Here is a 70,360-nt window from a genome sequence, read left to right as displayed (position 1 = left end):
CTCAACTTCCTTTACCTGACCAGAGAGGCTGCTCTGGGATCCCTGCTCCCTATGTGGACAGCAGAAGCAAATGCTGTTAATTAAGCTCAAACTGCCCCACCCTGGGGTCTTGACTCTCTCCACATGAGTGCCCTCTGGAAAGGTGCCCAAACTTTCTGAGTGCCAAAATGGGATGACCTTAAGTTGGGGGGGGGGGGGGGTGAAGGGGATGCCTAAAACATCCACCCTATCTACATGGTGTGTGTGTGTGTGAGATAGGGGAAGCATAGTGCTGCAGGATGCCAAAGGACCTGTGCCCCTCTGCTGCAGAGTGCTGCTGTTGTATTCAGTCTGGGGTTTCTGATGCTTCCTGAAAACCTGGAAGGACAGGCATGGCTGCACATATGAAGGATACTAAGTTGTTGTGTTTCTGAATAGATAGTTATTCTGATTGGCTTTCACTTGGGAGTTGGATTGGTTCAGGTGCACTTCAGAATATGCCTGAGTGCACTTGCATATGTCGTCAAGTGTGAGAGAGGCCATTGCTTGAACAGATTGACTGGATGTAGGGTGAAGCCCACATGGCCTGTCCAGGCATCTTGGGGGAGGAGGGCTGTTTTGCTTCTGCTGCGATGTGTCTTGTTGGCTGCTTGTGCCATGGCTAGGGGAGGTCTGGGGACTATGGGGTGGAGAGGGCATGAGGGGGCTGTGCACAAGGAACCTTCCTGCTGATGGAGAAGGTGGGCCACCTGGAGCCAAGGGGAGCTGGCAGTAGACTGGCTCCATCCATCACTCCAGCTTTAGTATGGCTGGTCCCTTCTCTTGCTGCTCTATGGCAGTGCATGTGGGGGTGGACAGTGACCCAAACCCCCCCCGGCCAAATACAGAAGCAAAGTATAGTCTGTCAGTCTGACCTTGCCCTTGCGCCCATTTGGCAAGATGCTGTCCTTGAGCTTCTCCATGTGGGGCTCATGATTAACCTGGCTCCAAGGCTTGGCAGGATGCAGACACCTGCTTACCAATGTGGCAGTGGCCCAGACACATGGTTGCATGGCCAAGGACCCTGGTGTGCCTGGGTTAAGTGAGTACTTGGGTGGACTGGCTCTCCTATGGCTCCTGCATGAGTGCAAGGTTTCCTTGCCTGTAGCAGAGTGTGTGCACACAGAATGGCTCTTCTCCTTTCAATGGAAGCTGCCTCTACCCAGGATCCTGCAGGACTTTGTTATGTGGGGGTGGGGGCTGCAGCCTCTGGGGCAGAAGACAGTGCAGTCTGCTGAGCTCCTCCCTCTTCTTTCCTGCTTCTCAGTAACTATTCCCCTGCCATGGCCTCCAAGGAGAGTGACCCCCAAGCTGCCATCCCTGAGCCCCAGGTACAGGAGCAGCAGGTAGGTGCATCTTGCAGGGCTGGGGCTGCATACGGGAGGGGTGTTGGGTGGCAGCTAGGGCATGTACACAGGGTGGAGCAGCTAAGTTTGGCTCTGGGAGCTCAAGGCAGTCTGTGTACTGCTGGAACTGGACTGTACCTACCCCAGGGATGTGGAGCAGGGGGCAAACTGGTGATGCACTTGCTGCAAATAATGATGAACATGGAACCAGTGGAGCTTTAAGGAGATCTTGGTGGGAAAGCAAGGGACACAAACACTTCCAAGAGAGCGCCAATTAGGCAGGGGCTGATTATTATTATTAATAATAATAATAATATTTTTTCTTCCCTGTACACCTCTTCTTTCTCTCCCCCTGCCCCTGATTGCAGCAGGCTAGGTGGTTTGCCTGTGGCATAGAGGCAGCAGCACCTCTTGTAGGCCAGAGGGTCCCTGACTGTGTGAGATGGCTGAGACCCAAGTGAGGGTTCTTACCTGGGCTGTAGGGCTTTCTTCCCAGGGGCAAGACCTCCACGAGGAGGCAGTGGAGAGGTGAATGGTGACTGCTGTCTTGGAAATGTCTTAAAGCCAGGTGCAAACCCTGGGAGGAGTAGCCTGTCCCAGGTTCTGCTTTCCTCCCCATACTACCACGTGTCTCAAATACTGAAATTTCTTCTCTCCCTCCCTCCTAGGTGCCTGCAGAGACCAAGGATCTGGTGGCTACTGCAGTTGAGGGGACCAAGGATGCTGTCTGTGGCACAGTCACTGGGGCCAAGGCTGCAGCATCCAGTATGGTGGATGTGGCCAAAGGGGCTGTCCAGGAGGGTGTGGAGATGACGAGATCTGCAGTAAGCAGCAGCATGGATGCCATAATAGGCTCATCCTTGGGCCAGAAGGTTGCAAGTGGCCTGGATGTGGTGCTGGGGAAGTCTGAGCAGTGGGTGGACCACTACCTCCCCATGACAGATGAGGAGCTGGGTAAGGAGTTGGTACGGTACAGTGATCTCCCTGGCATGATGGCACCTGATGGCTTCAACTTGGTTGCCTGCTCCTGTAGTCACTTAGAATAAGCCCCTTCCTGGCTCAGACTCTGACAGTCTTAAGACTGAAAGGGGGGGGGGGGGGGGGAACCTTGATCTTCAAATGTTTCACTTTTTTTATGTGCTGCTGCTGTGCCTGCCCCCCCCCCCCCCATGCCAGGAGCATGGCCATCTAATGGACTGTGTTGGCTCGTACCTGATACCTTTTCATACAGTAGAGGTGCCTGACGGCAGAGCTGTATTAGCCAGGCTGCTGCAGTGCAGGATCCCTCTTGCACTGGAACAAATATGTACATTCCAGTGCAGCACTGCATGTTCACAAATACTAGGCTGGGGGGTCCTGGTGCAGGCTGCCCCAGCATGTGACCAGGCTGTCTCTAGTGAGCAATGTCTGGAGGCCCTTAGTGGTTCCTGATCTCCACCATCTGGGCACCGTGACGGTTGCAGGGGCAGGATGAAGCACTCTCATATGATGGGGCTTGGGTAGAACTGCACAGTTCCCCACAGGTTCTCCAGGTGGAAAGAAGGGAGGCTGTGTTGGTGCTCTCTGGAGACGCTCCAATTCACCCCCTTGCAATTCCTGGTTTCCCTTAGGGTACAAGGCACCTGTGCCATACCTACCCTCTCACTGACTCGCTGTCCCCAGAAACTCCTTTCTTCGGGTTCCTGCTCCTTGCCCAGCCCTAACTCCTGCCTGCCTGAGTCTGCCAGTCCTGGCTGCTCCCCACTTACTGGGGCTGGTCTCTCCTCTCTTCCAGCTGCACTTGCCACCTCTGTGGAGGGGGCAGAGGTGGCTCAGCTGAAGCAGCAGCAGAGCTACTATGTGCGCTTGGGCTCCCTCTCGACCAGCCTGCAGCAGCGAGCCTACCAACACTCCCTGGGCAAGATGAGGCTTGCCAGGCAGAGTGCCCTAGAGGCCCTGGCCCAGCTGCAGCAAGCTGTAGACCTGGTAAGGCTCCCTTCCTGGAGTAACCCTGGCTCCAGCAGCCCAAGGCACTGCAGTTCCAGCAGGAGCTGGCCAGCCTGGGCATGTGCCTAGAAAAGCATACCAGTTTTGGGGGTGGGGGAGTAGTCTAGTGTAGGCAACCTGATATATTTTTTTTTTTTTTTTTTTTTTTTTTTTGGGTGGGTGGGGGGGAGAATAAGGTGGCAAGTGCCCTTTCCTTCCCTGCCTCTCCCTACCCTCAGCCTGCCTAATTTTAAGTTGGCCTCCTGAACCTGCAGCCCAAGGCAGTGCTTGACTTCCTATGGAACCCAGGAATGCTGCTGCCCTGGCACTTCTTCCTCTAGTAGGCATTTATGGGCCCTGGTGCCAGACTACAGAGAATATTCAGGGCATCTTATTCTGTGCTGACCTGTGTTCCCACATGCCCTAGATTGGCTCTGCCAAGCAGGCTGGGGATCAGACAGTGCACAACAGCCAGGAGAAGCTGAAGCAGCTGTGGCTGGAGTGGCGCCAGGGCCAGCCAGGAAGCCATGAAGGGGACAGCACCCCACAGCCTGAGGTAGGACTGTACCCCTGCTCTGGAGCAGCCTGGCCATGCCCTGGGGCAAGTCTTGCCCCTAGGGAGCCTCCTTTCACTCCCTGCTTTGTCTTTCCCTGCAGGAAATGGGCTCCCAGGCTCTGTCCACTGCCCAGACCCTCCTCCAGCATGTGCATGATGCCTGCCAGAGCCTGGTGCCTAGCATCCAGGGGCTGCCAACCAGTGTGCAGGAGCAGGTCCAGCAAGGCTGCCGGCACCTGGGGGAGCTCCAGGCTGCCTTCTCCAGTGCCCCGTCCTTCCAGGAGCTGTCTGAGGGGCTCCTGAGCCAGAGCAGGGAGAAAGTGGCCAAGGCCCGGGAGTGCCTGGATGATCTGCTGGAGTATGTGGCTAGGAACATCCCTCTTACCTGGGTTGTGGGGCCCTTTGCTCCTGCTGCAGCCCCTGCAGAGCAGGTGGAGGAGCCTGTTGCAGAGGGGAAAGTGGAGGAACCTGCAGGGGAAGGGAAGGTGGAGCTCTGAAGTGGTGAACCCTCCCCACCATGGGCAATTCCTATGGAAGGAGAACCCAGTTTTTGTTGAGGGATTTGTGTGTCTTCATTCAGACAGTGAAGGTGGGGTGGGCCTCTGTCTGTCTGATTGGGGTAAGGATCTGCACAATAACCTGCTAGCTTGCCTGGGTTCCCCAGAACAGGCTTTCTTTCCCTTCCCCTCAACTTAGTTGGCCCGTTGGTGTGTTACTAATTCAAAGCTTCTCCAGTCCTAAAGAACATGCCTTCTGGTGTGACTGCTGTTGGCTTTGTGCCGATCTAATCTGGTGTTTGCAGCCTGTTTCCAGTGTGTGCCACCCAGGTTGCAGGGAAAAGAGGTATCCTTCTTGTATTGGCTCTTGTACTTGGCAGAATTGCTGCAGCCACTTGAATAAACACTGCATTGAAAAAACAGCTTTGGCTGCTTCTAGTCTTTCCTAGCTCGAAGAGCAACAGCTGCTGGAGCTGCTCAAGCAGGCTCTCATCCTACCTGAAGGGCTGACTTCCAGGTGGCTTCCTTCCCACTTACGGGGAAGGGAGGGGCTCATTCTGAGTAGGGTCTCGGGTCTCCTTCTTTCCTCAGTTCCCTGGGCACAGGCTTCTCCCAACCCAGCACAGCTCCAGACTCTGCAGAGGAGTGGGAGCCCTCTGTGGCAACATGCATTGAAGCTGCCACTCCCCACCCCTGGCTGCTGCCGGCCTGGAGCTAGATCCATTGCATTAGCTCCACAGCTGCTGCAGGCAGGAAGAGAACCAGCAGCAGCTCTTCAGAAATGAGTTGCTTTATCATCAAAGGTTCCTGCATGGTTCTGTCCTTGACAGCTGCCTTAACGCTTAGTTATGCAGCAGCTGCTATTTATGAAAGTACTTTTTTGGGAGCTCTCTGCTCCGGTCTTCATTGTCTTTCCAAGGAGCTTTTGAAAATACATGCTGCGCACTTAATGTGCTTGCAAGGATTAATCCCAGTGTCTCCTACTTTTCTGCAAGCAGTTCTCGAGGGCTACATCTTTCAACTAAACAACGATTCATTTGGCAGCATCAGAGGAAAAGTGTAAACAGTCCTCTCTGTCTGCCAGTTGGTCTTCCAAAGAGTGCACCAGTACTGTGGTGACCACTGCTGACCAGTCTTCTCCCATCAAGTTGGGGAAAGAGCTGCCTCTAGCACACAAATTGAGGAATTAACAAGTGATTCAAAACCGAGGCTGGAATTGGGGAAACTTCTGTTGTCCTCTGTCCAAAGAGCAAGAAAGAAAAGTGCGCTAGCAACTAATGCTGAAACTACTGATGGTACTATATTTGTTTGAATCTAACACAAGGCTTTTCCCTCCACTTACCATGCAGTGCAGAGCCCGTTTCTATTTTTAGATTAGAATTTGTGATGGAAGAGGCCAGAAATTCCATAGAGTCTTTATGGACACTTTGAATTTTCATGTCCCCAGCAAAGGAAAAGGTGGGTGGATGTAGGAGAATCCATGGATGAATCCTGCCATCTCACCTGGGGGCAGGGGGGGGTCAGGGTGGGAAATGTTCCTGGTTCTTGTGAATTAATACACATGATTCTTTCACATCTGACTTGCAGCAGCAATATTTGACACTGGCCAGAACTTTAATTCAGATAAAGACTTCCCCCCCCCCCCCACTAAATTTTCATCAGAAATGTCTCACTTTCAGCTAAGAAAGTGACTTGGCAATAAAGTAGGCAGAGAATTTTAAATGCAGTAAACTTTGTCTCTGGAAATTTGAAACTGGAAGCTTTCGGGCTTAAAATAATTGCTCTTCCCTCCTTTACTTTTTTTTACAGCTACTTCCCACTTCTTGAAATCCTGAATCTTCCAAGGTGTGTAGGTTGTAGCCGTGTTGGTTTAAGGACATTATCAGGTTCACCCAAGGAGCCTTGTCTACTATCTTTTACTAGACCAACCCAAATAGTTGGAAGATAATTATTAAGCAAGCTTTCAGTTTCAAAGAATCTTGCAAGCAAACTTGCCTAGGCTCAACTGCATCCAAAGGATTCCAGCCAGGAAGAGCACACACCAACTGCTGACCCTTCCTTAGCCTGACGAAGGGTTTTTGAACCCGAAAGCTTGCTTAATCACTATTCTCCAACCATTTGGGTTGGTATAATAAAAGATATCAGATTCACCCAAGGAACCTTGTCTCCAAAGAATTGTTACTTTTGTTTGTTTGTTTCTTTCTTTCTTTTGGCCCTCCTGTTCTCAATGGCTTCCTGTGAGATTAAACTGAAACTTGTGCAAACACCATGTTTAGGTTCTACACTAGAGCAACAGCAGCTTTCTAACTTTATCTTGTTCATTGAACATGAACATGCTATCAGTACTGTAAAAGTGATCAACACCATTTTCTATCTGCTAGAGCACAAAACCTAAAACCAACTTACTACCCTTAGTGTACCCATCATTCCTTGTACTTTTAAGTTCTGAAAAGCCACTTTAAACCATTACTTATACCCATCTATCTTTGATGGGGAAATGATGCAGATTTTCCTGTGCGTACTACTTATTGGGTCAAATGTTCCATTTTAAAAAATAAAAATTGTTATTAAATTTTTAATGTCTCTTATGTTCCAACATTATGTACAAAAAGTGGTCAAGTATATGATGGTTTTTGGGTAGGTTTGTTTTCTTTTTGTTTCTGGTTTTTTGTTTTTTCTTGATGGTAGGGAGGGGACTGGGGCAGTCTACCACAACTCCACCCAGGACACTTAAAGTGGTGGTTACATCTACATCTGGTGTTACTGGCCACTGAAGAGCAGGAATTCCTGCCTACCTGTTGGCCTCCAGGTCCTGGAGCTTCCTGAGGTTAGCAGGGGCTATGGCTTGCTCATTGCTTGTCTGCCCTGGTTCTGTTCCAACACTCCTGCCCCACCTGGAGGAAGATCACTGGAGTGTAGAGGCAGGGAGTGCTTCAAAAAAGTACTTCAGTGACTTTCCCCACCCTCCCAGGGTACTTTTTCCCCCCCCCCCCCAAGTGCCTTTTCAGCCATGAATGGAGCATATCATATAGCATCCCTTGCTATGGCTTGTGACTGTGCACTAGACAGGATAATGGGTCCATTTCTTCCTGAGGTTTCTTGGTACTTCCATAATGTACCAGATGATAAATTGTAATCAAGGGATTTATCATTTGTCTCTGAAAGTGAAGTCCTTGGAAAAGCTTCTGAACAGCTGCATCTATTTGATAGTTCTTCTGATCCTGTTGCATCATGAGTGTTTGCAACTATGCAATTTCCAATTTGAAGTAATGACTTTTATTTGAAGTGCTTGTTACCCCTTGATAGCCAGATGAGGTTGGTATTCCCTAAAGAGTGAGTTGGTGTGTAGGCAGCATGATCTTGGACTTGGTCAGGGCAAGTTAACTGCAGAGAGACCAAACTTCCCCTGCTCTTTAGATGGTTCACAGTTGAGAGACAAGTTTGTCAACAAAACCAAGCCAAATATGCCAAGCTTGGAGTGAGAGAAACTGAGTACCACAGGCTTGTAGATTAAGGTCAAATAGCTAGACTAAGGCCACTGCTCAGGCTCACATGATTAAGGCATCCTGATTTTTTGCAAACTCCTTGCTCCTGGAGGAGGCTGTCATCCAGGCTATTTCAGTGTCTTTCCCCCTCTCCCCGGGAAATTGCTGACACAGCTTACCTACTCCTGCCCTGGCTCATGAAACCTTACAGTAGGGCAAGTGACTAACCCAGAAAAATTATTGCTCAACCAGCACCTAAGCAAGTGCTGTATAGCATAGCGCGTGCCTTTGGGTACTTGAAAACCCATTGGAGGTCACTGAACTAAAAGTTAGAGGCTGATGCAGAGAACATCACCTCTTTCATAGTGACAGCATGCGTGCTGCATATAATGTCTGTGAGACAAGGGGGCAGGTTTTCAGTCAGTCTTGGAATAAACACTTAAGTGAGAGAAGCTGCAAAGATGGACAGAGAGAGCAGCAGGGCAAGGGGGTGGGGGTGTTAGAGACTCAGGCAAACAGCGCAAGGGGAGCTGAGATCAGAAATTGCCTGGCGGCACACACCATGGATGCTGAAGTGGGAGAATGTGCTCAGTAATTATGCAACTACATCATTAATATATTTCATTTTGTGTTTCCTATTAGTTTAAATGAATAAAGTCTTTCTGAGAGGAAGTTTTGAATGCTTGCTTCATAATGGCTCTGGGGGAGGTCTAGGTATGGGATGGGAAGAGGACCTTCTCCATGCAGGAGGGAGGGGATGGTGTGGCTGTGGGGCATGGGAGTGGTTTGGGGTGTTGAGTGAGGCAGGTGATGAGAAGAAAGGAGTCTACAGAAAACCAGGGAGGGGGTGGGTACATGACTGCAGGTGATGATCATGATGCAGGAAGGAGGATTTACATACAAATAGGGTAACTGATAAGAATGCCTCTGACTGAGCTGAAAATGCTTCAAAAGACTTCCCAAAAAATTGTGCTTATGCAAGGTGTTTGCCAAACATAGGACCCCACCATTCTGCCCTGCGGGCACTCAAGCATGCACCCTGGGTTTTTCTGTGGCCAGGGCAATGGCTGCAAGCCTCCAAAGAGGCTTTGCACAGCAGGCAACCGTTCCTTTTAGTGTGAGAATTTGGGGCTGTACTGATTAGCAAAAGATGAGCTAGTTTTCCATGGTTTACAAATGTGTTGCCTGAGGCAGAATTGCAAGCATGCAGAAGTGTGTTTTTTAAAAGTATACAAGGAGGGTTCCCACAGTTGGGTGCTGGAATCAGGAGTCCAGGGAGAGTGGTTGCCATAAACAGTACCTCCTCCTCCCCCAAAATCAGTGCCTGGCCCAAAGCAGCTTCACCTAGTGGGGAACAAGATCTTCCAGGCTGAGAATTAAGGGCTCCCCTGGAAAGCCCGAGAGTGGCCCCCATGATGGGAAGGGGAAAAGGGGATACTATGTACATTTTGTTGGGGAGAGGACCAGGAGAGAGCAGCTGACAGTGAACTCTGAATCCCCCTAAAACTGCTTGTCTCTCAAGCCGAGCCACTGACAATCCCCACAACGAAAGAGCCAAAAAATAAACTGACCAATCAGAATCCTATCCTAAACTGCCCCTGCTGTAACTTAGTTTTGGGAGGTCAAACGGGTAAAATTGTTATGAGGTGTGCCCCCTAGCATCTTTTACTAGTAGTAGCATATTAACCCATAATGAGATTTAAACCTGCTACATAACATACATGTTACATCGTTTGTCATGAAACATTACAACAGTGAAAAAAAAGCAGGAACATCTTTAGGTAGAAAAAACTGATACTGTGGACAAGCACCTGTGCAGTCCCAGATGATTTTGTTGAACTAGTAGGGGCTAGAGAGGGTCCAAGACTGAAACACTCGCTCATACAAATGCAGAAAATGGGGAAGGGACCTCCTGGGTCATCATTGTGATGATGAAAACATTAGAGGGGATGTACCCCTCCCCTCTTGAATGGAGGTCATAAGCTCACTGTAAGGTCTGAGATATGTTCCCTGTTCCGCTTGGCTGAGTCTCTCCTTCTACTCACTGCTGTCAACAACCTGTTAGGAGGCCTAATCCTCCTGCCCAGCAACTTTCATGCTGAGTGGGAACAGTCCAACCTGCCAATCTGGAGCACATCCAGGCTTTGCATTTATTCCCCTTGCTCAGCGGCAGCAGCACAGACCAAACACCAGATGCATGTAATGTCTTGCCATGGTGCTTCCAACCACCCTTTGGAGACTCCACCCTTCTGCCTGCTCCTTCAGGCAGTGCACAGGGGCAGGCAAGCTGGCCATTTCAGAAGCTAAACAGAGAAAAGAGTTGATCTTCAGTTCCATAAAAAAGAGCAGTTTGGGTGGATGCATGAAAACACCTTGGCAGAAGCAGGAGTCTCCTTATTTTCCTCTGCATAAGACAGCAGCACAGCATATAGCACCCGTGGGTGTGACAGATCTCTCTCCAGGTGGCAACCCATGTGCCTTATTAGGGAAGGAGAAGCCTATGGGCTTTTGTGGGTTCTTGTGAACACAGACTAAGTCACAGCACTTGTTCTCTCCACAGGGCTGTCCCTTTGGGGGGTGAATTGAGGCAACTTCCCTGGACCCCATGCTTTGGGGGCCCCCACAGAGCTGGGTGGAGTGGAGTGGCGTGGCGACTCCGCACTGCCACTGGCTTTATGTCTGGTCACTCGGCACCCCTCCCCCCATGGGTGACTGGGCCGCCTTAGTCAGGGGGGGCACATGCCCCACAGCAACCAGTCTGTGACTGGGGGGTGGGCCCTGTGGCCAATCCTACCAATTGGGGAGGGTCAATCTTGCTGACTTGGGGCGGTCCCCCCCCCATGGCCAATTGCAAGGCAGCTGATCAGTGTGGCTACTTCTGGGACCATCACAGTGTTCCCACTCCCCAGCTGGCACTTGGAGGTGGGGCACTGGCACTCCTGGCTGCTTCCCCTGCCTAAGCGGCAAGCGTGGTGGGTTAGGGGGTGCACCGGCACTCTCGGGGTGCAGGTTCACCCCCGTACACCCTCTCCATGTCTCTACTGCCTGGGAGAGAAGGGTTGCAGAGATAGCCTGGCAGGCATCCAAGTCACCCATGAGAGCAGGGAGGTGACAGCTTGAAGGGGAGTATGGCTTGTAGGGTGACATTGACCCAGAGTGAGGAAGACTTTTAGTTTAGAAGCAGGTGCTTATATTTATTTGTGTTCTAGTTAAGTTTGAGGTCAGAGGACCAGGTCTGATGAAGAGAGGTAGATAGGAAACCATAGGGGTGCCTGAGGGGCACCTGGTATAGAACACTTACAGGGTTTAGGATCTGATGTGCTGCATGGGGCTGAGCACAGAGACGCAAAGGGTGAAGCCCAGTTAAAGGGGCTCAGGAGCAAGCAGCTTTGCCTAGGGCTGGGGGTCCCAGGGACCTGGGTTAGATCATGAGCAGCCTGCCCTGGACTAGGGATGTCCAGGGGGGCTGAGTTAACCTGGGAGCAGCCTTGCCTGGTCTGGGGGCCCAGAGACCAAGACTGGGACTGGGCCAGGGGCCTGGAGACTAAGATACAGAGAAGGCTGAGACCAAGAAAGTCGGGTCAGAATAAGTGGGCCATGGTTAGAGGCCTGTAGCCAGAATAACAGTGGGCTAAAGCCAAGGAGGCAGAGGTCCCAACAGGAAGGTCCAGAAGGTTGTCAGAATAACATCTGTAAGGCATTCGTGTGGTTACAGGGGAGGACAGAGCCAAGATTGTCGACCCTAAAGTGGCTTGTGCACTAAGGCACAGATAGGGGCAAGGGAGCATGACTTGGAGTCAGGGGAGCAAGTGGACTCCCAGCTGGGGACTTGAGACAATAGATAGCTGAGGGACTAAGGCTCACTTTGGGGCCTTGCGGCAGCCTCCCTAAGTATTACTGGTTACATCAAGGTGTGGTAGGAAAGGTAAAACAGGAGGGTACCCTAAGGAGCAAGACTGGGGCAGGAAGTGCTTGGCCACCAGGGGGTGTCATGGCCACCCGTGGGGCCTCATCTTGCTACATCTACCTAGAAAAACAGAGCATTGGTAGACCAGGAACAGGGGAGATTGAAAATGTATCTTGGGCATGAAAAACTTGATTCTGATTGACCAAGAAACTCAGACCATCAAAGTCAGCATGCAGCAACGAGTAACCTCACATGATACTAGATTACTCAGAAAAACTTCAGTACCATGTGAAACTGAGTTATAAAGTTTACTTTTTTAGTGGTTGATCTACACTACCAAGCTTTGGCAAGAGAAGCTGTCTTTCCTCTCCATCAATTTGCATGCATCAGTGCATATTTGGCATAGCCTGACAAAATACAGCCTTTCTGTTGCTTTAATAAATCCACTTCCCCAAGAGATACAAGCCCTGAGCCACCATATGTTACTGGTGTGGTCCAGTAACATAGGAATGGCAGCAGATAGAAACCCTGATCACCTACCCATGATCTTCATTGTCTTCCACTGGCACAACTGGTTACAATGAGGATGTGTATAAGAGAAGCAGTGAAGTCTGCATATGCTTAAGTAACAGCTATATTAAGAGATAAGAGCTGACAAAGTGCTGGCAGCAAAACTTTCTAGATGCAGTTTGTAGTACTTTGACTTGAGGAGCTCCCTGGGACATAGTATTTCCCTTTCTTTTGTTCAGGCTTGTTACATGATGAGGCACTTTGTAAAGCACTCTGCAGCCGAGCACTTCTGTCAGCGCATGGCTGTAGATTGCTTTCAGTGGCTCACTGTGCCACAAAACGTCACTTCTGCCCGCACCCTGTACTTAGCCTGATTGTCTTCGCCTGTCTGCCTGGGACAGCCCCACCTCCTGGTTAACATGTGGTAACACATCTCCTCAGCAGCAGTGCCCAGCTCACTGCCCACACAAGCCCACCAAAAGACAAGATACCCAAACCTAACCATAAAGTCCAAGCCAAACAGACACACACTCCTAAAGCTACAAGGCTTCACTCTCCTCTCTCTCTGTTGTGTGTTTGGGAGGAGAGATTCAACAGCAACCAGAGGAACAGAGAACATGGTGTATTTATGTGCACACACACGGGAGCATTCACATGGGGCCGGGCCTCAGGCATATGAAGCAAAGTGCTAATAGAATAGGGGAGAGGATACACCTATGGCTGTCATCTTCTTTCTGCAATGGCCTTTCCCAAAAGATCATTAAAATATCCTCAGTGACCTGAGTGGCCACGAGCTTTACAGCTGCACACGTGTCCTTTTCCAGCATCTGCAGAGCTGGAAGGAGAGAGGGAGACATCATAGGTGACACGTAAGGAGGGCATAGGGGTCACATGCCCCCCCTGACAGGGCCGCCCCTACCACCAACACTGCCGGCGGTGTCAGAGGGTGCTTGGCGTGCCCCCCCTGCAGTGGCGTACCAACAGGGGGGTAGAGGGTCAGTCCCCCAGCTGCTGAAGCTTCCCCCCGCTCAGCAATTGGGTGCCCCCCCAGATTTAGAGGCACCTGTCATCCCTGCTCCCAGGAGATTTGCTCCCCACTGCCTGAATGCCCAGACTGTGCTCCTTGCTCCAAACACTGGGGTTGTATGTCTCTAAGCACCACCCTTTCTGGTCAGGTGGCTCCTCTGCCACCTGCAGCTGTTTCTCCTTTGCTTAAGAGCCAGCCCACTCTGCTGCAGCCTCACATAGCAAGCTTGTTGCAGTGCAGATGGCTTTTGCTCAGCTGCCTGCCTATCCAGCAAGGCTAGCCTGCTGCACATTCCTCTTACAGTTACAGGGGCCCCTATCTCCCTGTTACTGTAAACCACTGGCTTTTGGGAGGTTTTTGCCATTTTTCATGGGCATGCTAACAAAGGTAGTTTTCATGTTTCAAAACCAGGCCTTGGGGAGTTCATATGAATAAACTATATCATAGGAATCAAAGATACAGCCTAATGCTGCCACTGAGTCTGGATCTGGTCTGCTAAGACCCCATCAATCTGGATCTGACCCAGAGGGCTTGTTGAGTTTGATACCCCCAATTTATGTAATTGCTAGGATGATCTTTGCACTAATTGCTAAAAATAGAGGCAGTTGGGAAATTGTTTTCATTTCCATTAAACAAAGAAAGAAAGTTGTGTTTCTGTCAGTTTTTTCCCCCTCCCAAATTTTAGGGTTTTCATTACAAAAAGATCTGAAAACTCAAGGTGGCCAGTGATTAAAAAGTTATTGCTGTTTTTAATTTTCAGCCAAAAAAGTTATCAGGAAGAGGAAGGTAAGTGTTATGCCTCTAGCAACTGGGACTTCCTTGAATCAAAGTACATAAATTCTGTTAATTTTGTTGACTAAACTGAATATCCACCTAGCACTGACTAACCTCCCTAATCCTCTCCCAGTATTCAGTAGGTTTCCTACAAAACCTGGGATGTGTTTTCTATGTTTTCTACTTTAGCTGTTCAGAGTTCTGATCAGAAATATGATCAGGATATCCCTTCTACATTTTCTGCTGCCAGCCTGATAATGAACTAAATACCATGAGTCAATACAGGCTCTCTCACTGTTTCTTGGTTCCTTTTTTCACTGCTAGTGCAAATCCTTTGTTTAGGAACATAAAGACATCCTAGAGGAACTGAACGAAGAAGAACAGAAGAACATAGGCCTGAAAGGGACTGACTACTGGGCCAGGCCCCTATTAAGAATGGTTGATTTCCTGGAGGAAATATTTGCTTTGCCTACCAAGCAAAAAAAAAAAAAAAAAAAAAAAAAAAAAAGGTGAATGTTACACTTGTCTCACATTGTCCAGTAATTGATTTTAAGTTTGAACCTATCAGACAGATACTAACAAATACACTAGATGGAAAAAATAATACCTCTAAATCAGATTGACTTTGTGTAGCAAAAAAAAAAGTATCACTGGACAAGACAGGGAATCATAGAATTGTCTATGATCTATTGTCATAGATTTGTAGATTTAATACTGGAAAGGACCATTAGAATTATCTACTTTGATCATCTGCATAACGCAGGACATAAAACAAGCCTGTGGTTGGAATAAAAAAGATGGCTTTTTAAAACTTTTTCAGATCAGTTTCTAACCATTCCTCTAAATTATTCTCTCAAGTCCTAAATTACCTTTTTCATATGTGACTGTCTGACAATCCATGATCGGCTCCCCCTCTTACAGCTCTGTCACCACTTTGCAGTGCCTTGGGTCCATTCTTCTGCTGCCATCTAATTCAGGGTAATTAATTTACATTTTTGTAATAAGATCTATCTGAGCATGAAATAATCTGTATTATCTATGCTTCATTAGCAGTCATGGGTTAGAATCATAGAAAGTTAGGGTTGGAGGGGACCTCAGGAGGTCAACTAGTCCAACCTCCTGCTCAGAGCAAGACCATCCCCAACTAGATCATCCCAGCCAAAGCTTTGTCAAACTGGGTTTTGAAAACCTCCAAATATGGAGCTTCCACCACTTTCCCTTACTGCAACTTGAGACCATTGCTCCTTGTTCTGTCAAGGTGGGTTTTTACTTACGGTTAATATGGCCTCACAGTGTCTTTTACAAATGGAAATAAATTGGATTTCAATATTATAGTATTTTCTGATCAGCCTCCACTTTTTTTTCAGAGAAAACTATAACCCCCCTTTTAGATATTACAGAGTCCTTGAACCCAAGATTCACTGCTGTTGATATCCGGAACAGTCAGCATGGATTCACCAAAGGCAAGTCATACCAGACCAACCTGATTGCCTTTTACGATGAGATAACTGGCTCTGTGGATGTGGAGAAAGCAGTGGATGTGATATACCTTGACTTTAGCAAGGCTTTTGATACCATCTCCCACAGCATTCTTGCAAGCAAGCTTAGGAAGTATGGGTTGGATTAATGGGGATTTGAAAGCAGTCTTTAACTACCTGAAAGGTGGTTCCAAAGAGGATGGAGCTAAACTGTTCTCAATGGTGACAGATGGCAGAACAAGGAGCAATTGTCTCAAGTTGCAGCAAGGCAGGTTTAGGTTGGATAGTAGGAAAAACTCTCTCATTAAGAGGGTGGTGAAGCACTGGAACCGTTTACTTACAGAAGTGGTGGAATCTCCATCCTTCAAGGTTTTTAAGGCCTGGCTCAAGAAGGCCCTCCCTGGAATGATCTAATCAGAGATGGTCCTGCTTTGAGCAGGCAGTTGGACTAGATAACCTCCTGAGGTCCCTTCCAACCATAATTTTCTATGATTCTATAATCTTCACTTATGCAAGATTTGAGTAGGAAAAGCTATGAAGTTATAGTTACTTGTTCTGTAAAACTATCATAAACACTTCCTTCGTAACAAGAACTACTGCCAAGGAGAGAGAAAAAAGTGCTTTAAAATCCTCATGGCGCTATGTTTTCAGGTGTCTTTCAGATACAGTAGAGCTTTGAGGAATAGCATTATTATTTTTTCTCTCCTGAATAGAACACAGAAAGTTTGAATTCAGAGTGACATTGTTCATTCTGGCCCTGCTGTCATTCAGTATTTGAACTGCAATTTTCAAATAGAGAAGGGGGAGTTGCATATTTTTCTGATTACCATTTACTGGATTAATTTATTGACTGATTGATTGATTAAGCACAAACTTGTTACAGTGCCTGACTTCAGAGGTGTCGTGGAAGCTTCCCTGAGGGCAAGGCTTCAAAGGATTTGAGACAGATTTTAAAATATCTTTCTAATAGGACCAACTCCACAGGGAGGAATAGATTTCAAAAAATTAGATCAGTGGCTACGGTCTTCAAAACTAATATGAATGGGACCTCCAATTCCCTATACACTTTTGCACAGCACCATAGCTTTGGATCGGCAAATCTCCTAAGCACCTCCTTAACTTGGAGTGGATGAGTAATCCTGTTGATCCTGCCTGGTTAAAATGATTAATGCACAAATGAACTACTGAATTAAAGTTTGTAACTAGACTGGTGAGATGTCATCAACTTTATGGTGAAAGATGCTGAACATCAGGGATTCCTGCACAGATAGAGGCAGTTAGCCATGCTAGTCTGAAGTTAGGGAGAAAGCAGGGTGACACCTTATAGATTAACTCCTTCAGAGAGGCATGACCTTTCATAGGCTACAGCCTACTTCAGATGCTATCAGGGAATCATGTTGACCTCAGAAGACCTTGCAAGTATTCAGCATCTTTCAGGATCAAGGCTATTATACATTCTTTAATTATTAGTTCCCACAATTATTGGTATAGAAGGAATTTCAACCCCTCTCCTTCTGACTTTCCCAGAATATTTGAATTTCCTTTTTATTTTATGTTTTCCTGACTAGTATAGCACTAGCTCTTAATTGTAAAGCAACCAACAATTTATCATGGACAAACTGTACTTTCTGCATAACTGAGAGCACAGGTTTCTATAATTGTACTTCATTGTTTAAAAGGAAACATCAAGACAGATTCACATGGGAAAAGATATGAAAAGGGTTGAAAACTAATATTTAGGAATGGAGTTAGGCTGTGAAATACTTATCCAGAATTAGAATTTTCTCTGATTTTGATGCAAGTTAACTGGCTCAATCACAACTTTTGTTACCAGAAATTGTTCCATTAAAAAAAATAAACCGAAGAAATACATGAAATAATATTTTAGTTCAGCATCTGAAAAGCCAATCACTGCAACATTTTTCATAAGAACTCACAAGTGAAAGGTGCATTACACTGCAATGCTCTGATTGTTTTCAGTTTTTAGCCTAGATTAGAATAAACAAAGTCTCCAGAGAGGTGAGTTGGATAGAACTGTATTCCCCTCCACTCTAATATTTAAATAATAAATTGCAACTATCAGTTCATAAAAATATAAGAACATGCAAGTGTCTTAGAGGAGACTTTACATGCAACCAAGAATTATAGTTATCATAGAGAAGTATGGCTGGAAGGGACCTTAAGAAATCATCTCATGTCCAACCAGGTATTGAACATGCAACCTTGAAGGTTCTTCATGACTCAAGGAAATACACTGCTTTGGTGCATAACTGCCATCCAGACCCAGAATCGTTTGTCTTATTATATTGTTCCCTTGGGTGTCTTTTTTCTTGACAATGGCAGTATGCTATATGCTGTATGTCAACTTCCTACATGTCCAAGAGTCGTGTCTACAAGTATCTTGCCTTTAGAACCATCTCTTCTTTATTTCTATCTATGCCTTTTTGTTCATGAAGTAACTATCCCAGAATTAGCAGCAACATGTTTTCCTTTACTGTGTTGCAGATCACTCTTTGTCATACCTCTATAAACCTGACTCTTTCTCCTGACCTCTGCTTTCCTTTCTCAGACTCTGTGATATGACTAGAGTAGAAGACATGAACAAAGCCATTCTACATTTCTTATCAATTGGACTTCTTTAAGGGTATGTAGAAAAAGGAGAGTTTAAGCCAGTGTAATTTCCACGTGGCTCAGAACAGTGTGTATATACTGGGTGAGATCAGTATCAGGCTACTGAAGTCAAGGGAGCTACACTAAGCTGTGCCAAAAGAGGAAGCAGCCCACCACAAACAGACTCCAAGAGCCAGATATAAATACCAGCTTAATCTTTCTAACCAAGCTTGGTTCTACTTAGGATTGTCCCTTGGAAAACCCCTCTCTGTTCAGAACTCAGTTTCCCGTGTCTAGTTATACACTCAAATCTTATTACACTGTTTGAACCTACCTTCTGCTTTTGTATTTAAATTATATTTGCCTGCAGGATTCAAGTACACCAACATCAGAAGGATGCCAGAGATGAGCCTTGCATTCCCTAGCATATACAGGCGCCTTACTCATTCCATCACTGTCAAAAACACTCATTTGCTCATATGAATAGTTTCACTACTCCTTAGCACAAGACATTAGCTTTGGAGTAGGTTGTATCTGACCAGGCTGCTGTAAGGCATGCCTTCAGAGCTACATGCAGGGGTGATTGTAGAAAGCCTCAGTGCTTGCTTAACCTGCCTACGTACCCTTGTTCCTAGCATGTGCTAAAGCCCATGTTTCCACCTCGTCACTGCTTTTGAAACCCATGATAACTATATTCATCTAGCACAGGTGGGCAAGCACATGTTTAAATCTCACTTTCATTTGCCCAGACCCTTAAAGGGTTGTGAGAGTCTGGTCATTTGTTTTTGTCTTGCACTGAGTATTTTAGCAACAAAAATTAATGAAGGAAATGTCAGTCTTATCTGCCTGCTGTACAGTTTAGCTCTTCTAAGTGATCGATGTAATGGAGCCACAGACACACTTGAGAGGATTCTCTGGATCCCCTGAAGGCAGGGGGGGTAGGGGGGATGCTGTGTGAAATGCTCTGGAAGCAGTGACGCTTAGGAGAGGCTCCCTAAGAGGAGAGGCGGACTGGAGGTCCCCAGGGGAGGGAGCGAATTGTGACTAATGGAAGGTTGATTCCAGGGGATTTTCATAGATATATTGTGTGGGGTACGGGGCTGTCTGAGAGCAGGGCAAGGATTTTTGTCAGTTTCTGTCAGTTTTGTTTTATCATATTCTGTAGTCAAAGCATTTGATTACTTTTTCTTTCCATGTATTAAAGCCTTAGTTCTCTAGTTATTTGACTGAAGTGCCTGTGGGACATGGCGATTTCTAGGCAAATTAACAACCTGGGCATATGCATTTCATAGGGTGGGGACCAGTAAGCCAAAGAAACCCAGGGTGTATCTCTGGAAGCACTCTGAAACCCCAGGGTTTTGTCACAATAAACATTTCTTTTCTCTCTAGTCTAGATGATGCAAAGTTATAATGGGCGACTGGTGCCACGTTAATCAGGGGGGCAAGTGCCCCCCCAGTGACCAGTCAGTGCCCGGGGGGAGGTGGCCAATCTCGGTGACCAGGGCGGGGGGGGAGTGTCCCCCCATGGCAAAACTCACAGTCTGGGAAGCGGCCGCGGTGCTCCTGGAAGTGGCCATGGCGCTACATCCGGCATTCCCACTCCCACCCCTGTGCACCCCCTCCATGTCGCCACTGAAGGTTATCACAAGTGTATCCTGTTCCCTTTTGTTACAGAAAGTGTATCAGGTCACTAACATCAGTTGTTGACCTTCATTAGACTTGTAGCCAGCATAGAGTCATAGATTCACAGGTTGTAAGGCTGGAAGGGACCTTGGAAGATCATCGGGTCCAGTCTCCTGCACCAGGCTGGAAAGACAAGCTGGGGTTAGGTGACCCCAGCAAGGTGACTGTCCAGTCTCCTCTTGAAGATTTCCAGGGTAGGTGATTGCACCACGTCTGGAGGAAGCTTGTTCCACTGTCTGGACACTCTCACTGTGAAGAAGTTTTTCCTAACGTTGAGCCTGAAACGGTCTTCCAGGAGTTTGTGGCCATTACTCCTGGTTTTCCTCAAGGGCGCCCTGGTGAATAGTTGTTCGCTGAGCCCTTGATGTACTCCCCTGATGTAGCAATAAGGTGCTACCAAGTCCCCTCTCAGCCTTCTCTTTTTCAAGCTGAAGAGTCCTAGATCCCTCAGCCTTTCCTCATATGGCTTGCCGTGCCAGTCTCTGATCATACAGGTGTCTCTCCTCTGGACTGTCTTAAGCTTAACACGTCCTTGTTAAAGTGTGGTGCCCAGAACTGGATGCAGTACTCCAGTTGAGGTCTCACCAATACTGAGTAGATTGGAAGAATTACTTCCTTGGTTTTGCTGGAGATGCATCGATTGATGCACGCCAGATAATTATTTGCCCTGCTGGCAAAAGTGTCACACTGCCAGCTCATGTTCATACTGTGGTCTGTTATTACTCCCAAGTCTCTTTTGTTTGTAGTGCAAGTCAGTTTGGGGCCACCAAGTCTGTAGGTGTGTAGGGGGTTGTTCATCCCCAGGTGGAGCGCTTTACATTTCTCAATGTTGAACTTCATCTGGTTCTGACTCACCCAACTTGCTAGTCTGTTTAGATCTAATCTGCCTGTATCTGTAGCCTATCTTCAAGAGTGACCACACTTCCCCATAACTTGGCGTCATCCACGAACTTAGCCAATGAGCTCTTCACCCCCATATCCAAATCATTGATAAAGATGTAGAAAAGTACTGGACCAAGAGCTTTCCCCTGTGGGACACCACTGCCCACTTCTCGCCAGGATGACAGAGATCCATTCATTAGGACTCTCTGGGTTCTACCCTGCAGCCAGCTTCCTACCCACCTAATTGTCTCTCAGTTAAGCCCACAATCCTTCAATTTTCTCATGAGAACATCGTGGGATACTAAATCAAAGGCTTTTTGGAAGTCAAGGTATACAACATCGACCTTTACTCTCTTATCCAGGGGCCAAGATGCCAGATTGTAAAAGGGGATGAGGTTGGTAAGACAAGACTTGCCTGCAGTAAAGCAATACTGACTGTCGTTCAGAATCCTACCTTCTGCAAGCCTATTGCAGATAGACCCTTTAATTAATTTTTCCAGGATTTTCCCTGAGATAGACATTAGGCTAACTGGCCTACAGTTACCCAGGCTCTCCCTCTTCCCCTTCTTGAAGATTAGCACAATATTGCCCCTCTTCTAGTCCTCAGAGACCACTCCAGACCACCATGAGTTCTGAAAGAGTTTCACCAGGGACTCCATGATGACTTCGGCCAGCTCCTTCAGCACTCTTGGATGGAGTTCATCCGATCCTGCTGACTTATTTGTCTAATTTCTTTAATTGGTCACACACCGTAACAGTCGAGTAAAGTCTTAAGGCAGTGATTATAAGCCTGATGAGCAGGTATCCGGGTTTTCTGCTTCCAATGGAAAAATGGAAAAAAAAACATAGATTTTCCCTTTTAACCAAGAAACATGCAAGTTTTTCATTTTAATGAAGAAACACATGAATTTTCCACTTTTGCAAAGAGCTCTCTGCAGGCTGGCAGAATTCCAGCCCAGCGGGTAGGACCTGGCACAGCAGGGCAGAGCAGGGTCAGGTGGGGAAGCTTCTTGTTGCTGCAGAGAGCTCTGCACCACCATGGCGAGGTGCCCCCTGCCTGACCAGCAGCAATGAGAGGCACAACTTCGTGCTGCCACCCCTGCTGCTGCTTGGCAGGTAGGGGGTGTTTTGCCAGGGTGGCACAGGCCTTGCAGCAGCAAGCAACTTCCCCATCATGCTGGGTCCCGTCTGCTGGATTGTGAAGGCCCCAGGAGGAGGGCAGCAGGGTGGGAAGCTTGAGTCCACAGGGGGCAGCCCATATCCACCCCCCTTCTATGGGCTCCACTTCGGCCGTGCTGCCTGCAGGGAAAGGGGAGCCGGGCTCTGTGCTCTGCTCCACTGCAGTAGCCACCACCACCCGCAGGTGGCAGCTGGGGCTTGGGTGCTAATGAAGGGGGCAAGGGGCTCCAGATCCAGGTCCCTGGCCCCATAGCCCTGGCAGTTGGGGCCCCCTCTGGCAGGGCTTGGGGGGAAAGGCTGTGGGTGAGAGTGAGAAGCAACAGGAGGGCTGTGGAGCTGTGAGTGAAGAGTAAAGGGCACTGGAGGGTGGGAGGCTGTGGCTTGGTAGTGAGGGGCCTGGACCTGTGTCCTGGTGAGCTAAGGGGGCAGGGGGAGCTCTGATTTTCCATGATAAAAAACTAAAAATCAAATACTAAAATGAATAGTACTTAGAATTTATTTTATTATAGTGATTGAGGCACTAGTAGGCTTCCAAATAGCTTTAAAATTGTAAATATATCAGTAAAACATTCATTTTAATTGCAGATTTGAGGTTTTTTAATCAGAAAATTTGCATTTTTTTATCAGAGAAACTAAACCATCCCAATCAAGTGTCTGTCTAATCTGATCTTGAAATTTTCTAAGGATGGAGAGTTCGCAGCCTTTCTGGGTAGTCTGTATCCAATACTTAACCAACCTCATGGTGAGAAAGATCTTAATAACTAACCTAAATTTCCCAGCTGCTATCTGAGATCTTGGCTCCTAGTCCTGTCCCCTTTAATCACAGAAATTGTTTATTACCATCCTATTTGGACTCATCCTTCAGGTTCTTATAGCTGCCTTTTGTAGCTGTCCCTGGACTTTTCATATGCAGCTGTAAATGGACAGACAACACCATGCATGTCTAAGAACCCATACTAATGCTCCCTGCATAGCCATGAAAAGAAAGGCTACAGTCCCCAAAACACTTTGCACCTTTGTAGCACTCTGCCCAGGGCTCCTTTCACCTCCCTGTTGCGTAGGCTGTAAATAATGGGATTCAGCATGGGGTTGATAACAGCGTAGAAGACGGACACCACCTTGTCCTTGTCTGGGGAGTGCTGTGCCTGGGGCTGCATGTACATGAACATCCCCGTCCCATAGAATATGGTCACCACAGTCATGTGAGAGGAGCATGTGGAGAAGGCTTTCTGGCGCCCTGCCGCAGAGCCAATCTTCAGTATAGCCTGGATGATGCGAATGTAAGACACCAGGACAAGGAAGAGAGGGACCATCAGTGTGAAGATACTCCCTGTGAACATCATAGTTTCAATCTGGGAGGTGTCCTCACAGGATAACATGACTAAGGATGGGGTTTCACAGAAGAAATGATTGATGGTATTGGGGCCACACAGCACAGGCCACAGCAGGCTTAAAGGAATGGCTGTCACCAGGAAGCTGATTGTCCATGATGTCACTGCCAGTTTGATGCACACTCTCCTGTTCATGATAGTATTGTAGCGCAGGGGGTTGCATATGGCTACATATCGATCAAAAGCCATCATCATAAGGATGAGGCATTCAGCAGAGCCCAGGAACACAGTGACGTACACCTGCACTGCACACAGTTCATAAGGGATGCTTTTGCTCCCTGTTAAGATGTTTGTCAGCATTTTAGGAACCACAAGAGAGACATAACAGATGTTCAAGAAGGCCAGGTTGCTGAGGAAGAAGTACATGGGTGTGTGCAGCTGAGTGTCCAAGGAGGCCAGTGTGATTATAGTGAGGTTTCCCAGCACAGCCACTGCATAGACCAGGGAAAATACCACAAAGATGAGTTCCTGCAACTCTCTCTGATCTGAAAGTCCCAACAGAATGAACTCCATCACCACACTGTGGTTCTTCCTTTCCGCATCAGCCTTCATGCTGGATCCACTGTTCCAAAGGTTAAGCGCTGAGAAAGCACTGAGAACATTCACATGAATAGGCAGCAACTGTACTACATGTACCCACAGGGAGTTAACACAAGCGTATGTAATGTACTGCTTTACAAGTGCCAGGAGTAGATATGGAACCTAAAAATCAAGACCCTATCCAGGTCAAATTCAACAGGTTGGTAAAGCTCACATAAAGTCACAGAAGTCATAGAAAAGGAGAGCTGGAAGGAACCTTTGGAGGCTATCTAGTCGAACCCCTGGCTCATGGAAGGATCATCCCTGTCAAAACCATTCCATACAAATCCTTGCATAACCTATTCCTAAAACTACACAGTCAACCCCCATTGACTACAAGGCACTACAAGGCACATTGCCCAAAGACACAAAAAGCACCCTAACTTGCCATTGGTAAAGCATGGGGATAAGGGCTGTCATTGTCTGGCCACAGCAAGGGTTGTTAAAATGCATTCAAGAGATTGAAGGAAGAAGCCACACTACAGAGGAAGACAAAAATGCCCACAACCTGTACCAAACCTACCATGGAGTAAAGTTTCTTCCTGATCCCAAATGCAGCAGTCAGTCTGACCCTAAGCAGAGGGGCGTGACCCTTTAGCCAGCAACCTCCAGCCCCAGAAGGAGCACTAGCACACCTCACTCAAAATCCCAGGCTTGGCTACTGTCAGCCTGTGACCTGGAACCCTGAGTCCTGGCCTGCGTGGCACTATAATTCATCCTGATTTGCCACCTCCCCAGACAAGCACTGGGGCAGACACAGGCGCCCAGAACCCTCTAGCTGTACTTAGCCACACACCTACTCCTTGCTACCGGAGTGGCAAGTCTAGGTCAGCTGACCCTTCAGCCCAATATAAACCTTGGACCGCAAGGAGGAAGTGTCCGGGTAAGAAGGTCCAACTCTGTACCCAGGCTGCTGCACCCTTGGCTTGTGCTGCTACTGGCTTCTTGACTAACTCTCTGGATACACTACCTGGCTTGCCCATGGACCCTGAGTTTGGCCTTACCCCTTGAATACATGATCCACTCCTAGTTTGATTTAGTGGATACCTGACCCAGCTAGCCTCCTGACCCTGCACTCTGCCTGACCATCTGAATATCTGACTTGGTTACCCAGATGGTTCACCTGGCTTCTGGCCTCCTGGCTCCCCTACACTCTGACTTGGTATGCTCCTCTTGGACCTGGGCTGCTTCTCCTGATCCAGAAGTGACCCCAGACCTGGCTGCTTATGGCAGGGCATGACAACTGCAGATAACACCCAATGCTTCTGAGAAGGCAAACCCCCCCCCCCCCCCCCCAGACAACCCATAGCAATGAGAGGAAAAAAGTCTGGGAAAACCCAGAAACATGGGGAAAACCAGACACCCTCCATTTTGCTCCACAACATGGAGATGGCAAGCGTAACTGCACCCATCACACCGTCCTACTAGACAGCCAGAGCTCCCCTGTCTGTTATCACCTCCATAAACCTCTCTCAGGTCCTTTAATCTTTCCATAAATAAGCTGCTTGTGAAGCTCTGCTGTATACTCCTGCTGCTGAGCATGGCCTTCTCCAGTGTCCACAGGCGTTAGGCAGCAAAGCTCTTTTCATTATTTCCCAATCCCCTGAAGGGGAAGGAGCTCTCTACAGAGCACTGTAGGCACAGCCACTCTTAGATCAGGGATGTCCCACTGGCATCCTGAGGGCTGCATGCAGCCTGCCGGGAGTTAAGGGGTAGGACAGCACAAGGAGCTGGTGGTGCACCTGGGGCTACATGGGGGTGGGGAAAGGGTTGGGGATTGGTGCTGCCTGCAGGACAGGGATTGTGCTTGTGTGGTGCAGTAGTAGGGGAGTGCGTGTTGTGGGGGAAGGGACTGTACTTGTGTGCCTGCACAGTACAGTAGTGGTTTAAGGGAAGTGTTGGTGCAGTTCATGCAGAACAGCCAACATGGTGCGGCTCATGCAGAATGTAGCCCGTGCTGGTGCAGCATCTGGGACATGTAGCCCCCAGGGGCTTAGAAGGTGGACAGCCTGTCTTAGATCATCCCTGGCCAGTGTTCATCCAACCTCTTCTTGAAAACCTCCAAGGATGGGGACACCACAACTTCCTTAGTCAGCCTTCCCACTGCCTCCCTGTTCCAGCTGCTAGTATGTGTCTGACTAGTGAAAAAAAAGCATCCTTCCTCTTCTTTAGGGAAGCCTTTCAGATACTCAAAACTGTTCTTATTTTCTGTCTTAATCACCTTTTCCCTAAACTGAACATGCCTGTTTCTTGCAAGCTGTCTGCATATTGCTTGCCTTCCAAGGCATTTATTATTTTTGTCATCCATCTCTGGATGGGCTCTACTCCTCCGTGTCCTTATTAAAGATGAAGCCCAAAACTGCGCACAATACTAGAATGAGACCAAATGAGTTCCAAGGAAAGAGGCACTATCATCTCCCATGTCTTGCACCTAATGCTTCTAGTGATACAGCCCCAAAATTACATTTGCCTTTTTTGCATTTGCATCACATTGCAGACTCATATTGAATCTATGGTCCACCAAGATTCCCAGATCCTTCTCCACAGTGCTGCCAACCAGCCAGTTGTCACCCATTTCATGTTCGTGTTTTTGACAACTCTTCCCCAAGTATAGTACTTTGCATTTGTCCTTACTGAATGTCATCCTGTTGGCTCCAGTGCAGCTTCCAAGTCTATCAAGATCCTTCTGAAATGCACTCCTTCCTTCCAGTGTGTTTGCAATCTCAAGCTGTTTTGTCTACAGATTTGCTCAAGCAGCTCTCTTTTTTAGCATCCAAATAGTTAATATACCCATGTAGGTCAGCCTGTGAGAGGAGTCCTTCACTGAGCTCATGTGTTACATTGACAGGGGACACAGGTACTGAACAGGCTACTACACAGAGGTTTAAATGCAATAATCCATTGTACCAAGTGCAATGATTAAAACACTCCCCCTGTAACTGTACTTCCCTCAGATTACACCTATCTATGAATGTAGCCCATCCATTCAACCCCACAATAGTCAAAACTAAGAACTCGTTTCTCCCTTGGATTTCTTTCTGTCTTCTTTCCTTCAGAACATCCCAGTGGTTTCTGCAACTCCCTAACAGTGTCACCATCTGTGATTGCAGTACTGGTGTTATTCAAGACTAAAGTCTAATATCAATTCTCTGCCCCCTCCCACTCCCAACTCTTTTTTTTTTTTTTTTTTTGTCTTTTGGTCATAACAAAAGGGAGTGATCTTGCCCCTGTGTAGGGTCAGTAACCTAGAATAGAAGCTACCAGCACTCCATTCTGGATCATCAGGTCAGCAGCACTCATAAGTACTATGACATGGTAGTGAGGTTACTTGCCTGCAGTGGTGCTTCCCAAGGTAAAAAAGGCTGACAGGCTCTGGCCTGTGGTGAGTGGATGCATCAGGAGGGAAATCAGTGTAGTTGATGCTCTTTTAACAGGGTTAATCCCCTTCCTCACTTTCCCCCCTGCATACAGACACCAACTTGCCAGAGGCTTTGGCAGTGGCTTTGCTATTTTTCATGATTACCAGACCCACTGCAACCTTGTTCCTGGCACCATGGGTCTCTGGCAGTCTGTGACACTGGCAGAGTGACTGGCACTATCTGCTAGGCAGACAGAGAAACTTCCTTTCATCCTGGTTTCAGTCCATTGTTCGTAATTCCAACATAAGCAAGCAGGAACTATAGCTTATTTGGGTACAACCCTGAAAGAGGACAGAGCTGCAGTAACAAGGAGGAGGGCAAATGGGGTGATCTGGAAAAGGGAGATAGCCACTGCCAGCCTAGAACAACAGGAGTCTTTTTAGAGAAAGTGTCTCACCTGATTAAGTGTGTGGAAAACAACCAACAGAACAGGTGGGCTCAGCTGCTTTTTCTCCAGGCAGGGCCATGAGCTCCAGGGTCTTGTCCTGAAAGATCCCAAAGTCCAGTTTGCTCCCTGATCAAATACAAGGCAAATCCAGACCCATAGGGTATAGAAAGGAGTAGAGAAACCCCACAGTTACAGCCAGTCCCCATGTGCTCCAGCAAAGAGCAGCCTGAACATTATTGTGTAATACTGGCGGTGCCGGGCGGCAGGATAGAACAGAGGCTCACCACAGCTCCCTGCTTAGGGCTGTGCCCAGAGGTAGCATCTGCTCCAGGACCTCTCTTAGACAACACAGGCATAGGTCTGACATGCTCCTTGTGACTCTGCCTCGTTGGTGTGACTCATCACTGACCGAGTGATGGCAGTGGGTCTTTGGCATCATGCAAAGTCTCCTCCATGTTGTACAGATGGACGAGACAGCAGGGCATGCCAGACTGCCATGGTCCCACTCATACTGAGCGTTCCCTTGTACCCCAGGTTGTTCCATCCAGCTCCACAGGATTTCCTGGGGAAGAAGGTGCTATCTAGCACATGTTTGGGTGTCTGAGCTTAGTTTATCTGAGCCATAGCTACTGGGGCCATTCACCAGACTAGGGTTGAGAAAGAACCTCCTATCTCTGGCTGGGCCCCAGCAGAAAGGTCTGAGGGAGCCAAAGGACAACTCCCATTAATATGAAAAATGGGCTCCCTTCCGTCAGCTCATCAGAAAAGACCCAGGACTCAAGTCTTAGTGAAAAGTGACCTTTTCCTAGGAGTAAAGTACACCCACCTCTGTCTGCCTAATTCGACTGAGCACTGTCCCTTTGAGAAGGGCAGGAAATAGAGGGGTCAGAAACTGAAGGACAAAAAGTAGGAAAGAGAAATGTGGTGTAAAATGCCAACAAAGCAGCACTGGAAGAGGAGCTTGCTGCAGATAACAACCACTGTGTGACTCTCCTCTCTCCTCAAAAGTGACGCAAAATAGATCCTCAGTAAAGGAAATCTTGAACACTAGCAGTCAATGACCAGCACCTCAGGCCAGTCTGGCCACAGGTCTTCCCCTCCAGGACAGTTCACAGAGGTGCAGATATGATAAGTGTTTTAAGACCCTAATTGTTTTGTGTCTAGTCTGCTTCTGAAGGCCCTCAGTGGGAATTAAGGGAGCCCAGTGCCTGGCAGGAGGTAGCCCTGCAAAAACCTCCTGAGCCCGGTCTTTATGCAGGAAGCCCACAGCACAGTTCCTCCACTTCCAGCTGGAAGACTCCCTGCATGAGGGGGTTATTCAATAATTTTCAGAAACATTTCCAAAAATCTCTAGCACCTTTACGGGCAGAACCTCTGCCTGGTGTATTAGAATGACATTTGTTTCCTGATTTTGTGACACAGCATCTCAGATGAGTACAAAAAGAAAAAGATGCACTTGGGCATTCTCCTTACATTCCTATTCCTCTTTTAACACTAGGAGTAAGCTATTTTATAGCTGTAACAGTTGCTTAATAGTTGCAGTTACTGCAGGTTTTCTTTGTCAAGGACATTTTTGCATCCTCTCTAAAACCCACCTGCATTATCCTGCTATTTCAGGACCAAAGGTACATTATGTGGGCCATGTAGAAACCATCTGATGAAGAAATGCCCAAGACACAGTTCAGTTTCCCAAGCGGTCATTTCTTAACTCTTTAATTCTTCCAGGGCTTTTGGTGGAGAGTTAGGGAGTAAGTCAGCAGCAGGAGTCTACTGAACCTCACATCACTGGAATGACCTTGCTCAGCTATAGACTCTGATTTTTAACTTAGAAAAAAAACAAGATAACTCTGGTTTCTTTTATGAACCATGATGGTGGGCTCTGCTATAGATGTCTTGTCCATACCCACACTAGTAGACCTTGCTGCAATTTGCAAAGCAGTTTATGAAACTCTGTGCTTTTCATGAAGAACCCAAAGTGAAGCCTCTCACACAATTCCTGACTACACCATCAAACTCAAACCTCAATTCTGCCCTGGCTATGCCCTGGACATACAGAGCCATTGACAGTCTGGGGATGGGTTAGAGGCATAGGACCAACATTGTTCAGGGCTTTGTCCTTCAATGAGCTCAGTGTCCAAGGGGAGCTAATGTGGGTTCATGGAGCCCAACATCTGCCAGGATATAAGCCCCTACCTGGGCTGACTGGCCCACTGAAACTTTCAAGAGTCAGCAGAAAGAGAAGCAGGCACAAAAAAGTAATTGGCACTCCCAACTCACCAGCTATGATCCGGTTGACTTCAGATATCAGTGTCTGAGTAGGGTAACAACCAGCCTCTTAAGTTGAGCCTGCGGAAGGGTTCATTTCAGTAAAAGAAGGGGACTTCAATGTAAATAACAAAAACAGCGGTCAGCTGGTGCCAGAGTCCCAGGTACTCACATTAGACTGACAAATAAACTCATAACTGCTTAAAAGAACTGATATTATGAGACAAGGAAAATCTTAGTGGAATGAGTTCAAGCCATTAATCCCTTGAGCAAGGCCAGCCTTTGAAACATTTCCTTACAGGGGGGCTGCACCCGTACTCCACCTCCCTTCCCCTCCCCTCCCCCCCTGCCATTGCATCGCAAAATTAATAAGCTGAGATACGCATAATGCTCCTGGGACAGTCTCTGAGGCACACAGTGAGATGAACATGTACTTTCGATTGTAGATGCCTCTTCCAAAACCATGATCAACACAATAGAATTGTTTTGGGCAGCTGTCTAGAGTTACTATGAACACCCTCATTGTAATAAGTGTATTGTTAAATTCTCTCTGCTTTTGGTGTCATAGTTCATTAAAAGTTCTTGTTTTTGGTGTTTTGTTTCTACTTTTTAAAACTATATGTTGTCTGGAAGAGGGCAGGACAGGGTGGCACCTTAAAGACTAGCTCATTCAGAAAGGCACAAGTTTTCATAGGCAACAACCTATTTTCTCGTCAGATGAAGTAAGATTTCACCTGCAAAAGCTTATGCTTTTCTGAACAAATTCATCTTTAAGGTGCCGCCCTGCCCTGCCTTCTGCCTGACTTCAGGCTACCGCTGTTATAGAGGAACAGGTCAGTTCACAGGTCAGTTCATCACAAACTTGTATAATACAGGATGAGGGAAGTGCACGGGCTGTTGGTGTGGCACAAACCAGGAAGGGCAGAAGTGTTGGGTCTCTTAATATTTCTGGGACATTTCAGCAGGCTGTCAGTGTGGTGAAGCTCCCTGCAAGGGTGCATGAAAACGTACAGTGCAACTTTCCTAGACAAGAGCATGTGTCCAGATATTTTGTTCTTGTATTTAGGTATGTACCAGATAAGCCATGTAAGTGAGTGAGTACCACTCAGCAGTGAATGGCACACCAGGCCTACTTCACTCCTGATAATGGAGGGGTCGGTGTAACAAGCTCCGTGCTGAGGTGACAAATCCCCTTTCTCCTGGCCACTGCCCTGGCCCCAATTTGTTGCCTCCTTTGGCTTCTCGGGGTCCCACCTCTTATCTTGCCTGCTACATCTTAATGTTACAGATTGACAGGGAGGCTGCCCTTAGAGGGCAAAAGGGTTTGGGATGATAAGCTCTTGTCTGGGCTTAGGTCCCCTGTCCTTGTTCCACTTTACTCTGGCTGAGCTCCTTGGCCTGGGGTCCTCTATCCCAGGACCACAAACTTCCCGGCCCAACTCTGGCCGCACCCTCATGTTTCTGGGCCCTGCTCTGGCCCTTGTGGACTCTGGGCTCTTCAGCCCCTGGTCTTGACCTCGCAAATTCTGGGCTTGCACCCCAGTCTTTGCTGTGCCTCACCCTTGGTGGCCACCAAGCCTCTCAGACCCTCATCTCACCCTCTGTGGGCTTTGGACTTGCACCCCAGTCTCTGCTGTCTGACTCCAGAGTCCTTCTGCCAACAACAGCCCCTTGGATCTGGGGTGTCCCTGGATGCCCTCCTCAGTGGCCTCCTGCACCCCTACAACCACAATCCAGTCCTCTAGTCTAAACGAAAAGCAAAACATGAGCCTCCAGTCCAAAACCAAGGGTGCCATTCCTGAGGTTAATCTTGCACTGGGGAATCCCTTGCCCAAAGGTCTCAAGGTTCAGTCCCTGGTTCAGGAGGCAGGGCTTTCTCCACCTCCACAATAGCTCAGCGTCCTTCTTGGCCAGTCAGCTTGGCTCCTTCCTGGAGCCCTGCCCCCTGCAGCTCCCACAGCCAGGCTGCTCCTGCTGGTTTGGGGCTTGTGCTTATAGGTCTCTTCCTGCATCACCTGACCCATCACTTATGCTCCGAGGCCTGTCAGTCACTGGTCGGACCTGGGAATGTTGGCCATTTTGTCTTGGGGCAGTCTGCCCATATTGGCTTGTCTCAAGTGTTGGGAGGGCCAATTAGCCCTGGGCTCCCTCTCACCTTTAGTAATGGGGTAGGAGCCCCATTATAGTCAGCTACAGTGAACCCACTTTCCATCTTGTATTTCCATTGCCTGCCCTTTGCCCCCATAGGTGGCAATACCATCTCCTATGGATGATTAATGAACCTGCAGGAATGTCATCCTGGCCAAGTATTGCTGGGCAGCCCACTGAACTGTGCTCTCCTGGGGGCGCAGTGCCTGCCTTGCTGGGCAGAGCTATCCAGGCTAAGACCAGGTGTTCCCCTGAACTGTGACAGGAAAAGGGTCAGGGATTGCAGAGCTCCTGCAGAAACCCCCAGCTTGGGGCCTGGAGTTCAGCACCTAAACCTTTGCAGAAGCTGCTCCACCAGAGAGGTTAGGTTGTATGAAGGGCTGTTCCCACTGATGTGGCCTGAAAAATCAAGTGAGAAAAAAAGTGAAAATCAAGTCACTTTTATGAAGGTGTCACAGGGTCCACCTGGGCACCTAATTTAGGACACATGAGTCTGAACATGTTGTCCTAAGACCCTGGAGGCTGGTTGAAATGAGTTGGTACTGACAAGTCATGGGGCCATGTTCTCTGATAACAAATATTGGGGGACAGTTCCAGGAACTTCAGGAAACTGAGGCCTTTTACACCTTTTTAGACTAGTGCTTTGGGTCATCCGGCAGGAGCCTGCTTCTGAGGTGCCCTGGCTCTCCTCCCTGCTTACATAACTTTTACATTCAAACAGCAAACCAAAAACTAGGGATTTACTGATCCTGATGTGAGAGACGAAACCATCCTTGTTCTCACGAGCGGACATGTGCTAGCGAGCGGCCCAGGAACTTACCTAGGAGATGGGTAAGAGGCAATCAAACATCCTGCCTCTGGGAACCAACGAGTCCTTGTAACAGGGTGGTCTGAAACGCTAAGTGGGGCAGCCAGGCCTGGGTTAGGAGGCCATCTTTGCGGGATTAGCTGGCAGTGAAAAGCCCAAGCGGGGAGCTGGGGGAGAAGCAGTCTGCAGTGCAAAGGCAGTCTGAAGCTCAGAAGAGCTCAATCCCAGGGAGGGCCAGAACCAAAGGGCCCTTGTCTGCTGTCTAGGGAAAGACCAAAGGTTTTTGCTTGGGCTTGTTTGCTTGTTGTTTTGGGCAAGGGTTATTGAAAGTGTTGTGGACTATTGTTTGGATGGGCTGATTGGCTTCCGAGGAGACACATGTGTGAGAGCTGTCACACTAACCCACTTGCATAAGTTGGATTGGTGACTGGAAGGCTGAGAGCATTTTCATCAGGTGCCACAAGTCTGCTCTATCAGCCAGAGAACAGATCCAAATTTTAAGTGTCAATTTCCTCACTACTCTCAAGAGACACAGTTTCATTAGATGAAACAGAATGGCACCTACTTCTAACCAGCGCTGTAGTAAGCCCCTAGGCCCTAAACATGTCCTCTGATGTCAAGGTGAAAGCAGCATGGTTCTTCCATCACCTGTGTCACCATGAGGCAACACACCTATTATTGACTGTTCCAGTGTGGACCAGCTGGGCAGAGCCAGAGGGAAGGGTTTGAAGACAATGTAATTTCCTCCATGAGTTCAAGCAGTAGAGGGACATTCATGTCACTACAAAACAAGTTTACCTAAATGCTTAATGAATGGAAAATTTTCCAGTGTTTGTTCTTTTCCGTCCACCTGGAATTAGCATCAGCAAAAAGAGGCAGCACCTGGGTCCTCAGCATCAAGTAGTTTCCCTTTAAATGAGCTGCCCTGGGCCTTGTTATATCAACAGCAATTACTGAGTCATTCACATTGAGAAATATAGGAAAACAATTGGTGACTTTTATTTTACTTTCTTGAGAAGGGAGTCTATGTTGACAGAGCAAGGGAGCATCTTGGGGCTTCATCCAACTCACCAGCAGCTGGTTTTGGACTTGGTATTGGCTACAGGGGATGACCTGGTGGGGGATCTGCAGATACAAGGTAGCCTAGGGAATAGTGACCATCAACTGATTGAATTTACTATCTGGCGATGGGTGGGAAAGATAAGCGGTAGGGTAGAAGCGCTAGACTTCAGAAAGACCAACTTCAATATGCTCAGGAGATGAGTTAGTGAGGCACTGATGATCAGGGGTATTGGTGAGATGGGAGTCCAGGAAGGGTAGTTATTCCTAAAGGGAGCAATCCTTCGGGCTCAGAAGGAGACAATCCCATTGTGCATGAAAGGGGGCAAATGGACCAAGAAACCGTCTTGACTGAACAGTGAAATCCAGGAAAGCCTAGGGGCAAAAAAAAGAGGCATACAGATTGTGGAAGCAGGGGATAGCTACCAAGAAGGAGTATACCTACTTGGCTTGCACTTCCAAGGAGGCAGCTAGAAAAGCCAAAGCTGCAATGGAACTTAAGCTGGCAACAAAAATTAAAGACAATAAAAAGCCCTTCTACATGTATATAGGGAGCAAAAAGAAGGTGCAGGGTAATATAGGAAACCTACAGGGCAGACTGGGGCAATTGATGACAGATAACAGAGACAAAGCTGAGCTCTTCAATAAGTTTTTTGCTTCTGTATTCTTGAACACAGATCAGGACAATCTCCTAATTGGATTATAGATGAGCACAGGAGGGGAACCAGCCAATCAACTGTTAGCGCCAAGTTAGAGAAGGGACACTTACAGGGGCTGGATGTGTTTAAGTCAGCAGGCCCAGATGATCTTCATCCAAGGGTACTGAAGGAATTGGCCAGTGTCATAGCAGAGCCACTGGCACGGCTGTTTGAGTTCTCATGGTGCTCAGGTCAGGTCCCAGAGAATTGGAAAAGGGCCAATGTGGTCCCTATTTTCAAGAAGGGGAGGAAGGAGGATCCAGGTAACTACAGGCCAGTTGGCCTCACCTCTATGCTTGGGAAAACCTTTGAAAAAATTATGAAGGATCACATTTGTGGGAGTTCAGCAGGAAAAATAATGCTGAAGGGCAATCAGCACACGTTCATAGCAGGTAGATTCTGCCTGACTAACCTTGTTTCTTTTTATGACCAGGTCACAAAATGCTTAGATGCAGGGGATGAGGTAGATGTCATCTACCTGGATTTTAAGAAAGCCTTTGATATGGTATCTCATCCTAGTCTCATAAATAAATTGAGAGGCTGTGATGTAGATGATTACATGGTCAGGTGAGTGGCAAATTGGCTAATGGGACACACCCAGAGAGTAGTGGTAGATGGGTCAGCATCGACCTGGAAAGATGTGGGCAGTGAAGTTCCCCAAGTTTCGGTCCTTGGACCAGGGCTGTTCAATGCCTTCATCAGTGACTTGAATGAGGGCATGGAGAGCACTCTGTCCAAATTCACAGATGACACCAAATTACAGGGTAAAGTAAACACTCTAGTGGGCAGGGAACAAATCCAGGTAGATCTGGATAGGTTGGAGAAGTGGGCGGAACAGAATAGGATGCAATTCAACAAGGACAAATGCAAAGTGCTGCACCTAGGGAGAAGGAATCACCAGCACACTTACAGCTTTGGGGAGGACCCTCTCAACAGCATGGTAGCAGAAAGGGATCTCAGAGTCATAGTTCTCAGAGTCATACTCCAGAATGACTGCTGTAAGAAGCATCTTTGTCAGGCCTTCCGGTAACTATAAGCAATGGACCCAAAAGATTCATATTCTGCTAAGCCTGGGTTGTGGGGGAGGCACCTATAGTCCAAAGTAAGTGTTGATCTCACTGTGTGTTTGGGACACTCCCCCTGGGGCATTTTGCATGTCTCTGCTTATCAACTTTGTAATACAGTAGAGGCTGCAGCCTTTCTGCAAGGAAATATTGTAAAAGGTCACTTTGATCAAAGGGTGAAATGTTTGGAATCGTTCCACTGAGCTTCTCACTGTCCTTTTAGGCAGCTGTGGTCTAGCAAGTCCAAAACCCTGCCTGCCTATGGTCTTAGACCAACACGACTATAAGCAGAAACCCAGCACGAGTAAGACTGTATTTTGAGCTATTATGCAGTTGCCTCTAGATACACTATGCAAACACGTAAATCAGATCAAAAATATTTTTAAAATAAAATTAAAATAAGGTATAGTAGATGTTTGATTTTTTTAGTATATGATGAGGGTTTTTTTTCCAGTTTCAAGATGGTAACCCCCCTCTCTCAAAAGGAGTACTTTCGAGGCAAGGGGAGGGACTTCCAGTGGCAAAGGTCAGGGGTTAGGGGCAGGACTTCTGGTCCCACGATGGTGACCAAGGGGCGCGGCACCCATCAAGGGGCGGGGCTACTTTTGTGACCCTTGACAGCTCACCAAAATTGGTTAAGTGGCCCTCCACCCAAAATTATTGCCTGCTCCTGCTCTAGTACTTCCTTTAGGAAGCACTAAATGAAGGCACTGTAGGTCCACATGTAGACGTGCCCAGGGACTATCTCACACTGATGGTCCGTCTCTTCCTTTTCTTGATGTTTTATATTTGAAAGATGATTCCAAGTAGGATGGTAATAAACTATTCTCTATGGCTATAGGGGACAGGGCTAGGAGCAAGGATCTCAAATAGCAGCCTGGGAAGTTTAGATTCGATATTAAGATTTTTCTCGCCATGAGGTTGGTTAAATATTGGCACAGACCACCCAGAAAGGCCGTGGAATCTCCAGCCTTGGAAAATTTCAAGAGCAGATGAGACAGACACTTGATTGAGATGGTTTAGTATGGAATGATCCTGCTTTGACCAGGGATTTGGACAAGACTGCCTCATGAGGTCCCTTTCAGCTCTATTTTTCAATGATTTTGTGAAAGAGAATTAGCACCTCACAATGACCTGCAAAAGGAATTAACTGGATCCTCACTGCCTCCACTGAAGTCAGCTAACACAGGGGTCCGTTCTTTGTGCTACAAGTGTCTCTATTATGTAATATTTTCCTGTACTCTGCACAAGGACCTTCTGTTGTATCTTCAGGGATGATTTAGCCTTGTTTTGCCAGACTGGGGACTTGAATCAAAAGGACTAAACGCGTTCAAAGGGAACTTTCCTTCATTTCGAGGAGAAAGTTGTCTTATGAATTATGGCAAGGGACTGCAGCAGTGAGACTAGAAAGGTCATGAGTGATTTGAAGGAAGCTGAGACAGACAAAAGCGCTCATGTGGAAGTAGTTAGAGAGCAGGAAAGACAGACAGGACTGTAGAATGCCTTTTTTATTTCATTTTTGTTTGTGTGTGCATTTTTAGATCTGTATTCTCTGATTGATCTTATATTTTAAGCAATGCCGTTAGGCCTTTTATTATGAGTTCCATTGCTCCAAAAGCAAGAGAAACCAGCCATTTGCCAATAAGCAAGGAAGAGGCCACTTGGTTTTCCTGAGAGCTACGCTGAGTCAATGTTTGACAGGAAGTTTGCTTTCATGCTGTGCCGAGAGGAATGAATGTAGAGAATAGCAGGATATTGATAGTGTCATGTGTGCAGGCTGAGATAGGATTGTAGCACAGCAGCCAGGAAGAGTGACAAGCAGTGAATCACACTACCAATGTGTTATTGCTTGGGCAGCACAGTGACTTAGCTCCTGAGAGATTGCTCTGCTGCACAGCCAGCATGCTTTCTGCAGAAGCTGGGTAAGTTTTAGCCTCAAGGCTTGAAGGATGGTCAGGGCTCTAGAAGTGGTTAAATGCAGCTCTAGAAGGGGTACAGGAAGGAGTTGGGCAGGCAGGCAGGCAGGTGAGAGACTGGCCCAGGACCCCTATGGGTAGGGTGCACTCATCTGGGCAGATGGCATGGTGGGGAGTGGTGTCTGGAAGCGGGACGTGTGGCTGGGCTGGGGCCAGAACTGAGATCACAGGACGGTGACAGTGTGGGGCCAGGGCCTGGGGCAGAGCTGTAATCTGCTCCCTGCATGTCCCTGCCCACAGAACTGGCACCCATCATACAGACATGTGGGGAGCAGATTGCAGCTCTGCCCCAGGCCTCAGCTTCACACTGTCACCGCCCTGTGATCCCAGCCCCACTCTCTCATCCTACTCCCAGGTGTCGCTTCTCGCACATGGCCCCGTCCTGCCCTCCCATCCATGGAGACCCCACATGCCCACCCTCTCCATCTGGTACGGCTGGTGGTGGGTGAAGGGTGGATGGGTGGGCCTGGGCCAGATCGGATAAATTGCTCCCCCTCTCTCCTCCCTACCACCTGCAACAGCTCACCAAAACTCTTTAAGTGGTCCTCCAGCTCAAATAATTGCCCACCCCTGAGCTAGTTCAACAGGGAGAAGTACCCAAGTAGTATGGCTGTCTTACCCTTTCTGCCTGTGACTATACGATTAGTCAGGTAAGAGACAAGGCAGAAGGGAAGAGTTGAGGCAAAGGTCAATCATTGTCAGACACAGAGATCCAGCTCCATTTCAGTACAGTCAATACAATTTCCCCAGAATGACCTTTGCCTTGCTTTTGTTTGCACATAGCTGCTGTTTAACAAGTGCAGGCTGATCTCTTATAAAGATGTGCATTCCTTACGTTCCTGTATCCTGTACAGGGTAGACAATGCTACCTCAGAGGCTCAGCGCTTCCTCCTGCCCCAGGTTTAAATCAACTAATTCAAATTCTATAATGTGGGAGCATGGCCTTCCCCAGTTCAGACTTGTGCTGTAAAGATGGCAACCCTGAAGATCCCATCCACCCCTGGGTATTGCTTGGAAACCTATTACACTATTTACTTTTCTATGGCCTTCACTAGAGTCCCTCTGGGTTACCCTGGAGTGGCAAGGTTAGAACTGGCACATTTTTGTGTGGCATGCTTCACATGTTTTGGTGCTGCTCTCAACAGCTATGCCTAGAGGTGGCTGAATTTCATGACCAGTACAAACCAGATATGGAATTTGTGAGGCACTTTCAGGTGGTCCTTTAGCCTGGAAGGTGCTAGCAAGCTAAAAACCACTGATACACTGACCACCACCCTAGCACTTGCCATACTCTGCTGTGAAGTCCTAGCAGGACAGGATTTAACTATGATTGTGGTCCCATCCTTAGCTGACCTACTCCATTTTTTTTTTGCCAGTTCTGAGTACTGAAAATCTGAATGGGTTACTGAACAGAGCTAAGCAAAAAATTGTGTATAGATTCTTTTTTTGGTGAAAAAGGTAGTTTTGACAACGTTGTGAAGTTCCAGAAATTCATCTCCAGTTTGGTGTTTTGTTTGTGTCATATAATAATTAAATACTTTGAATTCCCTCCCATCTCTCAGCTGGCTAGCTCCAAACTATAAGGACATCTTCAAACTGTAGGAACAAACCAAAGGGCTTGGACTTCCTTACATGTCAGCATCAAGTTAGTTTTTACAGTCTCCGCAAAAAAGGATGTGCTAATCTCCTTTATGAGAAGGTTTTGTATGTGTAGATTACAAGTATGGTAAATGGTGGGGCTGCTTGTTTGTTATCCATTAACTACCTCCTGTTGCATTTCAGGAGCTGGCAGAAAAATGTTACTTGTGAGAGTTCGATAGACATGGAGCTATTTCTACATTATTCCCTTATTCCATCAGTAAGTAAACAAAGTCACTAGCAACCTGAACCTGCCATGCACCACGCACTTCTGTATATTGTGCAACAATGGATCGATTGCTTTCTGCAATCATAGCTCTCAATTCTGTAGCAGACTACAGTGGTGTCTGACATAAATACAGTGCAAAACACATGGAGGAAAGTGCAATATTTTTGCATAATTTTAACTGGGAATGTTGCCCTGTGGGATCAGGCCAACTTTCAGGATTTCAGTATTGCGCTGTTAGACAGGAGGGTGTGACACAATTGCACGTATACAAACACACAAATCAATTAGGTGCATATACACGCACACTACCAGCTCAGGCACATACACATCCAAACCAGCCTAGGCACATGCATACCTATCACCAATTGGAGCACATACACTATACACCCCAAAAGTTAGACACAGATCACTAATTCGTATATCATGCACACAATGACATATATATTTATATATATATATATATATACATATACACACACACACTCACCAGTTCACACACATACAACCCACCAGTAAGTTCCTAACTTGGATGGCACGATATGTATGTGTGTGGTTTGGGTACCTGAGATACTTGGGGGAAGGTTCAGGTGAGAGAGGGAGTTAAAGTGTAGAGAGTGAAAGTTGCCAGAACCAGGATTAGAACCAGTGGACTAGAGAGAAGCTGGCTGATGAACTGAGTCTTGGGGTTACTTAAGATAGACAGGGGCTGGAAAATGAGAAAGACAGATGAGATATTGGGATGGGGGGCAGATAAGTGGTGGCAAGGAGGAGATAGCCAGGAAAGAGAGAGAGAGAAAGGCAGAAACCTGGGAGCTTGGGTCTGGAAACAGGCTGACAGCTTAGAGACTGGGGGCAGCGGGCAGATAAGAGGTGGCAAGGAGGAAACAGTCAGGAAACAGACAAAAACCCAACTCGGGGTTTCAAAATTACAGGTTTATTAAACAGACAACACACTACACAGCCTCATTAAGTTATTGGTTCGCACGCACACACGCACACACACACACACACACAAGAACTCATAATGGCAGCAGGAGAAAGAGACTCAGTGGAAGGGTTGGTGTCCAGGTGGGGAAGAGAAGCAGAGTCCAAGTCCTTGGTTGAAGAGGGGGTAGGGGGTGATAGCTACCTATCCAGGCTGGAAAGGGGTCCTTGTCCAGTAGGTGTTGTCCAGAGGGGGGTCGTTGGCAGGGCCTCTGGGTGGATAGGTGGTGTGGCATGGTGCTCGTCCTGATGGAGAGGGCATCCCAAGGAGTCAGTCTTCACTACCTCTTTTATGGGGTAGACTACCTCTGATCTCCTATGGGGAGGGCCTGTCCAGGCAATGTCAGTCCTGTTCCAGAGGGCTTCAGGTGTTCTTACTGAGCATGTGCAGCCTGGCACAATGGTGGGTTGCCTCATCTTTTGTTTCTTGGATGCTGAGGGTGGTTCCAAGGGCTGGGTCGTTGGTCCAGGTATTGGTGTTGATGGTTCAGTCACTCAGAGGGAGCTGTTTTTAGACCTACTGCCATTGTCTCTCAAGCACCCTCATTCATCCCCATTCTTTCAGGAACCAAGTTACATAGGAGGGGTAGGTGTGAGTCATGGGTTATGCAACAAGACCTGGGGACAGGACGGAGACTTGACAAACAAAATGGAAAGTTGACATGACTTTTGCTAACTTACATACGTAGGCATAAATCATATAGTATTAGTAAAACAGTAATATAGAACAGTAAAAATTAACATAAACATAATAATTATACAATATAAAGAAGGAGAAAAAACAAAACAAATAGAACTTACTACCAAATTAAATGCTGAAGCTTATCCTATGTCTTAATTCACTTATACTTCTCTATAGGGAATAGAGAGGCAAAGAAAAAGTCAGAAACGGTTGGGGAAGGGGAGGGAATGCATTTTAAAAGAAAAAAAAAAAGAAAAACCGGGGGTTTTGCTGCAGGGAAAAAACGACAGCCTTCCTTTGAATATGAGCTCCTCAAATTTAAGATAAATCCAAATTTGTTGACTTTCAGTTTAAGAAAAAAGTAAAACGTCAAACCACAACACATCTACAAGCATTGATGGTGCATATAAGAGCCTTTTTGTTTCTGTTTTTAATCAAGTTTAACATACAGCCCATTTAAAAAATGGATCTTGCGTTTGAAGGGATGTGGTATATGGGGGAATGAAAGCATCCTAATTAGAGCTAGGCTTTCATTTTCCGAGACATGTCAGTGCTTTTACAGAGATGCAAGATATGTTTTTGTTCCAGTTTGGGCTGGAACACACTGGGAAGGACAAACAATGAAACCATGCTTCCAGAATGAAATATGGTTCCCAGGACCCTGAAGTGGGTCAATGATGCCAATAATGTCCTCATTTTCAGTGTTGTAAGAGTAGCAACGGAACAAACCAGTGTTTTTTTTTCCTGCAGTTGTTCCCAGGGTCTGTTGCTCAGGGGAATTCTGCCAAGGACTGGCTCAGGAGTCTGGGTTTCTTTAGGGCTGCAAGCCTGGCTCAGGACATCCTGGCTATGAGGGAGGGTGCCTGGAAGCCCTGAGCCTCCAAGCCTATGTGATATCTCCTGTGCTCCTGGAGGACATGGCTTTTAACTATACCCTTTCTCCTGCTCGTAGGTACTTGAGTTCTGGGCTCCCTCACCCCAAAGAAGCCTGAACCTATTGCACTTTGACTTCCTAGCACAGTACTCTGACTGCCATGCCAAAGGTCAGCCATTACTCAGAGCCCCCTCCAGTGCTCCTTTTGAAGCTGGGTCAGCTCCCATTGCATTTAATAATCATTGGACAGAATGGGTGGAGTAGCACAGTGGTGTATTTTCATCCCCATTGGGGACAAGGATCTAGGCTAAAACTGAAAGTTTCTTCCCATCCAGGACATCAGCTATCCCATTGCTTCCAAAAGGAACTCCAGAGAAAGGCTTGGGCCAGGCCTAATCTGTGGCATGGTGCTTAAAGTCCTATAATAGGAAGTTACAGAGATACAAATTCAAACCCTCTCTAGGCAAGACAGCCTAGAAGTTGGGGTGCCTGCTTTCTAGCTGAATGTCCAGCCCCTCAGCACTTGGGGCTACAACAAGGGAGGGTTCTCCTGTGGCACCCAACACTTGTTATCTGTGGGTTTCTGGACAGCTATGGTTTTGTGACTATGAAGCAGACAGACATCTAGAATGGGCACTGGCATACACCAAACCAGCGTGCAACCTGCTGTGCCCAGACAGTCTCATGGACATGGTTGTGCATTCACAATGCAGGGAAAACAGAATTACTCCCTTTATGTAAGTGCCAAAAGTGTCACTTAATTGGCTACAAAGGTGCCATTTAGGTGGACAAAGGGAAGCGGCAGGGAGAAGATTTAAATCATGCCCCTTTAGGCTTATGTTAAATTTGGTTCCCTGTGTGGCAACCACCTGCCATGCAGAGGGTTAAAGCGGGCACTTGTCCTGTTGTGGCCAGCTCAGAGAGGTCATCGCAGGAGTGGGAGCTGGGGAGATTTCTACTGATCTGTGTGAGGGGAAAGTCAGACTGGGGAAGGAAGATCATGCTCTCAGGTGGCAGGAGCAGCAACGGGAAGTGACCTGGGGAACCCTTTGGACATTATGTGAAAGCCAGCAAGGCAGGCAAATTCTTTAGCACATGGCCTCTATTCTGGGCTGCCAGGGCCCCAGAGGCACCTTTCCCAACCCCTCTGCCTTTGTGTTCTCTCTCATTGTAAGTGGCCCTCAGCCTTCCCCTCTCACAGTTGTACTTTCCTCTTTCTAGTGTGCCATCATTTTGGTGCTTTCCTTCCTGGAAAGAAGAGTGAACAGGAGGCCGATAGATGAGAATTTGCATCTCCTCGATGGGCGCTTCGGAATTGTGATGTGAGTCTGAGCCTAACCCGCATCTGATCCCAGCCCTTCCCAGAGAGATGGCCACTCTGTGCTCCCCTTCGCTCCTCCCCCAGGAACATGGTATCTTCCCATTCGCTCTCCCTTGGCTGGCTTTTCTCAGGAACAGGGAGGCTGCTCTAATCAATAACCTTGGATTTTGCATGAATCCATCTGCTATAGAATTAATATTGTGGGCCTGACCCTTCATTCTCCAAGACTTAATTTACCCTAGTGCCCCTGCAGTCACTGCAGTGGTGATGACAGGAGTTTCATTAAGGAGATGTAAGGACTGCTAGAGGTTACTACACTCCTTGACAGCGATAAAGCCATGGAGCAATGCCTTTGGAATCAGATCCCTAGACATCCAGATTGGAAGGGGTAGTTATGGCAATCAGGCCTAGCCTCCTACATTATTTACACTAGGGTAGGCCTTATCTGCATCAGAACCATAGCTTCAGGCTGAATTGGCCTCTACCACCTAGAGAGACAGTCAAGAGGAGGGACATCAGATCTGTGATAACGCTTGGCTGAGAGCAGGGCAGATTGGCAGCCTCAGATCCAACAGCTAGAACTGCTCTTTTTTCACAGCCCGTTGGACTTTGTTGGGACGTTCACCAACCGATGGTCATTTGGTTTTGCATTTGGAGCTACTGCCAATAAGGTTATGTTCCTGTTCTCGGAGGGTTACCTGTCATGGCGCGTGCCCAAATGGGCCCAAGGTAGGATGCAGATCATATTTGCAAAGGCCAGCACTCTCTAGCCCTTCAGTCTCAATTTCCATTTGTTGGGAGGCCTGGGTGCTAGTGCAAGGTCTGACGGCTTCGTGCTGTACTTCTGCTGGGGCTGAGGACTCAGTCAAGTGCAAGAAACCAGTTAACCCTGGGTCTGAAGAGGAACCGCTGGTAGGCTGGCCATCTGCGGCCTTTCCTTACAAGCCCCATCGCCAACACTATTCCCTCTACCAGGACTGGGTGTGTCTTATATTAAAGGTTAAGATGCTTGCAGTCACTTGCCCAGAAAAGATTGCTCTCATCTCCATCTGCATTGGTTTCAGTTGCTTGTAAATGAGCAGCCTGAGGAGTGTCAAAGTCTTATGTCCAAGTGGTAGACCTGGACCAGTCAGCACTGAGTGTGTAGCACACATTCTGCTCACATACTGATGGGGAAGGCTGGGGATTTGGAAAGTAGCTTACAGGAGGGGAGGCTATGAATGGAGCCCATTTAACACAAGGCCAAAAGAGGTGTTTGCAAACTGTACTAGCTAATGTGTGTCTGCTCAGATTCCTCAGCACTAGCATGGGCAGGTTGCATCTTATTGTCTGTTATATAGGACTTCCAGTGGGCAAGCTGTACTGCATGCTAGTGCATGTCACTGCACAAGGGGCAGGAGGAAGGAGACTCAGGCCTGCTTTGATTGTGGGTTAGTGCAGCATGGACTGCCTTATGCCTTACCCATAGACTCCTCTTCCAACCCACGTGCGCTTTGTGAGTGTCTGAAAACATGGCAATCACACCAGCTTAAGCTAGGTGTCACTTAGTGAGCAAGGAGAGGACAACATGGTGATGTAAAGGTGTGTGTGTGCGGAACGATGAAGGAAGCTGCAAAGGCTCAGCAGGGCAATGGCCACTGGCTTTTTTCCTCTTCTGAGGATTTCCTGTGGTTCTGCCCCTTCCTGTCAGACTGAGGATCTTCCTGCTCTCTGTCAGATGGTCACTTAGCTTTGAGTTCCTTAGAGGTGAACAACTGCCATGCGCCCTGTCTGTGTAGCTCCTTCAGCCAGTAGCTGAGATTGTGGGCTTCATTCTGGTTAGGCTGAACTTCAGGGTTAGCACAGTAACATCCAGCTCCCCCTCAATGTCACTAGCTAGTGAAAGGAGGGCTGACCTGTGCAGGTGTGGACACAGGACAGTTCACTGCTAAATGAGGATTTTTACACCAAGGGTCACCATATGGCACCTTTTGCTTTCTTACCAGCCATCGTGCTCCTGGTGGGGGGCATTGAAGTGGGTCTCTCCTATTTCCCCCTCTTCGCCTGCCTCTCGACAGATTTCCAGGTCGTAGGGTCGGCGCTGGGATTCTCCTATACTTTCATTTGGTAAGTGGGGTGCTCCCCTGCAGTAAATCTTTTTGCTGAGTTTAGGCTTCAGACCGCACTGCATTACACTGCACTGCACTACACAGAGCACTGGTTTTAGTGAAATTCCTTCTCAGGTGCTCACATACTTTACTAGATCAGGCCAGAATGCTAGGACCCATGTAAAAACCAAGCCCCTAAGGCTACTCACAGCCTTCTCCACCCAGGGACATGTCTGCATGGGTGTCACTGAAACTCATGCAGGCAGACCCCAGCTCACCTTGCACTGCCTGACTACAGTCCTGCTGGCACTGCTGTTGTGGCAGCATAGAGCCCAGCATGGGCTAGATGATTGGGTATTTTCCCAGACTCCTGGGGAGGGCTTGTAACCTGTGCTGTGCTCCACACTGGTGCTCCACACTGGTGCAGCTATGCTGCTAGCAGCACTGCCCTCTGGCCAGCTTAACATTAGCTCTGATTTTCTCCAGGAGCTGCAGTCCCAGCAGTGATGGCAGTGCAATTGTACCCCAACCCACTTAGTCAGGCATGTGTTCTGGAGTGGAGTGTGAGGTGCCAGGGGACTCTGGAAAGCTGACAGGGTTCAGTCCTGGGAGGCAGAAGTCCTCCCTTCTATCCCTAGAGGTGGCCCCTTCCAGCAGGGCTGAGGCATATCGGCAAGGCAACACAGGGAAGGGCCTGTCCATGCTGTCCCCATGAGGTTGACAGGGAGAGAATTTCAGTCTCTACTTCCCTGGAGCGTTATCTTCATCTGTAACATTCAGGAGTGTTGCATTCATAAGCTGCACCCCCCTCTACTCGCTGCTTTGGGAGCAATGCTGCTCACTTTCATGGGGCAGCTGTTGTGCAGACACATTAAAGCAAGCTAAGGCCAGGTAGACGGTGTCTACCCTGAGTCCTGTACAGTTTTGGAAATGAAGAAGCTATTTGATAACCAAATTAATAATTTAACTGAAAGTTCAAGATGTGTCCAGCTGATGTCTCAGGCCTGGATCCTGCAGCCTGCTGGAGAGCTGTGGGTGTGCAGAGCCCCAGAGCCTTCAAGAGACCGCGTGGTTGTTGGGCTGTGTCCTGTACACACCCAGTAGCTGGATGTTGGTTGGTGTTCCTGTGACAGAGCAGGGCTGTACCCAGTGGCACTGTATGTGTCATTACTGCGGTGGGACTCTGATAACACCAATGTATTTTGCAGGTTCGTAGTCGCAGTTGCATGCATTGTTCAGTGCCCACATGGACAAGTAAGTTTAGATTTCTTGACAATGATTATTTTAGTTACTGATCTTTATGAGGCATCTTGTTTCAGCATCTCTGGCACTTGGGAGAGACAAAGGTTTAACTAGAACCCCCCTGCCAAATAATATATCCAAAAGCTCAACTGAATGCTAAAGGAAATGATCATGCTTAACTCTGTATCCCCCCTAGATCATGTATAGGCTGGGGCTTCAATGACCCCTCTAGGAAAATGAAAGCTACTAACTGCATCTGTCACTGAGAACACTCTCCTGTCAAGATCTTGCATGTGAAGGGACAGGAAGCCAAACACCATGCAAAAAATGGGGAACTAATCACATGACCTATCAGACATCTAATTGTCTCCTTACATCCCCAAATACCTGATTTGTGCACACAATTACATTCATTCAATGCAGAAATTCAAGCCAGTGTCCTGTGGGCAGATCCATATGAGACCTTATTGACTTCAGCAGGATTTTACACCAGAGAAAATACCTTACTTGGGTGGACTGGTGTCAAGGTGGATGTGTGTTATCGCGCATAGCATTGGGCTTTGCAACTGGTCTTGGGAGGTGCAGGGTTCTCAGGTCTAGTGGGAAACATTTCCCATCTGCTCTCCCCTATTGGGACAGGGGAAATGGTGAGAGACAGAGAGTCATCTTCTCCTAGGCAGCCTGGCATTTGTGGTGCTGGTACCATCACTCCAGATTGTGCTCTGACTCCAGCAGGAAGCCCGCTCTGTTGCAACGAATGAGAAGTGAATAGTGGCGCTACCTCAAACTGCTGGTATCAGCAACAGAGCCTTCCTGCTGAGGCTTGGTTACAATGGCTTGGATCCTTGAATCTGTAGCTCAGGATACAGCCTGCCCTGCCTTTTGGGACTGCATCTACAAGACACAGTAACCACTGAGAGCCCAATCCAACATGGGAAACAAGTGGGATTTCATCCATGGAGCGTCAAGACCAGGGCCTGGCTAGCACAGCCAGGATGCAAGACAAACCTTAAATGCTGAAGTAATAATGCCCAGGTAATATTAGTTACCTGAGGGGTACAACCACAGAGCAATATGCCCTTTGTGTGCTCTGCTTTCCTTTTGCAGGTGGTTGGAGAATATGAGAAGATACTTTTTTATTGGCCTTCCCTCTTGTGCCTGGTCTTCTTGTTGGGCCAGTTTGTGCACATGTTTGTGAAAGGCATGAGGGCTCACTTACACCAGGAGGTGCCAAAGGTGAGTGTTTGTGGGCAACTGCTCCCAGCTTGTCGCTCTTCTGTGAAAACTCCTTCCCTGGCTCTGAGTCTAAGTAGGGTTAACTGCTGCTAGGGCCTCAGGCTGATGCTCTGCACCTTTCCACCAGGGCGAATTGGCTTGCCTGGTTTCACACCAGAGGCCTCAGTGCATTTCCACAAGTCATCTATCACCTGTTCTGCCAAGAGAGTCCATTAAAAAGTCAAATCTCACCATCCAGCTCTCTGCAAAGAGTCTCACAGGCTGTGGGCAGACTGTGGCAGAGCCCAGGAGCACAGTGGCTCAGTTAGGGGGTGAGTGCTCCAGCCTTCTCCCCAATCCAGGAGAATGGTGGATGGTCTCTGCGTTATTCCTTCCTTGCCCTTCATTTCCTCAGGACCGTTACTCCGTCATGCATTCTCTCTTCAGCTCCCAGTGCCAAGTGGTGTGTGAACAAGCACCAATCCCAGTGTCTGGAGCAGCAGCACTGGGCGGTTGTTGCTTCCCTGCAGCCTCCCGCTCACAGTCAGGGCTCGGTCTTCATGCATGCCTTCCTTCCTCTTCTCTGGGACACTCCACAGAAGGCAGGTGTGGGCAGGTCAAAGAGGCACTGCCCAGAGCTTCAACAGGAGGAAAAGGCCCGGTTCCACCTGCCCAGCAAAAGGCTTGTGCTGGGCTCTCTGCCCTTCCTCCTTCCCTCACCTTCCGCTGCATCTCACTGAGCTAGGAGGCTGAGGCAACAACCCAACACATCCAAAAGGGGCATGCCCACCAGAGCTTCCCTGGGCTCAGTGTGGAGGTGCCAGTCCCCAGAGGTAGGCAGTGAAGGAAGAGTGGGGTGGGGAATGGACCCCAAAAGCCATGCCAGATGAGGTTTCCTTGCACCCACACAGTGGCTGTGAGGCTATTTCTGAAGAAGACCTACTTTCTTCAGCCTTCTTTCTCATGTTCACACTACCCCTCTCCCATTCCTTTCAAACAGGAGGACAAACGTTTCCTGGAGGCACATCTGGCCCAGCATGTCAAGCAGCTATTCCAGAAGCTCCCACAGCAGTAAGCATGGATGGCTGCTGCAGCACTGTCACCTCAGACCAGGGGTCTGGTGGGCACCTAAATTCACTGGTGCTTATTGACTGATTGGGCAGGCTAGGGCTCTGCTTGTCTGGGGAAAGGTGGGTTCTCTGGCTATGGGAGGAGGCATGTGGTGAGGAAGAGTCCCAGTCATCCAGGAGGTGATGTGTTATGTCCCCTCTGAATCCCCTGCAGACAAGGGTGAACAGAGCACAGTGGCACCTTCCCATTGACCTTCATAACCCTTTTCCCTGTGGCCACATTGCCCTATCTGCCTGCCCAGTGCACAGCAGGGGGGAGGGCCTGCCCTTGCAGCAAAGGCAGTGTAAGTTGGGGAGCTCCCAGCGTGAGCCCCCAGCGGCTTCATCTGGAGAGCAGGTGGGTGTGATGTTGGCCCCTGTTTGGGGCCAGGCAGATCCTCCACCAACAGCTGTTGTGGGCAAGGGAGATGTGGGGTAGGCAGGTGAGATAGGGTGATTTTATGGGTAGGGCAAGAGTGGTGCTGGCATGGGGTTTGGGCCCTGAAAAGCCCTGGCTGTCGTATTCTGTCATTTCAGGCTTCTTTGTCCCTCTTTGAACAGGCAGGCTCAGAAATCTTGGTTCCAGCGGAAAGTGTATGAATGGGACCCATGCTTCCGGTTCCCTGGAAGAATGATCTGCACTTCTGTGCTGTCCTTAATCTGCCTGTACATTGTGAGTAAGGTGTACACTTATTTCCCAAGGAGAATTGGCCCAGACAGAAAATAATGTAATACAGCCCTCTGTGGTCACTGAATGCCACGAGGGTGGGCAAAGTGTCACATGGAGCCACTGGCTCTACTGGGGCCACAACTTGTGTTGTACTGGTCTCCGGGCCAGGATGGATGGGTATTGGGAGGAATCACTCTCTTCCAGGTTCCAGACCAAAACCCTGCCCAGTGTCGTGTGAGATGCATGACACTCCTGTGGATCCTGTGCATCTCTGATTCATTTAGTTTATAAGGTGCATCTCTACCCTGCTTTGTGCTAGACTTCACACTAACACAAGTAACTACCTCTCTCCTGTGGGCATATTTATATTACATAATTGCCTGTGAATATTAAAGAATTTGTTCAGTTCTGGGCTTCTATGCCATCCGTGTGGAGGGGATGTGAAGAATATTCCTCGAATCACAGAGATTGTCCCCACCTATTAGATGTCATCTATATGGCAGGCTAAATCCCAGGAGGTGAAAGGTAGTGTAATTTTGTTTTTGAGCCAAAAACTAGTGTGTTCAAAGTGAAATGTAACAGGGCAGACCCCAGTGGATTCTCACCAGAAGCGAAGGCACTGCCCCACAGCCATCCAGCAGAGTATGTCAGTCTGTCAGTCTGGTCAATGGCAAGGATGCTAGTTGCTAAGCTGCTGTTTCTATTTGTTTCTCCCCCAGTTTATCATTATTGAGTTTTACATTTACAAACATGTCTCTCATGAACTGGAGATACTGGAGGGGAGTTTTGAGGAACTTGGTGCTTCCATCAATACCTCAGAAGTACTTAAACCAGCTGTCCTGAAGATGAAAGAGCTTATTAATGTCACCCAAGGTACAGATGTGTCATTTTTTAGAAGACAGAATGCGTGTGATATTAAAAGCATTAACTGCACTTACTGGTTGCCTGAGGGCCAAATTCTATTCCGCCTGTTAGGTGCAGAAGTGGACTTCAATGCCTAAGTGTGATTTTATTCCACCTTGCTTGAGTTCCTGAAAAAACTGTTAATACAAAGGGTGGGTGAGCCCTCCTCCTCCTCCTTGCTCCTGCTTTGTGATTTGTTCTTAAGGGTAAGATGATGGCATGCTACAAAAATAGATGGATTTTCAGGAACTTAAACAGGGTGGAACAGAATTGCACTGAGACATTTAAGACACCCAGTAGGTAGGAAATACTCTGGTGCCCAAAGGTCAGCAGGGAGCGTGAGACTCATCTAGCCTGACCCCTGAGCAGCCCAGCCCAGAGAATTCCACCTGATCACTCCTACCTTAAATGCAAGTGGTGCCTGTGTGGCTGAACTCCAGCAACCTTTCTGAGAAGCGTTTGGTCTGGATTGAAATCCCGCAAGAGCTAGAGAATGGCAAGACATAAACAGGAGGGATTTCCAAGTCACTGCTTGAATCTGGCTCAGTGGAAAGATGCTTCATGTTATTTGTAGACAAGGTTCCTTGGGTAAATTTGATATCTTTTATTAGACCAACCCAAATAGTTGGAGAATAGTTATTAAGCAAGCTTTCGGGTTCAAGAACCCTTCATCAGGCTAAGGAAGTGTTTTTGAACACTGTTCAAAACTGTTTTCAGCAGTTGGTGTGTGCTCTTCCTTCATGTTATTTGTAAAACACGAGGTATCAGAGGTCAGTTTAGATGTTGGTAAGTTGCCCTGTTACAAAAAGCACCATCAGAGCTGAATGATTTGCAGCTTTCATCTTACCTATTTGGCTATCTCACAGGTGAGTCAAGGGCTAAATGGGCATGGCAAGTGAGGTACTATGGTGGGAGAGCAAGGAAGGAAAGTGAAATGAAGGTTATTCCTTCCATTTGTGCAATTATTAGATTCTCCTATTTCAGTTTTGCCCAGTGTATGCTTGGCTCTGAGTAGAGAGTGCTGGTCCAGGGTTTTGGGTTGTGCATGGTTTTATAGTTCAGTGATTAGATCACAGCATTTCTGAGAAATGAGAAGGTGGTGGCGTAGACATGGGCCTGATGCTCAACCATATGGAAAATGAAAAAGACAAAAGGTGTTCTCTATTGACGTGTCCAAGATGCAACAGGGGAGTGTGTGCAGTAGCCATGATCACTGAAGCGAGTTCAAATGCTCTTGCAATTGGGTCACAGGAGCTGTGGGAGGAACAAAGATGATGGTGGCTTTTTTCTCCAGGTGCTTGGATTTTCACTATTTTCTCTGCCTTGCTGACATGCGTGAGCTACGTGTTTCACATCTTAGCCTGCTACAGGTATGGAGTTGCAGCAAATTTTCAGCACGTTTTGTGCAGCGGTGTGGAAAGTGTTCAAGCACCATGGAGTTTACTGGGCCTGGAGGGATTTTACTGGGACTGGGACTACATAGGCAGTTCCCTATAGGTGTTTGAACCATTCCAGGATGGTTGGGCTGGGCACCTTAGTTTCCTCCCCTCTGAACTCAATGGACATTGTCTCTCCTCCCTGGGTTTCTTAGTTCCAGGCTCTGACTTCTAGGAAAGAAACTCCAACCCACCCAGTTTTCCAGTGTTATATAATTTGTGAACTGAGCCATTCAGCTAAAAATAAAAAGAAGTTCATAAAGCAATATTATCAGAAAATGGGTTAATAACGCGTTGGGCTAATTATCAGGTGATAATGCTCCCCCAAAACACAACTTTTTGACAGCTTCAAAACACAACTTTATATAGTCAGACAGGAAGGCAGCAGGGCTTGCTTTGCTATTTGCCAACAAAGTATTCTTCATCTTAGTGCCAACAAATATTAACAGGTATTTCAGCCAGACAACTGATATCAGAGAGGCAAATCACTCCTAACTTGCAGTGAATATTTAGATTACAGCTCTGGTGCTAGTTGAGCCTGTCTGCCTGCACTGTAGGTACTTTAGGCAATAGCCAGTGAACATGTCTACATGAAACACTACTGTGCAGTGATTACTGCACATTTGTTTAGTACTGATATTAACAACTACCAAATAAATTCACAGTAATCAGAGTTACTGTGCAGTAGTGCTGGCAAAAGTCTTTTAAGTGATGCTACTGTGGAGTAGCCTAATAATACTGTGCAGTAGCATATTAACATTGTCTGTGCTGTGATGCTCTACTGCTCAGTATTATTCAGCTAGTGCGCAGTCAGCGTCTCATGTAGACATGCCTCGTGTCTACCAGTACAATGTTAGATTGTCTGAGACATTCCAATGGTATAAAAACCAGAATTTAAGTGAAAACAAGTTTTTCAGGGCTTAAGAAATAAAGGCCAAATTACATTCCACCTATTGGGCATCTAAGCAGACTTAGGTGCCTAAGTGTTATTCTATTCCACCCTGTTCAGGTCCTGATCTATGAGCCATAAAAGCAGCAAGGAGGAGGATGCCTCACTTACCTTGTGCATTAACAAGTTTCAGGGACTTTAGCAGGGTGGGACAGAATCACATTTATGTGAATCACACCTTTATACCAAATGTCAAAGATACAACCTGCAGAGACATGTCATCCAGCCCATGGGGCTCCTGGAGGGGCTAGGAATTCAGTGGTGGGGCAAGCAGGGGCAGAGGCCCATGACCAAATTCTGGAGTATGGCACCTTGTTGTGGGGTGCATGTTTTGGAGGCAGCAGGGCAAGCAACAGTTGAATTAATTTCCATGGCTCCTTGAGTCAACATAGTGGCTCAGACACCTGCAGCTGTTAATGCCACTACTTTTCTTCTCACTGCAAGAGATGGGTCTGGATCCAGCCCAGGTAGCCAAGCAAGTTTGACACCCCTGCTTTATACTATGAAATTGTTCACTATAAGACTAGCATAGGCTTTTGATGAAGTACTCTCTTCCTCACGTTGATTCTGAATTTTGCAACATGCTCCCCTGCTTAAACATAGAAATGCATCCACTACCAGAAGTGACTGAGTGAGGTGTGGGGATGCTAAGGCAGAAGGGTATCCCTACTAATAGAAAGTGGTGAAAAGATTTCTAACAAGGCTGCACCTTAAGAAGGATGGGTTGCAGTGACTCTCATGGTTTTATTCAGTTTCAGGACAATAGCACATGAGTGAAAGGATTAGCTAGTGATCCAGCTGGTATACAGAGGTGGGCTTGCTGGCTGCGTAAAGGTTTCTTGTTGGTAGATATCCTGTCTTAGATTTTGCTAAGATATTGCTGGACTCTCAACCCTTGGTGACTGGCAGAGAGGAAAGAAGCCCATGTCTTGTTAAGCAGAATTGCATCACATGACCAGAAGCCAGAAGCTAGCTGATAGCCAGAAGCAATGGTTCCTTCTCTCCTTTGGGGTTTCAGGATTGTGACTTTGCTGGCTTCTCTCCCCTGAAACTCCTGCCCAGAATTTTCTTGGCCAGTCCGAATGGGACATGTTTCCTCTGAACTCTGAATGTCAGGTGATCTGTAAATCAGTCAGGCTGCCAATACAGAAATATGTTATTTTGGGAGATAGGATCAGCTCTTCCTATTCATGGGACTGTGCACAGACATTATTTCATCCATCCTGAACAAGGTACAACTCAAGAACACAAAATCAATTGGAACAAGGACAGAGCTAGCAAAAGCTGGAACTGAAAACAAAGGCAATCAATCAGTCACATGCACCCAGCTACTCATGCAAAAGAATGTTCTTGTGCAAAGATTAAGCTGCAAATCCTACTGTACAGATACCTACTTCCCTTTTGTATTGTGGTGTTCAGCAACTCAGCCTTGAACAAGAATGTTGACTCACAAAGACTGGGTTGAAAGTTAGACTTTGAACCCTGTCAATGTAAAATGCCTTTGACTCTTAAAATGGTCATTTTGGGTCCAGTTTTGGTATGAAGCCTCTGCTGTACTAACACTGGTAAATTTCCCAGTGAGGCAAAGCATCAGCCTTCCATGCCGTGTTTTATGCTGGTACAAGCTTTCCGAGATGATATTGTGAGCTGCTTGCCTCACAAGACATACTTTGTTTCATCCTGGTTCACTCTGGCAGTGGCCACATCTACACAAGATGCTGACTGTGCAGTAACCTGAGTTTCTGTGCAGTAGCACCGACGAACGTCTTTCTTATGATGCTACTGCACAGTAGCCTCATACTACTGCACAGTAGCGTTGCATCACTGTTTTTGCCACGTGACATTGTAGTGCAATGGTATTGGGCTACTGCACAGTCAGCATCTCATGTAGATATGACCAGTGTGTTTACTGCAGTAGAGCACTGTAGGTTTAGCTCTGAATGCCCATTCCACCTTGACCTTAATTGAGGTAACTGCTCCATCACCTGTCTGATTAAACATTCAGAACTACAGGATAGTTCCTGAGTGAATGAAGTCTGATTTAGAAATTTATAAAATAAACGTGCATACCTTTTCTAGAAAACACATGAAGCGACTGTGGGCTGGAAAGAAAGATTTCCTTCCATTGATGTCACGCCATCCTTCTTCTTCTCAGAGTGTTGTAAGTTTGCCTTGTGTTTCCTTGAAAATTTCCATTCAGCCTGGTCTTGCTCAGTACTTGGCAGTCAATGGCACCAGCCTGTATGAAAACAGTTGTGTATGCATTGGCTTTTGTTGTTGTTGTTGTTGCAGGAGAAGGCCCATGGTTTGATAGGGCACTGCAAAATCCCACTGGCCAAGTTTCTAGTTGGGCTAAAATCGTTATTTGATGGTTTCACTTTGTAAGACCAAGATAAAGGGTCTCTATGCCTGCTTTGTGCCAAAAACAACCTGAAGTGCAACTCAACAATGATTCAGCCCAGGCAGCAAGGGGAAAGAAAGAGTATGGTTCCTACAACCTAGGTGGAGAAATATTCAGCAAGAAAACAAAGTGTGTACAGACTGATTTTAAAGTATGGTTTTGCTGAACTCTCCAACTCCCAGTCTAACTGAACATTACCTTCTTTCCAGAAAGCAGCACTGTGAGTGCCACCTCCACCCTGCAGTGGGGCATTTGGGCACTGAGGCATCCTACCATGTCTCATACCTCAGGGCTAGGGACAGACATTACACATAAACTGGTTTAAGTGATCAGAAACTGGTTTAAACTTGTAACAGAACAGATGTTCAGTGCACATAAAGCAGTTTGAAAATGGCTGAAACTGGTTTGAGATAAACTTGGTTGAATGTAGTATCAGACTTAACTGATTTGGGTCAAACCAGTTTATGCAATTTCTGTCCCAGACTCCTTGCTGGTTTAAGATAAACCAAGCACCCCGAGCATCCTGGCATGTTCTCTGGGCTGGGCGGGGCTCTCTGCTCTATAAAAAAGCTGGCCCCTCCCCTTTGTTCCCTAGCTGCACCTCCGGCAGAGACTGCTCCCCACTCCCCCTCACCACTCTCTCCTAGGCAGGAATTCACCTCCCTCCTCTGCCTTGCAGAGAGGTGTCTGTGTATCAGCTAGCAGACCACATGCTGGCTATGATCTGTGCTGAGGCAACAGGTAGCTGGTAATATCCCTGTGTTGTTTTCTTAATGGGGTGATAAACACAGAGTTAAGGGTGATAAACACTGTTATCAATTCCCTGCTGGGCTAATCAGAGCATCCTGTTGGGGCCTGGCCACACTCCGCTCAGCTCAGCTCTGTGGAAGTAGAGGGAGGGCTGCTCTAGCGCCCCTTGGCTCCCCCTGCTTCTAACCTGAGCCACTGCAGGCATGTGCCTGCATGTCTGGGATATCTGTGTAGTTACAAAGTGATTTAGCCTAGCCAGGTTAAACTAACCTGCAAAGATTGAATCAATTCAGGCCCAGGCTTTTTGAATGTCTGTCCCTAGCCCAGAAATCAGGCTTGGCCACATCATGCATGCTGTGTTTCTAAACGCATGGTGTTAAGAAGTGGTTCCAAAACAACAGGTAATCCTTGAGTCTCAGAATGGAGGGGCTGCATTCCACAGTGTTTATTTCCTGTTAGGTGCTGAGATGTGGACCACAAGCATTTGCTAGGATGTGGGAGAGGGAGCCCAACATACTAGCTGGATTCAGTTGTATGGGGTGGCTGGTGGGGGGTGGGGCTGCAAGCAGAGCATTACCTGTGGATTATGTGTCCCAAAGGAATAGTTCAAGAGGCCTACTCCCTTCAGCAGCAGACCTTCTCACTGGTGGTAGGAAGAACTGTGCACATCCCTAGTTTGTGGTGAGGAGAGTTACCTAGAGTCAGACTCTGTATGCAACAACCCCTGGAGGCAGGAGAGAGAGGCCTAGTGCTTTGATGGAAAATAGACCCTGTTTTCAGCATGTCCTTTCAAACCAATACCTTGAGCTCGGTATCAATCAATGGGATCATGGTGATTGTGCCCTGCTTCTCCCTGTCCTCTTCCGTGAAAAACATCTCCACTCAGAAGTGCGGAAAGTTGCCCTGCAGGTCATCCATACTCTGGTAAGCTGTAACACATGAGCATGCCTGTTACTTCCCTCTGCTCTTCTCCCAGCCCAGGAAGCTAAACCCAGTTGGCACCCTGTGCCATGTATGTATGCAAGGCCCAGGTCACCACAGTGGCTGGCTATGAAGTGCAACCACTTCAATGTCCTGAACTGCCAGGCCCTAAATAGGACATTGGCCTGAACATAGGTGTTCAGCAGGGACTGGACTGGAGGGAGGCAGCTGAGCGCACACAAGATCAGAGCACTGAGCTGCCGTTGTGTCCGAGGCGTTTGAGGTCTGTTACGGGAAACATTGTAACTTGGTTTCGAATGCAGAGGGAGGAAGCCTCTTCTCAAAAGCCAACAGAAATGGCATCTTGGACTCAGCCAAGCAAGTGGTAGGGCTTACTGCCAGGTGGCTGCACTCCAGGAAAACAAGGGGAAGACCACAGCTCAGCACTCATGAACAGGCTTACCTTTGAGCTAGTGAATAGTCTCACTGTCTTCAGGAGGCACCTTATGCTTCAAGTTATGTATGTATGTGTATGCTGGGTTGGAGCCTTCCTCCTCATAGACATAAAGGAGGGGAGACTGCTTGTCCCCTTGATCCTATGTCTATAAACACCTTCTAATACTCCTGCAGGCTGCCACTGGGTGGGTTCCACAATGGCTCTTTGGTGAATGTGGCTTTACTTTCCATCGCTTTGTGTGTGCTATGCAGGACTTAAAGGCCAGTAAGTAGACACCCTCCTTCCTCCCCTCCTCCAGAAAGTGCTCCTCAGCTACCCTTCCTCTTTTGCAAACACATCACTTCAATTTACCTTGCTGGTTTGCTTCAGTCAGCCTTGGGGTCTGTGGCGAAGGAGCACAGGCAAAGCCATGGCTCTGATTCCTCATGGCCCAACACCTTGTTGGCCTCTTTTGCCAGAGCAAAATAAATAGTGAGTGGTTAGTGGGCTGGAATTATTCCCTAACCAGAATGCAGTCAGGTGCTCTACACTCACTCCACATGTGGAGAAATCATAAGAGGCAGGGCAATGGGGCATGGAGATGAAAGGCAGAATAAGGGGGTGAGGGTAAAGAGCAGCATGAGACCTCAGAGGAGCTTTGGTGTCTTTGCTTGAACATGGAGCATTCCCAATATAATGAACTTCTGTCCTTGTCCTTTCTCTGCTCTCAGGCAGCCATAGCAAGATACTCTGGTTGGCAAATTGCATACATCCTATGGGGTACGTGTCAAGCCTGCTGCATGAACCTACATTTAACAGCAATTAGAGTGTTTGCCCGTTTTCCCCTCTTACAGAGGATGTGTTTTCTGTTTCCCAGGATACCTGATAATCCATGTTGTGCAGTGCCTGTTTGGCGTCCTAATTGTATACAGTTTTGTTCTACCAATAAAGCATGGCCACGGACTGGAAATGGCAAAAGGCTTGGGAATCGGCGCGTAAGTGTTCTTCCTGTCACTACTTGTTTGTCACTGTATGACCGTGGGGCTGAGGAGCCCCAGGACATGTGTACACCATGGCAGCACACAGTGTGGCTTCACTGCTGAGGAAATAAACCCTGCCTGCACAGTCCTGCTCCTCCCAGAAATGAGACAGTAAAGGCATCAGGACGGGCACCCCAGCACCAAACTCAAGACCTGGGTACCCATCATGGGTGTATTCAAGAGCAGTGGTTTTGGGCACTGCCAGGGCATTCCTCACACCTCAACCCCACAGCTGTTAACCATTTCCTGGGAGCCCAGAAATTCCTCCTGCACCCTTGCATGAAGAGACACAGGACAAGGTACACACCTGGGTTATTATTAACAGACCAGCTGGTGATATTAGACAACCAGCTCATTAACCACACGGTTAGAATGAGCAGCTATGGAGAAATGCAGGCTAAGGCAGGCAGGACGGAGATTCCACAGGTTAGTACAAGTTGCATCACATGCTTATACACTAGAAAGAACAGATGTGGCACATGATTCTACATGGCAAGGCGTGAGACAGGCATTGGGGCCTGGACATTAGCACTGGGCCCACTCTCCTGGTTTGCTAAGGGAGATACCAGCCTTATGCCACTCACATCCTAGACACCAGTGGAGAGTTCTCCCTGAGCCAGTCTGTGGTGGGTATGGAGTGCCTGCAGTCACAGTGATCCACGCAGGCTGGGGAGGCTAAACAGGATTTTCCTAACATTGCTCTTCAAGCACCCTGCTCTCTGCAGCTCAATTCAGTATCAGCACACACCCCACACTTCCCCTCCCGAAACACCTATGCACACAAGTGACCAAGAAGCCGTGGCCTAGAACTACCATCTGAGCCCCTCCTTGGGGAATCTGTTCCCTTGCACAACACCTCACCTTACTTGCACCGACTGCATTTGGGGAGGCAGGCCCCGCTCTACACTGAGTCTCAGGGTCTGGCTACAGGCAAGGGCAGAAAGCAATCCTCCAGCAAGTAAGTGTCCTCAGGGGCTCTAGCCTTTTCCTCTACATGTGTCTGTAGGCATAAAACCCTGCAAATCAGAAAGGGAGGATTTTATGTCCATTCTGCTTTTCCTTTACACAAGTGTGAACAGCCCCACCAGGTGCAGGCTGTTGGCAAACCAGCTCAGGGGCTGGGAATGAAATACAGGCCCCTACTACTACCACAGGCTCCACCCAAGCAGGCCATGTTAACTTGGATCTTTTTCTCTTCCTCCACCCGGTACAGACTCACCATTGGGATTGTCATAGGGTTCATGATATTGCAGATCCAGATTGCTGCAAGCTTCTTCCTTCAGCCAAAGATCAGGCCAGAAGATAAGCAGAAGCCGTTAGCACTCAATAACAGGTCAGTGACAGAAAAGAATTCATCCCTTATGGCCTCCAATCCCCAGACAAGGATCTCGCACTGCATGGAGCTTACAATACTAAGGCATGCAGAAAAACCAGTGTAGGTACAAGCAGCAGTATGATGACCTCAAGTGTCAGGTCTATGTGTAAGGTCTATGAGTCATACCCCCTTGGCCATAGGCGCTGAGTACATGAGGGCCCTGGCCCCCCCTTGGAAAGAGGGTACCACCCATCCCTAATTATGCAGGACAGTCCAGAAATGGGAACATCAAGTCCTGGTTCTGGGCCACATGACTGGGACAGAATTTGTCTTGGATCCTCAGCATTGTGCAGGGATCCAGGTTTTCCATTCACCATGGAAAAACATGGGAAATGGCAGAGTTCCAACCTGCAAGGGGCTGCAGGGAGCAGGACGCAGGGGCTACCACGTGTACATACATGCACATGGCCAGGAATACAGCCCCATGCAGAGTTGGAGAGCAGCTTCCCCAGCTGCCTGCAGATAAGTCTATTGAGAGGGGCAGATTGAGGCCCCCCACAGGGGGGATCTAGTGGCCTGTTACAAACTAGTCAGAGGGGACCAGCAGGCATTGGGGGAGTCCCTGTTCCCCCGAGCACTACCAGGAGTGACTAGAAATAACTGCCACAAGCTGGCAGAGCGTAGATTCAGATTAGACATCAGGAGGCGCTACTTCACAGTCAGGGCGGCTAAGATCTGGAACCAACTTCCGAGGGAAGTGGTGCTCGCTCCTACCCTGGGGGTCTTTGAGAGGAGGTTAAACGAACACCTTGCTGGGGTCGTTTGACCCCAGTACTTTTTCCTGCCGTGGCAGGGGGTTGGACTTGATGATCTGCTCAGGTCTCTTCCAAGCCTATCAACTATGAAACTATGAAAGAGGGAGTGGCTCAGGGCCTGGGAGCACTGCCCAACCAGGGCATGGAGCAGGACAGAGCCATGGGTGGCTCATCCAGGGGGCGGGGGTGGGGGAGGGAAGCTTCCCTGCCCATCTGTGCACTCCTAGGAAGGGGAACATGGGGGGGCACATGCCCCCGAGATTTATGCATGGGCCAGGGGTCGATCCGGGTTGCCCGCTGCAGGCTTGGGGATCCCTGCCCTGCTTTCCTCCCCCCAGGAGCCCTGTACCAGCTGTGCCACCATAGCAAGGTGCCCCCTGCCCACCCAGCAGCAGCAGCGGCATTGGCGTGGAGTTGTGTCCCTCACTGCTGCTGGGTAGGCAGGGAACACCTCACCATGGTGGCATAGCCAGCGCAGGACTCCTGCAGGGGAACAGTAGCAGAGGAGGGAGCCTTATCCACCTCTGCCCCGCCCAGGCTCTGCACTGGCTGTGCCACTGGAAGGGGGGTGGGGCATCATCTTAGCCCCCACCACCAGCACAAATAAAAGTCAGTGGCTGAATCCAAAGGTGTAGAGTGGGGGAGGGAGAACTGGGGAGGGCATGTAAGGGCTAGGAGATCCCAGGGTCCAACATGCTCAAATCAGCAAAGTGGAAAAGAAGGCGAGGGCCCCCAAATCCTTCCCATGTTGAACAGCTGCAGTCCTTAGCGCTCCTCTGATTGGCTGGGCTGTGCAGGACCACCACCAGGGTGATCTCTCTAGCCTTCCCAGTGGGCAGAGCCCAGATCTGAGGCCTCCTAGTGGCACTGCTGCCTGCCTCCTGCAGACCCCCAGAGAGTTCAAGCAGTGTGTGACTTTGGCCAGTTTCTATTAGGTACTCCCTACTGAGCAACTGTGGCACAGTGTAGTCCCCGACTGAACACAGCACATGAGAAGAGAGCATGATAGGGACTCTTTCCCTTTTTTTTCAGGAAAGCTTTCCACAACTTCAATTACTTTCTGTTCTTCTACAATGTGCTCCTGGGCCTGGGGGCTTGTTTGTTCCGCCTCCTTTGTAGTTTCATCCTGGGGACCTGGCTGATTGCACGGATAGACAGGACAATCATGCAGAAAGGGTATGAAGCTGCTGACATAGGTGAGTGTCCAAGGCACAGAGCATTGCAGGGTCTGGCTGGGCTGAGGTTTGCACAGGCATCATGAGCGCTCTTCAAAGGAAACCTCTGATTTAACCACAGAGGATGTAACTAATCCTGCTTGTGTTAACAGCAGCTGTTTGGATCCAGTATCTTCCAAGCTAAAAGCACAAGCTTCTAGTATCTGAAAGAGACAGGATCTGGGTGTCTAAACACCTTTAAAAATCAGGGCCTAGCTCATGGATGTAGCGTACTCCTGAACTCTTCCAGGTACTAGAGGGATGAAAATGGCCTCCATCTTTCCTAGTGTGTGTTACTATAGCAGCTGCTAAGAGCTGCTCACGAATGCTAGAGTGGCATGCTGTGCAGTAGATATCTCAATGATGAGCACCACAGAAACAGTATTTGTTTCTCACTCAGAGCCTCTGTTCAATGCTGCCTTTCCACTTCTCCCCTAGGATTTTTCCCTTATCTTCTTTAAGAGGAGGACCATCTCAAAAGCATAAGTCTTGCAGCATTCATGTTAAGTGCGCTGCCCCTGTGCAGTCAGTTGTGGTTATTTATTGTTATATACATACAGCATGGCTGTTTGTGGCCCACTGACATTTTCAAGAAGTGGAAGCTTCCAAGAATAAAGGCCCTACCCGGGAGTTTACTTTTCAAATGAATATTTGGATTGGATTTGTAAGTTTGTAGCAGAACTGGACAACACGATGATCACCTGCATAACAGGATCTAGCCCTGCTCCTTGCTTATGAATCACGTGAGAACAGCTCACTATTGCTCCTAATTTATTCATGATCCCCAAAGGCCTGCCAAGTGCTGGTTACAAATATACATGAAGGGAGACCTGTTTGTCCACAAATACTGTAGCAATTAGTCAGTCTCCCTGCTGGTGTTCCCAGTTCTGTTTGCCCAGGCGAAAAGCTCCTGAGTCACATGGGAAGCCATCTGTTTCTCAGCTGCATCCTTACACTGACCGAGCCCTACAGCTTTTGCTTGACACACATATGGTGTCTGTCCTCAAACATGTTTCATTTCTGAGTAAAGGAATCTTAAGTCTTCCAAAAGTGCCTACACTCAGTGTGGCTTGCATGGTCATCCAACCTGCCAAAGGCACCTGGTACCAGTGGCTGCCTGTACACACACTCCTTTGCATTCTAATAAGCACATATTGGAGCAGACTTGATTAATCGAGTCTGCTCTGTGGTAATTAGAGTGCTTCAGTATTGCTACAGCATTACGTGTGTTAAGCCTCCACGGATTTTAAAATGGCCGTGGGATGCTTTATCTAAACCTCATCAAATGAGGTCTAGATAAAGTGTCCTGCAGCCATTTTTAAATGTGCACAGGCTTAATACATGTGACGCTGTGACATTTTAATTAGAGCGGCTGCCTGAGAACTGCTTTAATTAAAACACCCCCCTCCCTACAACCATGAACATATATAGGTAGCCAACATGTCTAGTACCCCTTACCTCTGTCCTCTTGTACCCCTTTCCTACCTTGCCTTGGAAAGGGTGGAGTTAAACAAGCAGATCACTTGCGTAGACTCAGAGTCTAAACTTGTATTCCTTGCACCCAAACCTTGCTGTCATGAATGGCCATGGTAAGGGCACAGGAAGTATGGTATTGCAGCATGGAGGGTAGGAGGTTATGTTGTTAGGTTGCACGTGTCTCCAAGGGGATTTGTCACTTGTTTTGCTGCAGGGTTCAAGACATGGATTGGCATGATATTTATGGACCACCACCATACCAACCCCACCCTCCTTAGCTTCTGTCACATTCTCCTGACCAGGAACACTGAGAAGAAATTACACAGATCAACCAAATACAGTTACTTCAAAAATGCATCAGGTAAATACTTAGATTGAAGTATTCACAGGCTGTTAGTAACATGTAGGCCAATTGAGTTATTTTAATTCCTGAAACAACTGCTCTTTGGGAACCCTTGATTTCTGCTATGAATCCTGTCTTGTTTGCTGTCCATAGTGGGGATTGGTTACAAGGCCTGAGCATTGATAGATCCTATCACATTAATCTCACTGCAGTCAGTACAAATGCTGTTTTTAGTCATATGCAGTAAGCAGGCATTTCAGCTCAAGGGGACATGGACCCAACTGAGTTGATGTCCAAGCTACTTCTCCAGCCTGTCTGCAAGATTAGTTTTGTCCACTACCTTTAGAAGATGGTCTGAAATCTTGTGCACACGATTCTGCACCAATATTCAAATGGCGGCATTTACCCGTCCAGCTAATTGGTGCCTGCCAGTGCTAGCAGAACTGTTAGCTATTATTAGCTCCAGCAATTGCATGTGATCGTGAAGCTGTAGGTGCATAGCTGGAGGACGGACAGAAGCTGCATAACCATTTATTGAATCTTCCTGTGCTTTTTGCCTTTTCCATACAAGCAGTTTGAAAGTGGAGCTGTTGGTTTCCAAGGCAGAGTGGGAGTCATCCTGCTCTTCAAGTGATGCTGACAATGTTCTGGAGCAGTCTGCATATGCTGGGTTGTCAAAAGGACGAGTGGCAGTGCTGTTGCTCCCAGGCATGGCAGGCTGTGAAGTGATCTGATGCTTTGCCTTGTTCCTTGTTTCACTCTTTTGGTGCCCAGAAGCAAGGGGCAGTTATGGAAATGCATTAAGAAAGTCCTACGATTAAATGTTGTCCCCCCTTCTTCTCCCTGCCTGGGGTGAAGAAGACTTATCAGTAGCATGCTAGTCCATAGCAAGAGCATAGAAAAGCATGCTAACATGCATGGTAGGCTATCAGGAGAGCTCTGCTTCCATTCCAAGCCTTGTTCCTCAGATTCCCCTTGTGGACTAGATAAGCAATAGTACCAGCTTTGCATTTGGCCTCCACATGAGCACAAACATAAGCACGCTTGTATTCAGAGCCTGGGTTCAGTTCTGGAGCATGCCGGTGGCATCTCTGACAACACACCAAATTCTCCACAGCAGTTGAAATGGAACAGGGTCCCTGGGCCAGAAAGGCACAACCCAGGCTGACATAGAGCGTGGTGGAAGAGGTGAGGGTCTAGGATCTAGAAAGGTACGGAGGGTGGGAACGGCCTAAATGTAGAGGGACAGGATAGATCCTGGCCTGTGTGTATTCACGAAGATACCCATGGAGATGTGGGGCTCCTAAACAAAGAAACGGGCCTCTTGGCCCAGTCCAGGCAGAGGGGCAGCCTGTCATGACAGATATTAGAGGAAGACTGATTCCTGGCCCACCATTTTGTCCCATGTGCTGCATAACCATGTGAAGGATTTGGGTTTTCATACAATGACGTTTTCATAAAACCCAGTTATCCTCCCATCTGATGACACAGTCACACGCTCAGCCTGGAAGAGGTTGGGCTGAATTCTCTTCCTTCTTACATCAGGTGGCCTGCTAGAGTCAGTGGCTTTACACCAGTGTAAATGGGAAGAGAAGAATTTGGCCCAAATCCCCTCCCTCATAGCAGTTAGGGTCACCCTTAGCACGTGTACAGAAAAGCATCTTGGCTCAGAATCGGACCACTTATCTTTAATCTAGGAAGGAAAATCCAATAGAGCACGGTGCTATAAAGCCCATTTGTTGTGTTCTCTGCTTGTTCTGCTCCAGAATCCAAAGTGTCGAACACAACGAAGACAAGGTGGCTGCTGCTCTACACTCTCCTGAACAACTCTCAGCTCGCTGCACTCAGGAAGCATAAACTGCAGTCCAGCTCCAGGAACGCCTCACAGAATTGCCGAACCTAACTTGTTGCGCGTGTAGAGTGTGGGAGACCAGGGGACTTGCACCAAAGGTGGCTGCCTTTGGGTCTGGGAAAAGTCAGCTCTCTGTTAGGACTTGATTTTCTCAATGGCTGTCTTGAACACACAGATCACATGCTAGTCTTTTCTCATTTTGTCCACTACCCCAGGTCAGACAGGCATGATGGAACTGACCTTCTCCCCTGAATACCTGGTAACCAATGCAAGTTTGGTTTTACACTGGTTTTCCTTTCCCAGTTACTACAGCTGCTGGTATTAACTCCTGCAGCAGTTCATAAACATTTGAGGAAACTCAGCACATGGGCACTAAGTTCTGAAGTTACATTTCAGTTATTAGTTGACAACAAAAGTCACTCTCTGGTGCCTTCTAATGCCTAATAGCTGTTATGTCCAGATGCAAAACAGAACCGTGTTGTTTGTACAGTCTGAGTCTAACACATGGGAATGCTGGCAGAAAGAGAAGGGCCCGCTTATTCACTGCAGTCCTACATAAAGAGGACAGGGGTTGTGACTTGGTCTGGGTTCACAAGAACCCGCAAAAGCTCATAGGCTCTTCTTTCCCTAATAAGGCACGTGGATTGCCAGCAAGAGAGAGATCTCTCACACCCATGGGTGCTATATGCTGTACAGCTGTCTTGTACAGAGGAAGGTAGGAAGACTCCTGTTTCTGCCAAGGTGTTTTCATGCATCCACCCAATGAACTGCTCCTTTTTATGGCACTGGACCAATCTTTTTCTGTGTTTAGCTTCTGAACTGGCCAGAGATATAAGCTTGCTTGCCCTTGTGCACTGCCTAAAGGAGCAGGCAGGAGGGTGGAGTATCCAGAGGGTGGCTGGAAACACAATAGCAAGATATTACATGCATCTGGTGTTTGGCCTGTGCTGCTGCTGAGCAAGGGGAATAAATACAAAGGCTAGGGGTGTTCCAGATGAGCAAGTTGGACTGCTTACACTCAGTATGAGAGCTGCAGGAAGGATAGGCCTCCTGAGTCTTGGTAGGCTGCTGACAGCACAGTGGGGAAAAGGGAGACTTAAACTGAATGGAACAGGAAAACACATCTCAGCCCTCACAGTGAGCTTATGATGACCTATGTTCAAGAGGGAAGGACATGTCCTATCTAATTAATGTTTTCATTATCTCCATGATGACCCAAGAAGTCCCTTCCAGTCCTATTTTCAGTCTTGGGCCTTCTCTAGCCCCTGCTAGTTTGACACAATCATCTGGGACTGCACTTTGCTGGGAGGCCACAAATGCAAGAGGTTGCAGATTTGGAAGGCTGAACATCTTGTTTCAATTCAGGCTCTTTCACCTATGCTCTTGCATTTTCTCCATCCTGCTAGGCAGTAACAAGCAGTGTGTAACAAGACTCCTAACTAGCTGGTCAGTGCTACCTATAGCTACTATTGTAGATAAAAGAACTGCCCTGTCTCCTCCAACATGGCAGAGGCAGGCATGAAAACCATTTGTGAGCTGCTTTTTCTGTCTAACCCTCATCTGTAGAGAGCAATTACAATGAAGAGCCCACTCTGTATACCTTTGAAAAGCAGGGATGTGTGGTGGGAGAAACCTCCCTAAGGTCCGTTGTCTAGCTGTAATTTGATTGACAGACAACGCGGGTAAATAAAGACAGCTGTTTATTTGCTCGAGCAAAGACCATAAAGCCAGCAAAAGGCAAAATGGCCCCCCCTCAAGGGTGAGGCGGTCTTTTATACTTCTTACAACAAAGCAAGACTATATGGTTAACAAAAAGCAATACTTGGGGCGGTGCTCTACAAATCTTTGTAACAGCATATTTCTATTAAACTGAACTAGCACTTTTTAAAAGCTAAAAGTTAAGTAACAGTAACATTATGTTAGCAAAACCTTACACAGTAGAAGATACTTCTCAAGGACACAACCAGTAAGCTCAAACAATGGTTTCTCTGTCTTATCTTACTTCTAGCTGTAGCTGATTTTTTTTAGCACACATACACAGATTCACTTTTTAACTCAGAAAATGCTTGTTGCAGTTAAAATGATTACTTGACACAAGCAAAGGCCTAGCTATCATTCTGCCTTGTGGTCAGCTGCATTACTAGGCCACAGGTCATGCCTTGTATTCAGCTGTAAAGCTAATACTTCTTAAAAATCCAAATTATTGTAAACCTAACAGTATGCTTTCAGAAAACTGTTCTATTTCAGGGCAATGACAAACCTGCGGACTACAGATGTAACTGAAATGAACTCTAGCATTGAAGTTAAGTCAAGCTTGCATAGAACATGGGTTCTGCTTGTGGAACAAGAACTGTAAAACCTACACTCAGGGGTATCGGAGGAATATCAGACCAGATTTCAGTATCAAAGAGAACAACTACAAAAGTATCTGCCTAGCATGCAAGAAGTGGGCTTTTTTCCCTAAACCAATAAGGAAAAAAATAGCTGTGTTAGGGGAAAGGGCTGTATCAGGGCGTGCAAAAACTGCACAAAACTTAGCAGTGAAAGAAGTTAAGGGATACATATCATTCATGTCCTTCTATTTTATCACTTTCACATTGTCTGCGATGCTGCTACAAGTGCTCCATAAAACTTTCACTTCCCACTCTGACAAATATGCCCAAATCAGCATTTTTATCACCTCCCTCAAACTTGTGCTAGAATGCAAGACCTTAGTGGCATCACAGTGCTCTTGTATTGATGGATTACCAGATCTCTTGCTCAGCCCATGCACTTGAGAACTTCACCTGCCCTTGCAAGGCACTGCCCCTTACCACACTGCTGCTAAAGGTTCATGGTTGGCAGGTGGTACCCTGGGTATATACCAGTTCACTTGAGTTTTAAAAAGTGACAAATAGCAGTATCACTCCTTGCACGCTCCTGATATTGGAATTGGGAGGTGAGGAGCACAGCACAGAGTTCAGTACTTTGCTCGAGCAACTGAAGTGGCCCAATGAAACGGAGACATTCCAATAACTATTTGAACGAGCGCTGGTTTGAAAACTCCTCACAATCTCTCTGCTTCTACCCGTTTTTCCAGAGCTCCCTGACAAATCCACTACTTTTCAGAGTTTGCATTCTCTCGATTTGGCTTGTCCCATTTCCCAGTTCTACAAAATAATGGTTTGAAATCTTCTTAACCTAAATCAAGGGCCTCTATCTTATCTGTTGTGATAAGCATGATGCCAAGAGCTCCTCCCTCAGCTCCTGATTCTGTCCATTATGAGATTGGAGCCAGCTTCCATGGATATATGCACCTCTTCTTTGTAGCTTCCTTCTGCTTTTCCTTTGCAGAAAGCAGCTGCCTTCCTGAACAGGGCATGGCATCAAGTTGCCTGTGGTGTCCTGATACAGCTCCACAGGGTTCAGTTCAAGCTAGGCCTTGGATTCATGGCAATGGTACCATCTTGGCCCAGTTGCAGATGGACATCTAGTTATTTGGGATGGGTACTGTGGAAGAAACAAGCTTCACTTTGTTGTTTGGTTTTGAAGTTGTCAGAGACGCTTTATTATACAAGCAGCTGCAAGCAGGGGGAGGGAGGGGGACACTGAGCCCCCACCCTCAGACAGTTAAAGCAAGCTTTTTATATGTTTCAATTCAGGTCACATGACATAAGATATAACAAGTCAAACACAAAACTGGTTTGAACCAGAAAGCTGCCAAGACAGGAAGCTGCAAGGGCAGGAAAAACTGTGGTTTGACCTATTGACCTCATAGGCCTCCTCAGCATTATGGAAAATTCCACAATGCACTTCTTAAACAGAAATTAAGGCCAAGGGTTTTCTTCTTCCGCAGTACTAGCCACTTTATCCCTCTGTGAGCCATTGGATTAAAAAAAAAAATAAAAAAATCAGGATGCCTTAACTACAGTAGCCTGAGCTTAGATGACTGTTTGACTTTAACTTCCCCTCCTGTGGTGCTTACCAGTTTCTCTCACCAAGTCCGGCATATTTTACTTCTTTGACAAACTTGCCTTAGTGGTGGATCATCTGAAGAACAGGGAAAGTTTGATCTCACTACGGTTAATTATTCTGACCCAATTCAAGATCAAACCACCTGCACACCAGCTCACTTCCTAGGAAATACCAAAGGATGGCTATCATGGTGTAATGAGCACTTCAAATAGAAAAATCTTTGCCTCAAAGTGCTGATTACATAGTTGCACGCACTCACATGACTCAACAGGATCAGGAAAACTTAATTAGATTCAGTTATTCACAAATTCTACCAAGGGCACACACCTTTCATAGATAAATGATAAAGCCCTTGCTTGCAATTTATCTGCTACACTATAGAAGTACCAAAAATCCTCAGAAAGAAATGGACCTGTTGTCTTATTTAGCCTACAGTCACAGGCCATAGCCAAGGATGCCATGTGATGTGTTTCATTCATGACCAAAGAAGCACTTGAAAACAGCAAAGTGCATAAAAGTAAGTCATTCTGAAGCGCTCCCTATGTACACTCCAGCAATCTTCTTCTAGTTGGGGTGGGGGTTGGAACAGAAATAGGGCAGGCAGCCAAGGAGTGCCCTCTCTACTCTCAGCTGTCCTCAGGCAGCTCCAGGTACTGCATGAAGGCCAAAAAATACACAGGGATTCCTGCTTTCTAGTGGCCCTTTTGAAGTGCTCCAGGCAAAGGCGTAACTAGCAATTTCAGTGCCCTGGGTAGAGATGCAGTGGAGTCTGTCCTGGCCCCTCCCTCCCAA

The 70,360-nt window shown here is 47.6% G+C and overlaps 3 protein-coding genes across 4 annotated transcripts in view; 2 read left to right on the top strand and 1 right to left on the bottom strand.

Annotated features, from left to right (window-relative positions):
• Positions 1-4,804, top strand: part of LOC102563565 (perilipin-3) — a 5,259-nt gene extending 455 nt beyond the window's left edge. Inside the window, exons 2-6 of the mRNA XM_059724495.1 lie at positions 1,286-1,364; positions 2,033-2,318; positions 3,139-3,329; positions 3,757-3,885; positions 3,987-4,804. Coding sequence (XP_059580478.1) covers positions 1,302-1,364; positions 2,033-2,318; positions 3,139-3,329; positions 3,757-3,885; positions 3,987-4,382 — 1,065 coding nt within the window. The 5' untranslated portion in view covers positions 1,286-1,301 and the 3' untranslated portion in view covers positions 4,383-4,804. The remainder of the gene's footprint in view (positions 1-1,285; positions 1,365-2,032; positions 2,319-3,138; positions 3,330-3,756; positions 3,886-3,986) is intronic.
• Positions 4,805-22,906: 18,102 nt separating this feature from the next.
• On the bottom strand, positions 22,907-23,860 carry LOC132249189 (olfactory receptor 10A7-like). Its single transcript, XM_059723538.1, has one exon. The coding sequence runs from the start codon at positions 23,858-23,860 to the stop codon at positions 22,907-22,909; it is 954 nt and encodes a 317-aa protein (XP_059579521.1).
• A 13,661-nt stretch (positions 23,861-37,521) lies between these two features.
• LOC102563798 (stimulated by retinoic acid gene 6 protein-like) lies at positions 37,522-69,518 on the top strand. 2 transcript variants are annotated; one of them, XM_006259423.4, is made up of 18 exons: positions 37,522-37,658; positions 39,495-39,570; positions 43,341-43,441; positions 44,039-44,169; positions 45,426-45,546; positions 46,736-46,781; positions 47,877-48,005; positions 48,985-49,055; positions 49,655-49,766; positions 50,483-50,636; positions 51,961-52,036; positions 55,131-55,212; positions 58,291-58,339; positions 58,437-58,554; positions 59,813-59,932; positions 61,762-61,925; positions 63,634-63,780; positions 65,529-69,518. In XM_006259423.4, exons 1-18 carry the CDS (start codon positions 37,639-37,641, stop codon positions 65,663-65,665), a joined length of 1,854 nt encoding a protein of 617 aa, XP_006259485.1. In that variant the 5' UTR covers positions 37,522-37,638; the 3' UTR covers positions 65,666-69,518. The 2 variants fall into 2 exon arrangements, with proteins under 2 accessions (XP_006259485.1, XP_014459881.1); XM_014604395.3 differs by lacking the exon at positions 37,522-37,658 and adding an exon at positions 42,198-42,288 and having other exon boundaries at positions 39,494-39,570.
• Positions 69,519-70,360: the final 842 nt, after the last annotated feature.

Source organism: Alligator mississippiensis, chromosome 3 (assembly GCF_030867095.1).
Source record: "Alligator mississippiensis isolate rAllMis1 chromosome 3, rAllMis1, whole genome shotgun sequence".
NCBI classification, from domain to species: domain Eukaryota; kingdom Metazoa; phylum Chordata; order Crocodylia; family Alligatoridae; genus Alligator; species Alligator mississippiensis.
This window is presented reverse-complemented; position numbering and strand designations above follow the sequence as displayed.

Bases quoted from the DNA above. Each gene is read 5' to 3' on its own strand.
- LOC132249189 (XM_059723538.1), bottom strand. From the start codon at position 23,860: ATGAAGGCTGATGCGGAAAGGAAGAACCACAGTGTGGTGATGGAGTTC.
- LOC102563798 (XM_006259423.4), top strand. From the start codon at position 37,639: ATGCTTTCTGCAGAAGCTGG. The intron at 49,056-49,654 runs GTAAGCATGGAT...CTCTTTGAACAG, and splicing joins TTCCAGAAGCTCCCACAGCA to GCAGGCTCAGAAATCTTGGT. The intron at 52,037-55,130 runs GTATGGAGTTGC...TACCTTTTCTAG, and splicing joins CACATCTTAGCCTGCTACAG to AAAACACATGAAGCGACTGT.